Genomic DNA, 60,948 nt, shown 5'->3' with positions numbered 1-60,948 from the left:
CTCGGCAGCCGGGACTCAAGCCTCCAGTCTCCCCCAGGCCGTATCTGACGCCATCGTTGTCTCCTCCGGTTCTCTCACATCCCGCGTGCATCTGTGACTCCTGTAGCTCCATCTCCAACTTGGTCGTTCCTTCTGGAAGGTGAATGCAGGGCCGACGGGAGAGGGCGTCCTGACTGCTGGAGATTGGGGATGGTGGACCTGTGGGTGCATCTGCTCTGGAAGGAGGAGAGGGTCCCTGAGACACGGTAGCAGGCGGAGCCCAAGGCGAGCACAAAGCCGCCGACCCCGTCTCTTTGATGATCCCGAGGGCCCAGACCCTCACCCGGGTCACAAGGTGGTGGCGGCCACAGAGACAAGGAGCGGCTGAGGGCTCCGGGTGTTGGGGTGGGTGGCCTCAAAGGATTCTTTCCCCGGGGCACCTGGCTGGCTCAGGGTGCTCTCGGGGTCAGGAGTCCAAGCCCCATGTGGGGAGGAGAGATTACTTAAAAAAACAAAACGTGGTCCCAGAGCTTCCTGGTGTCACTGTAGAGGCCACACTTGTGCTGACCACTTCCACATTCAATCTCCAACCCGACGGGGCCAGGCGGGGGAGAGCCGGGTTCTGGCGAGAATTCCCCGCTTCCCCCCAGCACTCTCCCAGCACCCCTCACTCCCTCATCTGTCAAGGTGGTGCCTCCCAGCGAGCACGGGCTTCCCGACATCTGCCCCCAGCGGCCTCCTGACGACGTGCCCCTTGGTCCCAGCTCCTGCCAACCCTGAGAAAAGCCTGCTCTGTGCCCGCCAGGCCGCTTCCTGCCCCCGGCCCCCGGGCCCCCGCACTCCGGTCCCCACGCACAAGTGTCTTCCGAAGGCCCTCAGTTCCAGATGCTGCAGACACCGCCCCGCCCCCTACCCCGCAGCACCGCGGACATCCGGCCAAGTGCTGCCCCGGGCTCTTCGGCAGGGTTCTCCCGGCAGTGTAGCGCCGGCAGCGTCCCGCGCCTCTGCCCTGCGCCCTGACGGCCCCAAAAGTCTCCGGAAACGGCCAGATATCCCTGAGGGCAAAGTTCCTCCCCTCCCCCCAGGAACTCTGGGCCCAATGAGCAATCAACATGTTTAATAAAGTACGTAGAGTGTCAGAAGGTGAGAATTGTAAGGACAATAAAAAATGTAGGATAGGGTAGGCTAGGGAGGGTGGGGGTGTTATGGACGGAAGGTTTGTATCCCCCAAATCTATGTCGTGGAGCCCTAACCCCCAGTGTGGCTGCATTTGGGGGGTGCTTTATGGAAAAACATTCAGGTTTTCACCTAGAGGTGGGGCCCTAATCTTGTAGGGTTAGTGTCCTTATAAGAGACACCACCGCTGTCAGACCAGCTTGCATTAAAAAGACAAGAAGCAAACAGTGTTGGTGAGCATGTGGAGAAAAGGGGGCCTCCCTGCACTGTCGGTGGGAATGCAAATTGGTGCAGCTGCTGTGGAAAACAGTGTGGAGCCTCCTCAAAAACTTAAAAATAGAACTATCCCATGATCCAGCAATCCTACTACTGGGTTTTTATCTGAAAAAAAAAAAAAAAAAGAAAGAAAAGAAAAGAAAAGAAAAAAAAAGAAAAGAAAAGAAAAGAAACAGAAAACACTAATTTGAAAAGACATCTGCCTCCCCATATTCATAGCTTCTCCGCCACATAAGGACTTGGACTGTCCCTGGGGTAAGATGGGCTCTGGGAGGGCTGTGAGCGGACAGGGGACAGTGTCTGAGGATGATTTAAAACGGCCCTTCTAGGGGGCGCCAGGGTGGCTCAGTTGGTTAAGGGTCTGACTCTTGGTTTTGGCTCCGATCAGGATGTCACAGGTTTCGTGAATTGGAGCACAGAGCTTGCTTGGGATTCTCTCTCTTCCTCTCTCTCTCTCTGCCCCTCCCCTGCTCAAGCTATCTCTGTCTCTCTCAAAAGTAAATAAAACTTAAAAACATTTAAAACGGTCCTTCTGTCACAGCAGTGGTATTTACAATAGAACAGCCCAGGTGCCCCTACAGATAAATGGAGAAGCGGAAGGTGACCTATCCATACAGCGGAGTATCACTCACCTTAAAGGGAAGGACCTCCTGCCACCTGCCACCACGCGGATGAACCTTGAGGACACTGTGCTCAGTGAAATAAGCCAGTCACAAAGGGACAAACACTGTATGAGTCCACTTCTTTGAGGCCCCAAGAGCAGTCAGAGTCACAGCGACAAGTAGGATGGTGGGTGCTGGGGGTTGGGAGTTAGTGTTTAACGGGGACAGTGTCAGCTTGGGAAGATGGGGACGTCCTGGAGATGGAGGGCGGGGACGGCTGCACAACAGTGTGAACGTACTTAATGCCATTGAACTGGACACTTAAAAATGGTTAAAATGGTATATTTTATGTTACTGCATGTATGTATGCGTTACTGCAATGTAAAAAGGAAGGTACAGGGGTGGCCTGGGTGGCTCAGGTCATGATCTCGTGGTTGGTGAGACGCAGCCCTGGTGTCCGGCTCCGCACTGACAGCCCGGAGCCTGCTTGGGATTCTCTCTCCCTCCCTCTCCGCCCCTCCCCCACTCGCGGGCGAGCTCTCTCTCTCTCTCTCTCTCTCAAAATAAATAAACTTAAAAAAAATAAAGAAGTTAGAAGAAAAAGTCCTTCTGGCTGTTAGGGAGACTGGACCACAAGGGGGCGCAACAGGAAGACAGCGCGGTGAGTCAAGAGTCCGGAGGGGCGGCGGCCAGGGGCAGGGCCAGCGGCCATGGGATGGGGAGAGGGAGTCTGGGTGCTCTGAGAGTGGGGCAGACAGAACTTCTAGAAGGATTGCTGCAGGTTTGGTCCGAGCATCTGCAGGGACGGTCTGCCCGGACCTGAGACAGGGAAGGCCGGAGCATTTTATCTTGGGGTGGGGGTGGGGCAGCACACGGAGGGGTGAAATCAGGAGGTCGGTTTAGGACCTGCTGACATCGAGAAGTCAGCTGTCCACGTGGTGGCGTTCAGGAGGCGGCTGGACGTGGGATCCGAGGCTGCATGGCTGGTCTTCACAGCCGCAATCGGAAGCAGTCACAGAGGACGGGACCCTCAGGAGGGACATGAAGTGGGGGGCAAAGGTCTGCCCAGCCGCGCCCTGAGGGTGCAGGCGGAGGTGGAGCGCCGAGGGGAAGGGGACTGCGGGGGCTGCTGATGGTCACGTGTGTGTGGGGGGACTGAGGACCGTCCCCAGATTCCGCAGGTGGGTCAAGGCAGCGAGGATTCAGACAGAGCAGGAGTGGGCTCGAGAGAAAGAAGAGGTGCGGCGGAGGTGGGGTGGGGGCTCGCGGCTCGCGAGGTTTGTTTCGTTTGGATAGAAAATAAATCACAGCCTGTTCGCTAAAGAGAAGGCTCCAGTTGAGAGGGAACATCCGGTACCCTGAGGAGGGGCAGGGGGAGGCGGAGGGGGAAGCAGACTGCGGCGAGGGGACATCTCTGCTGGGGGGATGCAGAGAGACAGAGCACGCGTGGCCTCGGCACTCTAGACCCTGGCAGCCGCGAGGGCCGCCCGAGGTTCCATCCCCGACATCCCGCTGCCCCCTCGGGCGGCGCGGTCCCCCCGCTAGGGGGCGCACGGCCGCGGCAGGGGGTCTAGACCCCGGAGGGTCGGGTGGGAAGGTGCGATGAAGTGAGCCCAAAGGGGAGGATCCCGGGGCGCCGGCGAAGGGGGGGTAGGTACGCGATGATGGATCCGCGGTGTCGGAGGGACGCTGGGGACGCTGCGCACCGGCACCCGCTCCCCGCTGAGCAGAACGCGCCCGACAAGCCTGCAGCGGTGCGGGGAAGAACGTGGTTCCAAGAGCACCGCTGCCCGAGGTCCAGCCGGAGCCTTGCTTCTGGGTGGGCTAGTTCCCCCTCCGCGCGTGGACGCGGCCCTGTGCCTGTGCGCGGACGGGGGACCCGCGCAGGTCACAAGCTTGGGACCCATAGGTAGAAAAAGCCAATGCCGTGTGGCGTCGGCGCGCAGGTCTCAACCGAGTGGCCCCGCAAGAAGGCTCCGCCTTCTGGGCTCCGTCCGCGACCGGGACGTGGGGCTCCCGGCCAAGAAGGGCGCGGAAATGCGCACGTCCGGGAACGCGGCCCGCAGTCCCCCAGCCCCAGAGCCCCAGACCCGGAGCCCGGCCCGGCGTCCGCCCGACGGGGAAGAGGAGAGGGTGGCGGTCATGAGCGCGGGCCCCTCCCCTGGGTCAGGAAGCCCGCGTCCGGCCGGGGCCACAGCTGACCCCAGGCCCGGCGGAGGGGGGGGGAGGGCGTGCAGGCTCGGGAAGGGGGCCCGGCGCTGCCCCGAACAGCGTGGGCCGCTGGGCTCTCTGGCACTCACGCGGCCGGGACGTGGACCTGGGGCGCCTTCCCCGGAGGTGCTGGGCCTTGGAGGCAGCAAGCAGACGCCAGGTGGAGCCCATCCTTGCGAGAGGGAGCAGCTCCGCCCGGCGAGGACCTGAAGCCCGCGCGCATCGGGCACCTACTGGGGGGGGGGGGGCAAGCGAGGTTCTTTACTTCCAACAACCCTGCGCTTCCACGAGGGAGAAAAGGCTACAGAGAAGCCAAGCTACCCCTCCGAGGTCACACAGCCGGGGAAGGTGGTTGGACCTGGAGGCTGGGAAAGGCGGGCGGAAGGGGAGCGGCAAGTAGGTGTCCGTGCACGGAAGGTGGAGAGGAAGGACCTGGCGGGCCGGCGGGCTTCTTTCCTGGCCGGGAGGGTCGGGGGCCAGGCTGGGCCGAGTGAAGACCTGGGAGCGTGGATTCCCCACCGCCTCACGGCCTGGCTCGCTCCTGGCCCTGATCTCCCCGGGGCAATCCAACCCGACCGGACCCTACCGACCGGCGGGGAGCCTCCCCAGCTCCTAGAGTGCATAGAGCCCCACCCTCAGGATCGGCCCCAGGGACACCCCGAGACCCCGCACCGCTGGAAGCAAATTTCCCGCTTCCTCAGCTTGGTTCCCGCCGGCAGTGGCTCTGGAGGTTCTGCCCAGATGCCGCCTCCTCCCGGCAGCCCTCCCGACTCCAACGCCTGTGAGCCTGATGGGGGCTGCCAGCGCAGCTCCTGCCAGGGCTGAGAACTCGGAGTCTTGGACCTTCCGCGGTCCCTTTAAACTGGTGGTTCCCGCAGTCCCGGGGTTCCCATGACAACGACGGCGGAAGGGGGACCCGGGCGGGGTCTGGTCGGAGCGCATGCGCGGTACGCGCCCGACGCGGCACGTCTTCCCGAGTCGCCCGCGCTGCTGTCGCGGGGTCCCTGAACCGCGGTGAGGGCGGGGTGGGGCGTTCGCGGGCCCGGGGGGCGGGTCGCGGGCTCGGGGTGCAGAGGTGGGGGGTGGTCTTGGGACCTAGCTGAGGGCGGGGTGGGAGGGGTTCGCGAGCCCGGGAAGGGACGGGGCGGGGGGTCCATGAACGGCGGTGAGGGCGGGGTGGGAGGGGTTCGCAGGCCCGGGGATGGGGTGTCGAAGTGTGAGGGGTTCACGGGCCCGGGGCGGGGGTAGGATGGGGAGGTCCATAAACTGGGGTGAGGGCAGGGTGGGAGGGGTTCGCGGGCCCGGGGTGGGCGGGGTGGGGGGGTGTCCATGAACTGGGGTGAGGGCAGGGTGGGTGGGGTCCATGAGCCCGGGTGAGAGCCGGATGGGAGGGGTTCGCGAGCCCGGGAGGGGACGGAGCGGGGGGTCCATGAACCGGCGTGAGGGCGGGGTGGGGGGGGGTGTCCATGAGCCCGGGTGAGGGCGGGGTGGGAGAGGTTCGCGGGCCCGGGGTGGGCGGGGTGGGAGTCCGTGAACCCCGGTGAGGGCGGGCTGGGAGGGGGCGCGGGCGCGGGGGGCGTCGCCCAGGTGGGTGAACGGGTCGGGCTGACCCTTGTGCCTTGCTGCAGGGCGGCCCCGGCTCCCTGCGCTCGGCCATGGCCCCCCCGCCTCCGTGCAGGCTCCCGAGGTCGCTGCCGCCGTGGCTGCTGCTGCTGCTGTTGAGTGTGGCGCTGCTGGGCTCCCAGGCCCGAGCCGAGCCCGCCGCTGGGAGCGCCGTCCCCGCGCAGAGTACGTGCGTCGCGGAGGGTCCCCGCGGGGCCGTGACTCCACCCGGGTGTGCGGGAGCGCCGTGCCTCCCCATTGTTCCCGGCGCCCCTGCCGCGGTCCGGCGCTCGGGCCACCCCTTGGGTGGGGGGCGCACGGGTGGGACCGGGCTAGGGTCACGTTCTCGCCGCCCTGATGCGCATCTCCGTAGGCCGCCCGTGCGTGGACTGCCACGCGTTCGAGTTCATGCAGCGCGCCCTGCAGGATCTTCGGAAGACGGCCTACAGCCTGGACTCGAGGGTGAGCCTCTCTGGCCAGGAGGGGGCCTGGCCTGGCCGGAGCACTGGCTCAGGGTGCTGCCTGAGGGCGGGGACGGGGGTGGGGGTGGGGTAGGACCTCCCGCAGCGCCCGCGATCTTCCCGCCCTCATCTGGCACACCGTTTCCGGCCTCAGTGAGGGAGGGTGCCTCTCCTCCCCCAGGCCTCTCTGCCTTATTCCCCGTGAGCCCCACCGGGCACCGCCAGCCTCAGTTCAGCATTCCCTACGCGGGGCAGTGAGACCCAGTGGGGAGGGGAAACTGGGGCAGGGAGTCAGAAAGGGCTTGCTTGGTGGGGGAGGGTTGGGCAGAGCAGTCTGGTCTGGGAGGCTCCTCACTCCCCAGCCTCACCTGGGGAGGGACGAGTGTGCACACAGGGTCCCAGGGCACAGGGATCACCCTCCCAAATCTGGAATGAACACAGCCTCCCCACGTTCTCCTATGTCCTCGCTGTCCCTCGGTCTGGCGGGGGGCGGGGGGGGGATAGTTTTCTCTTAGGACAGAGATAGGTACTCTGGGGAAAGGGGAGAGTGTCCAAGAGTGGAAAGAAGGGGAGACCCCACTCTGATCTCCTTTTCTGGGCAGCCCCCCCCAGGGTTCCCCAGATTGAAGCCTAGACTGCCCCATCCTCTAGAGTCTGAGGCCAGGCTCCTGAGAGCAGCAGCCCCCAGCCCATCCTGGGCCGGTGCTGGGGGCAGCCTGGGAAGGGGCATGTGCATAGAAGGAGAGCGGGTGAGAAGTAGTCCAGGCCTGGGATCGGCGTGTGCAGGGCCCAGGGCAGGACTGCGGTGCTGGCAGAAACCACAGAGTCTCTTTCCCTCCTGGAAGAGGGGAGTGGGGAGGAGAGGAGGCCCACCCAGTAGCAGAGGGTCTGACAATCAGTGGTGGGGAGGCGGCGTCGGGGGGGCGTGGCGGCTCTGAGGTCTGGGGAGCTGGTGGAGGGTACTGCCTGTGGGTTTTGGGGGGAAACGGGCAGAGTGCCCACGGGAGCTGGTGGGGGGCAGCAGTCGTACAAGTGCCCTCCCTCACCGCCCCTTGTTGCTTTGCAGACGGAGACCCTCCTGCTGCAGGCCGAGCGCCGGGCCCTGTGTGCCTGCTGGCCTGCCGGGCGCTGAGGATCCTCAGACACCACTGTCCCCTCATCAATAAATGCCCAGCCCAGCACGCCGTGTCCTGTCTCCCTGTTCTGGCCACCACAGCCCACCTGCATCGCCCCCCGCGTCCCTGGGTGGGCTCCTCTGTGGGTCTTGGACCCCCAGCTGTCCCATTTGGGCTGAGGCCCACTGGGCACCTGCTGCACACCAGCGCCAGTGCCAAGCAGATGGGCGTGCGTGGCCACACGTGTGGACCTGGACCCACAGGCACCGTGGCCACTGCCAGTCCGCCTTCAGAGACCTGCTTCCTTGCCTGCCTGCCCTTGTTTTGAGGCCAGGGGAGCACAGAAGTTGGCCCGGTCCCCTGGAACAGCTGCCCCGGTGCTGAGCCCCCAAGGGCTCCCCTGCACTGTCCTGGGGATGGCTCTAGTGGGAGCTCCGTGGAGGCCCAGCCCGTGGACCCCCACGGAGCCTAGCCTGCCGTGGCCACTGGGAGAGGGAGGGCAGCCCCCCTCCCCGGGAAGGCTCCTCCGGGAAGGGAGGGCCGGCATGGTCCCCACGGTCTCCACCCAGCCTGCTGGGCCCCTCCCATAGCCTGAGCCCAGCTCCCGGGCACCAGAGAATTGGAATCCGGATAGGAGTGTTGTGCCTGTGGGTAACGGGCCCGTAGTCACCCACCCATGAATAGTGCCAGGCAGGAGGCCAGGTGTGTTGGCAGCTGTGGTGGGCAGGTGAGTGGGGGTTTCTGGTCCGGTCGGCTCCCAGAGAGGGGCTCCCGACTCTCCACCCTCAGCTTGTCCCTGTCAGGGTTTGTGCGCACACTTTCGCTCAGACCCTCCCTCTGGGCCTCTGAGCTCCTCAAGGCGGTGCTCCCACCCTGTGGCCTGTTGTGCCCTCAGTGCTTTTCCGCCTGCAAGTGCCTGGCCTGCAGGTGAGCACGCAGGTGTCTGGACCACGGTGAGCAAACCAGAGTCCTACCTTGGTCGCGGTGGGAGGTTGAGGTAACCGCCTTAGCAGCGACGGTGTCTCTAAAGCAGGCCAGGGAAAGACAAAGGGGTGCCGAAGCCACCTGAAGCTTAGGCCGGCTCTCGATTCTGGAAATGAGCGAGGTACACGGGGGTGGGGGGGGGGCATAGCATCAGAATTCTACTGTCCTGGGGCCCCAGGATGGAGCAGAGGGGTGGCTGAGGCAAGTGCCTCTTCCCCCGGGGCCCGCCCAGAGGGTGCTGGCGTTCCGTTGGCTGGCTTCGGTGGGGATGCACCCTGTGTTCTCTGCTTGGGTGGTCAGATGTAGCAAATACAGATCTGGGACCGGCGGGCACTTTTCAGTATAGAAAGTACAAGTGCTTCTAGCGTAAGTACTCTTTAAGTAGAAGCATGTCCCGTGCAATATTTCGGACATATTTATACTACAAGTTATTCATATATCCAAAATTTAAATTTAATTGGGCATCCTGTATTTTGTGGGCAGCCACAAGCCCTGGCACAAATTGGGGTTTCTATTACTGTGAAAGATCAGGCTGGCCAAGGGAGCACTGGTGCCCTGGGAGCACCCTTGGGGAGGAAGTAGGGGCCCGGGCCCCGCAGGCAGGGCCTGGAGTGGCAGGTGGAGGGGCCGGGATGCTGCTGTGCCTGCCGTGCTCGTCTTGGGGTATGTTCTGGACCCCTCAAGGTGACAGAGAGGTCCAGGGAGCAACTGGGTAGATGTGCCTGGGAAAGGGGCTGGGGAGAGAAGGTCAGGAACACAGGTGCTGGCCGAGACCCTGTGGCCTGGGGGCGGCCAGAGCAGAGGTGAGCGCCAAGAGGGAAGAGAGATGAGGGGCCCCAGAGGAGAGGGGGCAGCCATGAGGCAGGAAGAGCCCAGAGACAGGTGAGGGCTTTGGTTAGAAAGGAGGGGTCAACGTGTCACGTGCTGCTGAGGTCAAGCAAGGGCCAAGCCTGGTTCTGGACCACCAGAACAAACACCGGTCGTTGTCGACCTTGGTAAGAGCAGGGTCAGTTGTGGGTGGGGAAGGCCTGAATGGAGGTTTCGTGGCGGGGAGTGGAGGTGGGGAGAGTCGGCACGGACAACTTGCAAGTTTAGTCTTGCGAGGCTAACAGCCGTCCCGGAGCCGGGACGTGGCTTTCCTGCGCATCTGAGGCAGAGTCCATCAAGGGCACTTGCCACGACTGTGTGTAAACATGACTCTCCCCTAAGCAGTGAACTGGAAATGAAGTATCTCTACGACAGCTTTTGTGTTTTCTGGGCTTGATGTTGCCTCAGTGTCTCAGTGCTGTCTGCCGTTGTCACATCCTCACCTTCAAGTCACTCCTCTGCCCCTTGCCAGGCCCTTGCCCTCCTGCTCCCAGCCAGCTGGGCACTCCTACTGCCCACTGCCTGCCCTGAAGGGGTAGAGCCCCTGGTTTAGAGCCCTGCCTCCTAGACCTCGCACCATTCTCCACGTTGCATGTCTTCAAGTATCTTCCTAGAAAGCACTGTGGTAAGCGAACTTTCTGAGCTGGCCCGTCTGAAGACAGCTTTTGCTTGCGTGTTCAATTCACAGCCCTTCCGACCTCAGGGCCTTTGCGCAGGCTGTCACCACTCCATGGAGTTACCCACTTGGCCTCCTCCTTGACCTGTTCAGTCTTGAGTCCCTTACAGCACCTTCCTTTGGTTTGTTTGTCCCAGTGTCCATCTCTTTCATTAGTTTATTTCCTGCCCCTCCCTCACTGGATTGGAAAGCCTCAGAACAGGGCTTTGTTCTTTTCAGGGCCCAGTAGAGGGTGGGCACTCACTGAACCTGTGTGCAAGGAAGGATGGGTGCTGGGGCATGAACTCGGGTGAGGAGCTTGAGCAGTTTGGGTCCACCCGCCTCCGGCTGCTGGCAACCGGTGCCTGCCGGGAGCTTTGTTCCCTCCCCACCCAGGCAGCTCTGGGGACTGAGGTCCACGCAGGGTGCTGGGCGGGCTTCACTCAGCACTCAGTCCCTTAGCTTGGGGCAATAATAATAATCACTACTGCGCCCCACCCCCTTTTCTCCTGGGGCAGCGCCCGTCAGTTGCACACGGACTTCCCATCTCATCTGTTTTTCTTCTTTTTTTCTTCCTACCCCCTGGTCTTTTGGTTCACTTCCCTGGAGACCCCTTGGCCTTCCTCCAGCACTCCCACCCACCTCTGTCGCTTCCCAGGCCCCTGTACCTCTGACTGCCAGCGAAGCTTCAGGCTCAGTCCCCAGTTCTCCCCCCGCAGGGAGGGACCGGCTGGCCCTTGCCACATTCTCGGAGGACGTGGGTCTGCCCCTAGATGGACCCAAGGGTCCCTCCACCTGGGGTGAGGACTATTATGCTAATGCACCATCCGGTGTTTGGCGCCCTCCCCCTGCAGCTTTTGGAGTCCGGGAGGGGTCCCGCCCCCCCCCCCCCCCCCCCCCCCACCTCCCTTGGGCCCCTGCCTAGCTCTGACTGCAGTGTCCAGACCCGAGGGGCTCGGGGTGGGACTGCAGGTGGTCGGGGCAGCCTTGGCGTTGCGGGTGGGGAGGAGACTCTGGGCAACAGCAGCCAGAGGGGTGCCCGGGAAAATGGGCGGGGAGAACAGACTGGCCCGACCTCGCCGACCCTTGATTTCTTTGTCTGTGAAATGGGTTCCTCATGCGGGCAGAGGGTGCACAGGGGGCACCCTCACGTCACCCGGGAGGAAACGGGCTCATTGGCGGGCCTGGGAGCACTCTGCAGCCTGTGCAGGCTTCCCTTTAAGGCCACCCCTACTCAGAGTGCTAAAGCCCAGGCCATGATGTCTCCAACACCTTCCAGGTGGCTGTCCCTGGGGTCCAGCTCTGCCCCTTGCAAGCTGAGTCTGGCTGCCTCCTCCCCACCTCGTCCCAGCACTCTGCAGGGCCCTCTAGACCAGGAAGCAGCAGCACTAGGCTAGTCAAGCCATTATGGTCCCCGTGGCGGGGGGTGGGGGGGGTGGTGGCTTTCAAGGACTTGGGCCACCAGGAGGGAGGAGCCTCTGCAGATGCAGAGCTGAGGGGCCACCAGAATCAGGCTGAGTGGAAGTCCAGGTCCTTTTCTCCATTGGCTCTTGGGGGCCAGGGGAGGGGTAGCCTCAAGCCCAGGGTCTGGGGGTGAGGTGGGTTGGGTGGTAGCCAGCAAAGGCTGTGGCCCTACAGGGGCTGGGCCACTCTGCACCGAGGGACCTCTTCACACCAAGTCTGGGATCAGAGGTCAGGGATCAGGGCACTGCGCAGGAGCTCCTGGGCCCTGGACCCGGTCCTCCCTCCTCCTGGCCCCATCACAGCACAACAGTGTCCCCCAAATCCCTGATACGGTGTTCAAGACTCAAGTCCCAAGCTCCACCACCCCTTGCTCTGAAGCCGCATCAGCTGCCCCTCTCCATTCCTTGTTTTTCCCGCCTGGACCCCTTGCTAATGGTGTCGGCTTTGCAACACTTCTGCCATGCACCTGGGCAACCTCAGGACACCCTGGAGCCTGGTCCCCCAGTGGCTGGTCCGAGCTTCCGGCAGCACTCAGGCAGCACACGGAAGGATTTCTGAGTGGATCCGTGTGCTCCTGTGAGAGGCTCCATGACTCCACTTTCCTCTCCTGGAGGACAACCGCCAGACAAATCCTGGCATCTGGGAAACATGATGTGAGCTGGCTTCCCGTTTGCCCCCTCCCGCCACGGCCCTCGCATTGGCGATCCTGGCCTCGGACCAGTTCAGCTCCTGGGTGCAGGGTCCTCCCCACTCTGCGGGGGTCCCTTGGCGTGACGCTGGCGAGGGCTAGTCCCCTTCCCTGCCTCTAGGTGGTCGTAGCGGCCTCGCTGGGCCCCAACGCAGGTCGAGGGTCCTTAGGCCTGGTGCCCTAGGTCTCGACTCCAACCCTGAGGGTGCGGTAAACTCAGCTCTAGGCTGCCCTGCGGGGTCACCGCGGGGAACGCGGGGCGACGCGGGAAAGGACGCGGGGAAGGGGAGCACAGTAGCAGGGGGGCTGGGTTCAAAAAGAGTTAGAGGGGGGATCTGGGACCACCTGTCCCGCACCCTCACCCTCACCAACCATCACACCCCCAGCCCGCAGCGTCGGCAGGCAGGTAGAGCTCGCGGGGACCGGGGAGACTCAGCAAGAACCACCCCCCCACCCCCCCCCCCCCGCCCCGCCCCGCACCTGCACCGAGATCTTGGAGCGCATGCGCGGGCCGAGGAGGGCGGGGGGCCGGGCCGGGAGGGGTCCTGCGGGCCCAGCGCCCCCCGTGCCCGCTGCGGGAATTCGGTGTCGGAGCAGAAGGTTGCTGAGCTGCGCCCGGACGCGAGGGGCTGCGAGCGACCTGGGCATCGGCGCCTGCTCCGACCGCGCACCCGCGCGTCCAGCCCGTGTGGCCCCGGGCGCGGGTTCCCAGGGGCGCCAGGCCCGGGAAGCCGCGGCTCCGGTCCTCAGGGCCCCGGCCGGGCGTCGCATTCAGACAAAGGGGCAGGAGATGGAGATGGTTCCGTGACTGAGCCCGGCGGCCGAAGAGGAGGAGGACGCGGCGCTGCGGGCTCCAACGGCCCGGCCCCAGGACCCGACGCTCCCAGGCTCGCGCGGAGGGGTGGCGGCGCGGAGGTGCCGGGGCCGGGCGGGCGGAGCCCCGCCAGGAGCCCCGAGGAGCGCCCCCTCCGGGCCGGGAACCCCGGCCGCGCGCTCGCTCGTCCCCGGCCACCTCGCGGGGCTCGGCCGCTCCGTCGTGCCCCGGGCTGCCCCGCGCCGCCCCCGCCCAGGCGCACTCCCGCCGGCCGCCCGCACCGGCCGCGGCGCAGCGCCCAAGTGTGCCATCGGGCGGGCGCGGAGGCGGTGTCTGCTCCCACCCCCGAGATCACATGGTGACCCTCGGCAGCCAATGCAGTGGACGCTAGGACCCTGCGGGACCCCGGGCGCCGCGACTGCACCGGCGCCGCTGCATTATAAATACTTCTCCAAAATGCGGCGCAGCTCCCTGCGCGCGCCCCGGCCGCCCGCCGCCTCCGCCCCGCGCCCCTGAGCCTCCGCCGCCGCCGCCGCCGCCGCCGCCGCCACCGCCGCCGCCGCCGCCGCCGCCGCCGGTCCGAGGGCGCCGCGCCCTTGCCCTGGGCCCGGGCTGTGCCCGCCCGCAGCCCGGCCCGCGTCCCCGCGCTGCGCCGCCCGGCCGGGTGCATGCATTGTGGGCCTCCCGACATGGTCTGCGAGACGAAGATCGTGGCCGCCGAGGACCATGAGGCGCTGCCGGGGGCCAAGAAGGACGCGCTGCTCGCCGCCGCCGGCGCCATGTGGCCCCCGCTGCCCGCCGCGCCCGGGCCGGCCGCCGCGCCCGCCGCGCCCCCTCCCGCGCCCGGCCCCCAGCCCCGCGGCGGCGCGGGGGGCGCGGGGCCGCCGGGGGGGCGCGGCGTGTACATCCGCGAGTTCCGCGCGGCCGAGCAGGAGGCGGCGCGCCGCATCTTCTACGACGGCATCATGGAGCGCATCCCCAACACGGCCTTCCGCGGCCTGCGGCAGCACCCGCGCACGCAGCTGCTCTACGCCCTGCTGGCCGGTCAGTGCGCGGGGGACCCCGCCGCGCTCCGCCTGCCGCAGTCCGCGCCCGCCCGTCCCCCTCACCCCCGGGGACAGACGCACAGGACCCCCCGCGCCCCGCTCGCCCCCACCGCGGGGCCCGGCCCCGGGAGGGAAGCCCACCCCTCGGGCCCCCTCATGCCTTCTCGCACGCGCACGGACGCGCACCCGCACGCCATCGGCTTTCTGCGGTGGCCTGGGGCGAGGTGGCCCCCGGCGGCGGCGGCGGCGGCGGCGGCGGCGGCGTCCGGGCTCTTGGCCAAGGCGCGCCGGGTGGGGGCGTGGGAACGAGCGCCGGCGGAGGGTAGGGGGCCGCGGGCGGGGGGAGAGGGAGGGGGAGAGCCGGGGTCTCCACCTGCGTCCCCTCTCGGTCCGGCCCCGCCTCTCCGGTCCCGTCCGCGGTCATCCCGGGTGGGGGCGGGGTGGCGGCAGGTAGCGCCCGCTGCTGAGGCTCCGCGCCTGGCGCGTGTAACTATATATAATCCGCGGGGCGGGGGAGGCTGCCTCGGCGGCTCCAAGTGCTAATTTATGAGGGGAAGACAGCCAGCTCCCCCGGGTGCCGGGGGAGGGTGAGTACCGAGGAGGCAGAGCGAGGGGGCCGGGGGGGGGGGGGGGGGGGGCAGCCCCCGCGGGGGCTTTGAGGCCTTTTCCGTGGAGCCCCGGAGGGCGGTTGCCCCCATTTCACAGATGAGCTTGAGGCCGGGGGTGGTTGCTCTCCCAAGGTCACGCAGCAAAAGTGACTTGCACTGCAGGCGCGTCTGTCTCCTGGCAGCCTAGATGGGTCTGGAAACCATCTCGGGCTTCCCTCCCTCATCCCCCCACCCTCACCTCAGAACACTGGGGGGCTGGCCCTGGGGCCCTCTGCCGGAAGGTGCCCCCTGCGACTCCCCGAGTTTACAAGGTGGGACAGCCTGTCCGAGCCTCGCTCGAGTGCGCAGGGGTGTGTGCACGGCCGCTGCCACATGGGGGCCACATGGGCGGTGGGCACGGGCCACGAGGAACCCCGCCTGGGGGGCTCTTCCTGCCAGCCATGGAAGGCGGCTGCCCAGAAGCCGCCGCTGTGCTCAGAGCGGTTAGAGATCCCGTGATGTCAGGTTACCGAACAGCGCGTCCTGACGGTGGGAAGTTTGCCGCGAGGGAAGAGAGGGAGAGGCCGGCAGGCCGACCCGCTGCTCCCGCGGAGAAGCGGCCGCGGCGTGCTGGGCGCATGTGCCCGGCTGGCTTGTTTAGCAGGGAGCTGCGGGGGGGGGGGGTCTCTCCCCCAGCCCGGGGTCGCCCGCTCCGCCCGCTGCTCACCGGGGCCCCCCTCTCCCCGCAGTGCTGTGTTTTGCCCTGACCCGCTCGCTGCTGCTGACGTGCCTGGTGCCGGCGGGGCTGCTGGGCCTGCGGTACTACTACAGCCGGAAGGTGGTCCTCGCCTACCTGGACTGCGCTCTGCACACGGACATGGCCGACATCGAGCAGTACTACATGAAGCCCCCCGGTGAGTCGCCTGTCTCCGGCCCCTTCCTCGCCCCTGCCACCGCCCCTCCTTCCGTTAGGGCCACCCTCACGCCGCCAGCCGCCCCGGGGACTGGCCTGGGGGGACAGACCGGGCCTGGGCGGGCCTGGGCTGGCGCACCCGGGGCCCTGAGTCTTCTGGGTGGGGGCTTGGGGGGGGGGGGGGGAGTTGGGGGGGTTGGGGGGGGGGGGTTGGGGGTGCAGAGGGCCGGCAAGGGCTGGGGGAGGCAGAGCTAGGTCCTTGGTGCCGAAGCAAGGCCCCGGAGCGTCTGCACAGACCCCAGGCCTCTGTCCTGCGTCCCGTGGGGGCGGGTGCGTGTGTCCTGAGCCGGCCCTGGGCAACGCTGCCTTCCGGATGCCCTTTGCCCGGTGCCTGCTGCTCAGAGCGGGTGGCATCTTTCTCGCCTCTCCTCGGGCCCCTCTGCTGTGCTTTGCTGGATCTTGGGCTGGCCTGGAGCGGCCAGGGCCCTGGCGGAGGGGGACCTCATGGTGGCGAGAAGGTTCTTTGTGGGGTCGCTGAGGGCTGTGAGCCCTGCAAGAGCAGGGGTTCTCAGTCTTGCCCCCACTTCTGGTTTCTGGGCCAGTTAGTGAGGTAGAGGGTCTTGCCGCAGCCCCCGGGCTTCTGTAGAAGGAGGGCCTGGGTCTGGTCTAGAAGGGTCTGCAGCCCTTGGGGGCTGTCCTCTGTCCTCCGGGCTGGTCCTGAGGCAGGCTGGGTCCTGGGAGGCAGGGCCACATGTCTTTCTCCATGTCCTGAGCTAGCTGGAGGAGGGAGCCTGCGTCTCAGCCCTCTGGGGTGTTGGGGTCTCCCAGGTGGCAGAGGGTTCCTAGGCCGAGGAGAGGGGACCGTGTGGCCTGAACGGTTGGTGAGCTCTAGGGAGGAGCTGCGGGTCACGGGGACAAGAGCAGCAAGGCTTCCGGAGCAAGGGTGCCCCACCTTGGCACCACCAGCCCCTGGCCCACCAGCCCCAGCCTGTGGTGCCCTGTCCTGCCCTGTCCCCACCCCCATTCCCAGCCCTTTGGCACCTTCGGTTTTCCTGGCCCCTTTCCTCAGCTTGAACTCAGCATCTTCTCGGCCTCCACGGAGTCCCAGCTTCTGCAGAAGGGCAAAGCCCACCTAGCTGGTGCCAAGGCCCAGGCTGCAGGAGCGGATCGGGGCTCGGGCTGGGAGCTGGGAGGACTCTGCTGTCGGCCCTGCTCTTTCTGGGCCATGGTCTCCCTGGGTGTGAGTGCAGGGTGTGCCCTGCTCCCCCCGGAGACGTCCAGTAGGTTGCAGGAAGGGGCCCCGGGGGCAGGGAGGCTAGCCGACGCGGCCGTGCGGCTCGGGGTACAGGGAGATTTGGTCTGGCCTGGGTGTGTGGGGGGAGCCAGAAACCCTGACGGTGGGCAGGCCGGCTGGTAGGGGTCCATGAGGGCGGGGGGGCCCTCGGCCGTTCCTGAGCTCTGGCTACAGGCCAGGTGTCAGTATGGCAGGGAAGGAGACGGGAGACCCTGTGGCCAAGCTGACGGGCTGATGGGGGCCTGCTGGCAGACAAGACAGTGGGGGACCCTTGGGGGTCGGGCAGAGGGGTGAGATCCCTGGGCAGGGTCGGGTGCAGAACCTTTCCGGGGGGACAGTTTGGCCACTCAAGGGGAGAAGGTGGGGGTGGTTGGTGGAAGACCTGGCCACAGGCAGGGCGCGTGCAGGGGGGGCTGCTCAGAGTGGACACCCCTGTCGGTCAGCCCCTGCCTCCTGTGGCGTCTGGGCTGGTGGTCAGCAGAGGTGACCAGGCGGGCTCTGTGGCCCGTGCTCTGCAGGCCTTCTCCTCCCGGTTGATTGTCTCTCCTCTTGCTTCTCCCCTCATCCCCCTTTGGTCTTTGTCCTCCTCTTCCCGCCCTGCGTGGGGCTGTGATTGGTCCAGGCCGTGGGTGGGGACGGCTGGCCTGGCCACTGGGTCGCTGCCCAGGCGAGGCCAGGGTCAGTGGGGAGCGTGCAGTGGTGCCCACGTCCATCCATCCTGGTTTTCCACTTGGACCTTCTCCTGAGCCTACCGAGGATCTGCTTCTGTGTCCTGATCCAAGCAGGTCACGGGGCTCCCGGGCTCTGCAGCTCCCAACCCAGGAGAGTGGAGGCCACAGAGCTGGCAGGGCCTGAGGCCTCTGAGGCCTCCTGAGGCCCCCCGGGGGCATGGCTCCCAGAGGGGTCCCGCTGCCCTGGCCTGTCCCCCCAGGCCCCCTGAGGCCCCCACTGTAGGGGTGCTTCCGGATGTACCCCCACGGCACCTGCCTCTCCCCAGCTGCCCGCTGTGGACACACGGCAGCCAGTGTGCAGAGTCCCAAGGGGCCGGGGGCCAGGGCAGGTCAGCTGCACCTGTGGCCTGTCCGTGGCCATCCGCCGCCATCCAGGAATTCGTTCTGGGGGTGGCCGGGCAGAGGAGGGCTGTGTCTGGCCGAGGCCTGCCCAGCTCTTGGTCTCTGGGGGAGGGACTCGGGCCCAGGGCCGCAGCGGGCGGCGGGCAGGCCGGGCCCGGCCCTTTCCACTCAGAGGGGGCTCTGGAGGGGCAGCCGTGTCACCCAGCAGCTCTGACTGCCCTGTCCCTGCAGGCTCCTGCTTCTGGGTGGCCGTGCTGGATGGCAACGTGGTGGGCATCGTGGCGGCGCGGGCCCACGAGGCAGACAACACGGTGGAGCTGCTGCGCATGTCCGTGGACTCGCGTTTCCGTGGCAAGGGCATCGCCAAGGCGCTGGGCCGCAAGGTGCTGGAGTTCGCTCTGGTGCACAACTACTCGGCGGTGGTGTTGGGCACGACGGCCGTCAAGGTGGCCGCACACAAGCTGTACGAGTCGCTGGGCTTCAGACACATGGGCTCGAGTGACCACTACGTGCTGCCCGGCATGACCCTGTCGCTGGCCGAGCGCCTCTTCTTCCAGGTCCGCTACCACCGCTACCGCCTGCAGCTGCGCGAGGAGTGACCGCGTCCCGCCTGCCCGCCCACCTGCCGCCCCGGCCGCCCCGTCCGCCTGTGCCCGCCTGCCCACCGCCCGGGCCCGCTTCCAGACGCTCACCTTGGCGTTCGTGTTGGGTTTTCCCTTTTCAACATCGCGCGGTTCTCTGGCTGGTTCTCCGGGGCTGTGGGGCTGTTGCTCGTCTGTGACACTTTCGGGGCTAGGCCCCTTGCCCTCTCCGGCCTTCCGGGGCTGCACCCTGAAGAGTGACAGCATGGACCGCCACGCGTCCACACGGCTGCTTGGCCTCTGCTCCAGGGGCCTCTTCCCGCCCACCGCCATCAGGGCAGGCCCAGCCTGGCCCACCAAGCACAGGACCTCCTCGACGAGGCCCCCCCCCCCCCCACCCGCCCAGCAGACCCCTGGCCACCGGCCAGGCTATGGCTCAGCTGTCGGCTCCCGGGAGGCGTGGCCTGCTGGGCCGGCCGGCCGCTGCCCCACGGGCACGGAGCTAGCCGCGGGTCCCGCTTTGCTCTGTGCATGCTGAGGACACGGCCTGGCTGCAGCATGCCGCATGCCCCCCGGCCTCCCGCCCTGCTGCCCTGCTCAGACTGGGCCTAGACTGGTGAGCGCCCCCTGCCCGGCCTTTGAGCTAGCCACGGCAGCCCGCCTGCCCTGGGGGGGGGGGGGGGGGCGTGCCTATCTCTCGCCGCCCGCCCCTCGCTCCACCCAGCCCAGCTTTGCTTTGACATGGAGTCACATTTCTTTCCTTTTGGTCCCTGCCCCTCCCCTCCCTGCCCCAGCTTTGCTGACTGGCATCCTCACCCACGTGTGGTTCCCGTAGCAACCTGTCGCACAGCCTGGTCGGGGTCCTTCAGGAGAGCAGGGTGGGGAGGCAGTCACGTGGTCGCCTCTCCCCAGTGCCAGCTAGAGTACGGTGGCCTTCCCCAGACCTCCCCGAGGGCCACCCTGCCTCGCGGCTGCTGGGTTCTGCCCTGTGAATGTTACTTTGCTCAGCCAGGCCGCTGCCAACACCACTGAGCCCACAGCTTCTCCCAGCCTGAAACCGACCTGTTTTTTAATAAGTTATTTAGACAGAATAGCACTCTGCATGACTTTAATTCTTGGGACAAAACGGTAGTTTATACCTTCACGCGCACACACACACACACACACACACACCTGTCTAGAATATGCACTACTTCTGGCCCAGTTTGGTGGGGGTGGGTGGCCGGGTGGGTGGAGGGTTTCAGATTTTGAAATCTGGAGGGAGAACCCTGACTTAGCATTCTTTCCCCCTAAAGAGCATTCCTGGTTTGTGGGGAGCTTCTGGGCTGCCCTGTCCAGCCTTGGCTCGTAGGACTGAACTCAGGATGGCAGCAGGTTCCCCCCGATGCCTTTGGGAGGAGCGAGCGCTGTCTGCCTTGGCTGGGGGGGGGGGAGGCGGTACCGGCGTGCCTGTGTCCCCCCTCCCCCCGCCTCTCCCTCTCAGGTGGGAGGTGGCTGTCAGGCGTGGGGTAGCCTGGACGGGGGAGGAAAGGGGCGGATGGCAGGGCCCACTTGTCCAGCTTGTGAGTCTGGACCCGGCCGTGGGGGCAGGAGGGGCATGAATACGGCCACCGAGGCCCCTCTACTTGGTGGGGTGAGGAGGGGGGGTGGCAGGCACAGTGGGCCGCTGAGCTCGGTCCCGTGTGTGGGACACAGAGGGGACGTTCTTAAAAAGGCACTCCGGAAATCAGCAGACGAGTAAAACGAGCCCAGTTTCCCGAGGGGCCTTTTGTGCCTCAGCAATTGAGATATTTGCAGAACATTGTACAGACCCCACTGTCCCCTGTACATTTCTCCCCGGTGGCGTCCAGTCCCCGCTTGGGGATGGGAGTTTTGTAGACTGTACAGAAATCGGCACCCTATTTTCTTGCAGCTCTCAGATTTTGTTAATCTGGATTATACAGACAGACGTAAAGTGTTTTAGCAAAATGGAAAACAAACAGTTGTGCCTTTTTCCTCTTTTTGTTCGGATTGGTTTGGGCTTGGGGCGGCCTCAGTTGGCGTGGGGCGTGGCGGGGGCTGCGGCTGGGCTGAGGCCTGGCCGGGCAGGAAGGGCAGGTGGGGGCCGCGCGGGGTCAGCATGGTGGGTCGTGTCTTGTCAGTGGCAGCTTGGGGACGCTGCCAGCTTCCATTGATCCTGTGCCTTTGGAGCCTCTGGTCCCTGGTGTCGGGACTCGTGGGGTGGGTGGGGGCCGCTGGAGCCCCGGTGGGGCTGGGGCTCCGGAGCTGCCGGCATCTGGTTGACGCTGACCACAGTCCGTCACTGGGGTTGCTCCTGGGCAGAGGCGTGGCCCTCCGCTGCCCTGCTGGCCTCTGTCCGTCCGTGTGGGGTCTGTGGGCTGGGTGGGCTGTGGTGTCTTTCCCAGGTGGACGGCCCAGAGGGTAGGGACACTGGCTGGACTCCGCACCTTTCTTTACTGCCCTTCCACTGCCGCCAGGACTTGGGAGAGATGCCGGGGGGGTGGGGGGGGGGGAGCATGACAGGGTGGCCGTGTGTCTGGAGCCCAGATGCCCAGCTGCTGTGGGCACAGGCACCTGTGTGCTCAACAGGCTGGGTGCCCCCCACGCCTGGGACAGGGCCTTCGCCTGGCCAGCGTGCGGTGCAGCGGGGCCCGAGGATCACTGGGGGAGCAGATCCCCCGTCTGTCCCCTGGGCCACGCTGGTGGAGGATGCCTGTCTCTGGCTCGCCACCTCCCGCCAGCCTGGGAGCTAGCCGCTCCACAAACGTGCACTGAGATGTGAATTTTACACATTTGTAGAAATTCTGACGTTACTTCTTCTACCTCTGTGAAGCATCCTCCTGGGGCCCTGCTCCCTCTCCCTGCTGGCCTCCTAGGCCTCCCCGGGGCGCCTGCCGAGGCCCAGGAAAAGCCAGCCCCCAGGCTTGGCACCCATGCTCAGGAGACAGGGCTCCCAGGACTTTCGGAAGCCTCTGTTTTTGGACTGGAAAGCAGGAGGTGGAGTGTTCCAGAAGGTCTTTGTTAGATGAGCCTGAGACATAGACCCGATGGGTAGCTCCCGGCAGTGGGATTCGGGGCGGCCGAGGGCTCTGGCACCTTGGACTGGCCTGGAGCCTCCAGAGTCCTGGCGGGGGGCCCACTGCCCAGGTTTGGGGTCTGCAGACAGCTGGCCCCTGGGGGTGGTGGCTAGAGCGAGTGCACGTACTGAGGCCAGCCGCCTGGAGGCCCCTGGTGACGTCTCTTACCTTTCATCTGTACCCGTGTCCAGCCTGGCCTCCCACTGCTGCCCTTGGGTGAATGGGGCAGAGACGCGGGGCCAGCCTGCCCCCAGGGAGTCGGAGGTCCGGCTCTGGGAGACAGGCTTGAGCTGGGAGGCTCAACAACCCAACCTGCCCGAGGCCTGAGGTCTGTGGGCGGCCCCCAGCCTGCCCCCGGCATCCTTCCTCACAGAAGGCCTTCAGAGGGGACAGGCTGGGGGACGCTCCTCAGATGGCTTTCTTGAGTGTCTGGCGAGCGCTTGGGAGGCTCCCTGGGCCACAGGGGGAGTGACTGCCCCTGCCTGCCCTGGCAGTGGCCGGCAGATGTGGCCCCGAGCCGAGGCCCTTGCTGCGGCGGGGCCGGGGCCGGAGCTGGGCAGCTGCCCTGAGGCAGCCTTCCTGTGGGTGTCCAGGGAGTGGCTGGACGGTGGCCCCTGAACCTCGGGAACCCACCACCCTCCCCAGCGAGGTGGGCGGTGTCGCTCCTGTGTCTGAAGCTGCTTCAGTGAATGTGTTTTGGCCATAGCCTGTGTCCCTGGTCTCCTGGTCCTTTGGTGGAGGCGTTAGGGCGTGTGTTCTAGGCTGGGTGTGGGGCAGATCCTGGAACGTTTGCTCCGTGGTGCTGACGATAGGCTTCCAGCAGTGCTGTGAGTGGGGCGGCCCGGGGCCCGGGGTGCGGGAGGGGAGCCCCGGCCTACCGTTGTTGGATGTATTGTTTTTTAACAGCAATAATTAGCCATTTTGAAGACGGAGTGTGTCTGGTGTGTGTGTGCCTGTGTGGCTGTGTGTGTGCATGGTGTGCGTGTGCACACGTGTATGTGTGCCTGTGTGTATGCACACGTGTGCTCACCATATGTGCACGGGCATGCCTGTGCCTGTGTGTGGACGTGCATGTGTGTGCACACGTGTGCAAGGGTGTGGTGCCGGGGAGGGAGCCTGGTAGCCGAGGACCTCCCGTTCCAGCCTGGACAGGCTGGCCCCAAGCCCTGTGCCGAGCAGCGGGGTCCTGGCAGGTGGCCGCGTCCACGGCTCGGCGCTGGGCCCTCTCCCTCCCCCTGGGCCTTCCCCAGGGCCCAGCGGACCTTGAATGTAGTGTGCCCTTCCCCCCCGGTGGATGGCACTGGATGGGCCTGTGTGAAGCGGGGGCGACCCAGGATGAGCCTTTGCCTGCGTCTCTGGGTGTGCGGGGAGAGTGGCAGGGTGGACACTCGGCCAGACGGGCTGTGATCAGAGCCGATAACATGGCGTCACCTTGGCCAGCCTGTTTGACCACAACTGCCGTGGACACTGTGTCTTTGGGGGCACAGAGCCCAGACCATTTCATGGTGGCTGGTCGCACTTCCTGTGGTTTACTGTTTATGGGTCCACGACCGTGGCAACTTCCCTGAGACCCCAGGATGCGCCAAAACAGCCCTTGAGAGGGCCCGGAGGGGCAGCCGGCCAAGTTCCAGAGGAGACAGGCTGCTGGGCCAGGGGCGGGTGGGGGGGGGGGTCCCAGGCCTCCTGTGGGCGTGTGAGCAGCAGGAGGGGTGGGGAGTGCTGTGGCCCCTCCGCCTACGTGGCCCCCGATGCTGCTGTTTCTCAATAAAACCAGACTTGACGGAACTGGGCTCCTGTGCTTTCTTGAGGGGCCCGCCTGGCACTTCGCCAGGAAAGGCTGCTTTTCTGGAGATGCTCCTTGGGGGTTGGGGCAGGTGCTGGGTGACCTTGGGAGGCGAGGCCGCTGGCCCTGTGCTGGCTGCCCTGGCCAGGGCTCCACCGCAGGCCCGGGCATCCTCCTGCCCACGTGGCGCCTCTAAGGAGGGACTGCGCTCTGAGGGGCAGTGGGAACTGTGGGGCCAGGCCACGGCATCAGGCCCACTCCCTCCTGGTGTAAGGGACGGAGTCCAGTCCCAGCAAAGGGGTGAGGAGGGGGCTCGGACACTGAGGTGCTCCCCAGGCCCAGACAGTTCACCGTGGTGGGCCTTCCCTTGGTGGGAGGAGCGACCTCAGCTGTCCCCGTCCCCAGGGTCTCCCCTCCTGCCACAGGCCCTCCGGCCAGCTAAGTTGAAGCCGGCGTCTAGGGTTTCGAAGCCGGAGGATGCCAGCTGCCTTGGGCGGCATGCTCTGGCCCTTGCCGGCCCAGGGGCACGAGGCCTGTTTGGAAGTCAGCCTGAGCTCAGTCATTTCCTCTCAGACATCTGCGTGAAGCCCCGCGGTGGCCGTGCCTCTGAGGTGACAGCATAGAGACAGGCCGCCAGAGGCGTGGCCATCCCTGTGTGCACGTGGGCACGTGGACATACCACACACCCCCACGGCCGGCATGGAGGGGCCTGGCGGCAATTCCCTGCCATCTCCGGATTCTGGAATGTTCCATCACGCGGCAGTCAGGGCTGGCCACACGGATCCTTGCACTTGCACAGTCCGTGGAAACAGTGATGGTGTGTTGAAGCCATGGGAAAAATGGGCCTGGGCACAGCAGAAAAGGGGTGCCGTGTGTGGTGGGCTGTGCAAAAGGGGCAGCGCGGAGACCCCGGTCACCATTTAAATGAGCGGCTCACACATGGGAGGGGAGGCCCCCGGGGGTGCCAGGGTGCTCTGGCAACGGGACCCCAGGGGCACATTTCCAGGGGCTGTGACGTAGAGGCAGCAGAGCAGGGGAGCAGTTAGACCTGGCGTTTGCTAGCCAGGTGGGCTTGTACAATGATGTGACCTTTCTGTGCCTCAGTTTCCCCACTGTAAAGGGGCACCTCTGTCACCGCCCGCTGTGAGGCCGTTGGGGTGCGTGGTCTGGGCTCTTCTTGGCACTTGGGGGGGCGGGAATCTGAGAAAACCGCTTCTGGAGGAGACTCAGGGGAGCTGGCCGGCAGGTGGCCCGTGGGGAGGCGGTGGGGCCCGGGAGGGTGACTCCAGAGGCCCCGCCGGCCCGGCTGGGCTCTTGGAGACACCGGAGCCTGCACACGGGCCCCTCTGGCCTCCAGAGGAGCCTGTCGTGAACACCAGCCCAGTGCCCGCGGTGCTGTGTTCTCTGTGCGGTGCAGCTGCCGTCTCGGCGGCCCCGGGAGGCTCAGAGAGCCGGCAGGGAGGGCACCCGCTGGGTGGGGAGCAGCTGTGGCCCTGGAGGAGCCACCCCCAGGCTCCACGGGAGCAGGGCTGGGAGGGCCTGCGGTGAGCCAGGCAGGGCCACGTGTCGGGCACTCAGCCCTGGGTCTGGCTGAGGGCTGTGGACAGGCATTTCCCATCCCTGGGAGGAATTCGGCCGGCTTTGAAAAGGCCTTTACTCCAGGGGATAACCCGGGGGGTGAGCGTGGCCCCTTCCACAGCCTGCTCTGGCCGTGACGCCAGTACAAAGTGCCCCGTGCTGACCTTGGGGACGGCCACACGACGGGCTGGTGGAAACCAGTTCTCTCCTCCCACTGTTGCCTGGGGCCACAGACAAAATGAAGGGGAAAAATGCACACACCGGGGGAAGGTGCTGGCACAGGGGCTGGTGGTGGCTGGGTGGTTGCTTGGAGACTCCGCGGGACGTGGGCTGGGCCGAGGGCCCGGGGCCTCCCGCAGTGGCGCCAGGTGTCCCCACGAGTGGCCGGCACTCAGGCTCACCTTCGGGGGCATCTGTGGGCAGCAGCCAGAGTTGGGTGCCAGGCCCAGGCCAGCCCTCCGAGGCCAGTTCCCAAGCCTACGACGCAGGCGGACATGGGCCACACCTGCCCGAAGACAGGATCAGAACACGCGCCACGGTGCCCGGAGAGACGCCCGTGCACACACGCTCACAGCGACAGGCAGACGGGCCACATCCACCCCCGTGTCGTACTACCTCGACCTTGGCTGTGCATCTCACCTGGCCTGCCGGGGCCCCTGGGCCAGGGAGCAGGCCAGGCACTCACCTTTGCTCACCACTTTAGGGTCCCCGCTCCCTGGGGATCAGCTGGTTCTGAGAGAGCCGACGGGGGGCCTGGAGGGCCCTCGGGGACCCCAACCCCGGGTGGGACCTTGCCAAGGCCCTCAACGGTGGCTCAACAGCTCCTTCCTGACAGGAAGGATGGGGGCTGCCCACAGCTACCATCGCCCGCCATCTGCTGGACTATAGGTGGGGTGGGGTAGGGCTTCCTGGGCCTCCGGGGACCATGGGGAAGGTGGGGGAGGGCAGCGCTGTGGGGGCTCAGGTGCGGTGGGTGGGCCCGGCCCTCCGTCCCGGCCCTCCCGCCCCTTGGGCAGCTGGACTCTCCTCTCCCATCGGGGAGGAGCCTGGCAGCGTCGCGTGGCACCTGCCCGGCCCGACTCACCTGCAGGTGCAGCTCCGAGGCCTGCACGTGCCGCAGGGACTCCCTGGTGCCCGTGACAAGAGCTGGAACAAAGGGAAAGAGGAGAGAGGCAGCCCCAAGCCGCCTGGGCAGGGACAGGGCCACGGGAAGGCTCAGGCCCAGCCCTGCCCTGGCCCCCAGGCTCCTCAGTTATTTCCTGGGTCCACGTGGCCACCTGCGCTAGTAGGTCTGACAGCCCCTGGCTGGTCCCATCTCCCACTGGCCACATCCGTGGCACAGGCTCGAAGGCACCGTCGCCGCACCGGCCGTGGGTCCCTGGGGCAAAAGCGCCCTCCAGGCTGTGGAACGGCTTCTCTGATGCCGACCTCAGCCACGGGGGGTCTGGCCGGGGGGGCGTGCCGTGCCAGGGCCTCCAGTCCTGTCCAGGGGCCCCGGGGCTGGGAGGAGGAAGGATCAGAGGGCAACTCTTGCTGCAGCTGCTGGGGCAGGAGGGCCCGCGCTCCCCGCCAAATTCCCTGTGGGGGTCCACATAATGGTAGAGCCCGTGGGGGCACTTCTTGGTGCTGGTGGCCTGGCCCTGCCATGTGGCCTGGGTCAGCACGGGACACCTGTCCTCCAGCCCTGAGAAAGGGGGTGGCCCGGGCGGGGAGGGGTCAGCTGGTCTAGTGTTTCTCAGAGTTTGGTCTGAAGTTTTTTGTCCCTTGGATCAATAAATATTTCATTCCATCCTACAAAGTTATCTGAAATTTTCAGTACAAAGATTGTGACAGAAAGACCCTAGGAATGGGTGGGAGCTGCCTTGTTCTGTCTCTGCTGCGACTCAGGGGTTAGCTGGCCATCTCCCTGGGGAACCAGTCTCTGGGTGCCTGAAGCGGGTCAGCACTCATTTGAAGGCAGTGGCCTTGTCTCCTCTGTGCTGTGCAGAGAGGACACTGGTGGTGCTGGAAGGCAGGGAGCCGGGGCAGAGGCTGCTGGGGTAGGGCTGTTGGGTCCCTGGGAGGGCAGCGTGGCACCCAGCCCCTCTGACCTGGCATGCACATTGGGAGCCCTGCGCTGTGGCCACGGCCACCCTGGGGGAGCTTCAGGAGTGCTCAGGTGCTTCTTAAGGGCAGGAGGTGGGACCTCGCCCCTCAGCCTACTGGGGAAATTCTGACCGTGCACAGAACCTCTCCACTGAAGGACGGAGTTTCCTCTGCTGGACGGAGCCAGGATGGGGCACGTCCAGGCCTTTCACGAGTCCCTCAGTTAGGCTCACGCCCTGCCTGCCGGGGTACAGGTGAGTGAGGGGCACCACGAGGCAGGAAGTGGCCCTGAGTCCCCACAAGGGGCAGCTGCTGTAGTTGTCCCTGAACTAAAACAGCCATGTGCCGTCCAGACCTGCCCGCACACGCTGGGACCTGTGGACCTTCCACCTCAAATAGCAGCTCGTCGTGGATCTGGGCGACCAACCTGGGAGACTCGGCGGGGGTGGGGTGGGGGAGTCACCCTGAGATGTGGCGTCTGGATACCAAGCTTCATGCAGCGATGGGACACACGGGGCGCCATGGAAGGACGTGACTTGTGGGAGCAGGAAGACCTAGCCAGCTCCTGCTGCCTGCGGTCACCTGCCTGTCACCAGCACAGTCCCCAGGGAAGAGGGGGGCACAGGTTAGAGGTGACCCCGGCTCCCCTGCTCCTGCCTTTGGTTCCCATCACGGGGGGGGGGTCCCTGGGACACCTGGCCAGGCCTGGCCACACCCTTCTTTCCGTAGAGTCGAGGCTCTGCTTGTGGGTCCTCGCAAGGAGGCCGCCTACGATCTGGGCACCTTGCTGCCGCCCCTGCCCCGAGACCTCCCTTCCCCCCACTCGGCCTGGGGGTTGAGCCCCATGGATCCCATCGCCCAGAGGGGCCAGGGCTCGCTCCGAGCTCCCTGCACGGGGTGCGCCCCTGCCCTGGAAGCCACTCTGGCTCTGTGCCCCTGTCAGCCCTGGCCCGCCCCCTCCCTTCTTCAGCACCCTTTGTCTAAGGCCCTTCGGGTACCCCTGGAAGTAGGGAGGTGGGGCCTGGACTGTGGCAGGAAGTGTGGGGGCAATGAGCACCAAGGGGCAGGGGTCTCGGGAGGGCTTAGGCTCAAGTGAAGGGGCTAGTAGGTGCAACTGTGTGCACGGGGAAGGGACGGAGCAGTGGTCCTCACTAGCTCCATGCCGGCTGCACAGAACATGGCTATTGCTGGGTTCGGCCGGCACGTGCCAGATTTCATGCATTCTGGTGGGATCTGGGTTGACTTACGTGCTTCGGGCAGGTGACACTGGCCAGGGGCTGTGGCCCTGGATCTGGTGCTAGCCCTGCCCTCGGGGCCGAGGAAGGTGGCTGGCCCTGCACACTCAGGGAGGGGAGGCGTGGTGCAGGTGACCCATAGGAAGGGTGGCGGACATCAGGGAGGGACCCGTGTGCCCTGCCCTTGTGTGCCTTGCTGTCCCTGGGACCGGGCCTTCAAAGTCAGAGGCCACGTCTGGTCCTTGTCACTTTGCAGGCATAGCCTGCGAGGGAAGAGGCCCCGTGGGGCAGAGCTGTGGGCCCAGAAGCACCGGGAAACCAGGGCCGCACAGGCGAGGTGTGGCGGGGCCCGCTGGGCAGTGGTCACCATGACGGCAGGCCCTGGCTGGGGGAGGGCAGCTCTCAAGCCTCTGGGGGAGACACACAGGGTCTGCAGCGGAGATTCATAGCGCCCACCCCAATCCATTATCCCTCTCCCTTTGCTGTCGGGTGGGGTGGTGCCTCCAGCTCCAGGCATCTCGGGGCGCTCTCTCAGATCGGGCGGCCCGAGGCGTATGCCCTCCAGCTTCCAGGAAGACTCTCAAAAGGGCTGACTTGGCCAGGGCTCTTTCTGACCGCCACTATTTTCTCCTTTTGCTTGCAAGGCGCTGTGATGGTGAGAGCAGACATCGCCATCAGGGCACCAAGAGGCAAAGGGCCAGGGAGCCAGAGGGACCTTGGTCCTGCCGCCCTGAATCTCCGAACCAAAGTCGGCAGTTGTGGGATTCTGCATTTCTATGATGGGAGAAAAGTCCACCTTTGGAGTCCGGGCCGCCGCAAGTGGACAGTGTCACCAACAGCACGCGCAGGTCCTCCTGGCAGGGAGTCCACAGGGCGTCACCCGGGCCGCAGGCCCCCGTGGCCGCCCTGGGACGTGTGCCTGCGTTTCACACCGTCTCTGGCCAAGGGCCAGTGGCACCTGCTTCCGCTTTCTTAAACAAACTTCAAGGCCTCCGGTGGGGTCACTGCTCCCACGGAAACTTAGTTTTCAAATGGGCAGAAACTCAGAAGAGGGACTCATAACCGTTTTCAGTTTAGCAGAATCAGTTTTCACGCTTCCTGAAATGACACTGTGAATTCTGAGCCACCTAAGAATAGGTCTGAGCCGTGAGTCACTCACACACCCCTCTCACCGCTGACTTCTAACTGGAAACTGGGGCACCAGAGAGAAGAGGCTCAGAGATGCCCGCACTGTACCCTGTTGTCCCCGGGACGTGAGTGGGCAGCTGAGGTGATTGCCGCCCTCTGCCCTCCACCCGGGGCTCCTGTTCGGGAGAGCTCCAGAAAGGCTCTGCCAGGCCCTGTCACTGCTCCGCATCCTTCCTGCTTCGCCCCTACCTGCCCGCCCTGCCCGCAGGGGCAGGCCAGGGCCTGCTCAGGGCTCCCCAACCCCACCGCCCTGCTGTCTTGAAGAGTCTAGGCTCATCGAGGCCACTCTTCACTGCTTGGCTGGGCCTCTTGCCTCCCCTGGGCCCATTTCTGAGGCCAAGACAGCGAGTGCCCCACAGAGCTGGGCGAGGCCTGGCCACAGGGTGCCCCGGGTCTATGGCACATTGCCAGTGGCTGGAGGTCGGACAGGCGCCCTCGTGGCGAGCAGATATACAATATCACAGATGCATGAGCACTGTGTGGCCTTTGGTTCGGCCAAGCTCGCACAGGCTGTTTGCAGGCTGTCTCAGTTGACCCTACAGACACCGCACAGGGGGCAGGACGCATGGGTCTGGGACCGGCAGGAAAGCCCTGAGGAGCTCTGGATAAACTGGAGGGGCCGGCACTGCCGTGGGGCAGGGGCAAGGAGAGCGGATGGCAGGCAGGGGACAGGAGACTCGGAGAGGAGAGCAGTTCACATTCTGTTCTTGCCTCTTGCCTCCCCCTGTTGCTACAGAGATGTGGCCCAGACCCCGGGACAGGTGCCCACAGGTAACTTGCACCTGTGGGGTCTCAGACACCCGCCCTCCGTCGCTCCACCCCAGGCCCTGGATGGCAGCCTGCGCTGGCCCCCTCCCGTGCTGCTTCTCCCTGAGGCAGACGGTCAGGGGCAGTGCCTGGGGCAGGGGCTGCCGGGGCGGCTTCCCCGGCTCTGTGGGTTCAGGGGGACGGTCTCCTCCCCACGCCTTCGCTAGGGTGCCACCCAGTCTCTGGCAGGGCCTTTGCCCGGGGCACATTTCTGTATAAAATGGCTGGCATTGCCAAAAGAACACAGGCTCAAAAGTCAAAATGAACCGTAGGAAATATGCGAAGAAGGAGCCAGGAGGAGGCTCTTTAAGGAAAGACACGGGATTTCAGAGAAGGAAAGAAATCTTTGCCTTGAGAAGGTAAAACAGTACCGAAGTCAAGAGGAAATTGTCGCCTCAGATGGAAAAGGGTGGCTGTAGGCAGGCAGGTCCCTTGTCCCGTGCAGGTGACCCAAGTGGCATGACCCCCTCCCTCTACTGCAGGGCCGGAGAGGCGGCTGCCCAGCCCTGTCGTGACCTTATCTTCCTGGGCAGCGCTGGGTGCAGGGACAGGCCCGCTCTAGCCTGTTGGAGGACCCCCCCGCCCCGAAGCGGGCAAACACAGCGGACCAAGGAGGGAGGGAGCCAGACCTTCTGGGGTCTGACACACTCACTTCTCTGGGGGACTTCCAGGCTGGCTGTGCGGAAGGGGTCCTGGAGTTCTGGAGGAGAACCCGCCCCCGACACATGTACTAGGACCCTGGGTGGCTGCGAGGCGGGGCTCTGGGCCAGCAAAGCCAGGCAGGGGCTCCTTGTCACCTGGTGCCAGGATGCTCAGGGTGTGTGTCCCCCTCCCCCTGGGGGAGCACCTGAGGCAGAGACCAAAAGTGGAGAGAGCTATGGCCCGGAGGTTGAGCCCCCAGCCCCAGGATGCATCTGAGTGCCAGCCGGGGGCGGGACGGAGTGTCTGGCACACCGGGGTGATAGCGGCAGGCGGGGGGGGGGGGGGCGCTGGAGTCTCCATGTCCTGACAGAGTGTCCGTGGGGTCCACCCGCCTCCAGGCTGCTGCATGTGGTGCCCCTCGAGATGGGCGGGAGGGGCTCAGACGCTCCCGGGAGACGCATTTCTGCCCCAGCTGAACCTCAAGAGGCCCCTTCGTGCCCCGAGGTAGATGGGCTGCCGTTACTGCAGCCGCGTGGCCAGCCCTCGGGCACTTGGCCCAGCCTGGGTCAGGCGAGGGCCCTCCCAGGAGTGCGACGGGAGCTCAGGCCCAGGGGGCCCCTTTGCCTCCACGTGGGGGAAGTGGGAGGCGTTGCTTTGCTCCCGGGAGATGCATGTACATGGCTCAGCCACAGAATCCACCGGCCTCCCCTCACCCCCCGAGCCCTGGGAAAGGCGGGTCCGCGCACCGGGTCGGGCCCAGGCCGGCTGGCCACTCACGCACTGACCTGGCCGCCAGGGTAGGGGAAGTGGCCACTGCAGTACGATGTGGGTCACGGCCATCTTACGGAGGTCTGTGGCCGAGCCTGTGGACACAAAAGGTGCTGCTTCACAAAAGATGTGAGGGCCAGGGCCCCACAGCGGGGACTGCCCGGCACGGTCCGCAGAGACAGGCAGAGTTTTCTGTGCTATAGAACGCAGGACCCCACACCCCGCGGGTTAAGACAACCCAGACCTGCCATCTCACATCTCTCGCAGAGCAAGAACCCAACCTGTGCGGCTGGGCCCTCCGCTGGGGGTCCCACAGGCTGAGATCGGTAAAGGGCCCGGCCATGTCCTCGTTTGGAAACTTGACGAGGGAAGACCCACTTCCAAGTGACCCCACGTTGTCGGCAAAACTCAGTTCCTTGCAGTGGCTCTAGGGGAGGTCCTGTGTTGCTGCGGGCTGTGGGCCACATGCTCAGCCCCGGAGGCTGCACGGGCCCTCCATCCAACAAGCAGTTTTGTTTCTCCACGGCCGGCACAAGGGCAGCTGCTGCTGGGAATCTCTGATTCTGACCCCTAAACCTTTCAAGGGCCCATCTGATTAGGTCAGGCCCACGCTGGACAGTTCCCCCCACCCCTTTTTTAAAAATTTTTAATCTTAATTTTGAGAGACAGAGAGAGAGAGACAGACAGACAGACAGAGCATGAGCAGGGGAGGAACAGAGAGAGAGGGAGACACAGAATCCGAAACAGGCTCCAGGCTTCTAGCTGTCAGCACAGAGCCCGTCGCGGGGCTCGAACCCACGAACTGCAAGATCATCACCTGAGCCGAAGTCGGACGCTTAACCGACTGAGCCACCCAGGCGCCCTTGGACAGTCTCCCTTTTAACTGCAAATGCTCTTTGCCATGTGGCTTGAGGTAACCATGGGAATGATACCTCACCACATCCACAGGTTCTGCCAACATTTGGGGCATGCACACCGGCTGAAGAATCTATAACTGTGCCCACTGCACCAGCTAGCACGGTGACCAGGCGGGGACGTGCACTCAGCCTTTCAGCTGTGTGGCCTTTTGGCTCTGCTTTGCTCAGCTCTCCAGTGGATGATACGGGGCTATGACACAGGCGCCCGGATTTGGGTAGGGATAGATCCATCCGTCGACCATTTAACCATGTAGGGCTGTGCTGGGCACTCTGCAAGGTGCTGGCTGGTGTAGGGGACGTGCCCGTTCCAGCGCCAGGCACACGGGTCCGTCCTGACCATCCATTCTGATCACGGGCAACGGACTGAAGTTCAGGGTTTATTGGTGGTTTTAAATTGCTTTAGCTGTTGGTGGCTCCCGAGGTCAGCGGAGAAGTCAGCGGACTGCCTTCCTCCCCTGTAGGGTAGAGCCCCCACATAGGGACGTCCCTTCCCCCGAGAGTGTGGCAGCAATGCTGGATGTGGAAGTGTGGCCGCTGAGGCCAGCCTGCGGGTGGTGGGGGGTGTCGGGGGGATGGGAGCCTGCACTCGGGTAGGGTGCCAGGGTGCCCGCTGCTTCCGGAGAATGCACGGAGCTGGGGAAACAAGGATGGGGGGGCGGGTGGAGAGAGAGGGGAGTGTGGGGGAAGGGGAGGCCCCAGGGAGGTGGGGGCCTCGCGGCTGGTCATGTTGGTTGATTGGTGCGTCAGAGGCAGAACCTTCTCGCGGGCACCAGCGCTGCTTGTTCCTGGCACCTGGTTCAGCTGGGTGCAGACTCTTATTGAGTGGATGGGTGGGAAGTCACTTGCTCAGAGACACAGGTAGGTAGGGAGGCGTATCCGTGGTAGCCCGATTCCGTGGCCAAGACTCCTAGTCAGCTTCTCACGTGAAGACGTCTCGTGCGTAGTTCTTTCTGGAAGGGCTCTAAAATAGCTTCGATGTCGCTTCGCACACGCCTTGCACACGCCTAGTGAACAGACATGTGGTCCCGGCCTGACTGCTGCCTCAGACCCGAAAACCTCCCCCTCGGGATCTGGAGGGCTGTCACTGTCCTCTGGGGGGGGTCACACTGGGAGACGGGACCCGGGAAGATTCTCTACGGAGCCCAGACCAGACCCTAGGAATTGCCCTGCCCGCTGCTGAGCCTCTGGTTGTCCAAGTAACACTGGACCGGGCAGTGCCTCCACGTCCCTGTCTCTGCAGGACTCCTGGGACCACGATCTCCGTCCTCCCCTTTGTGCACGCTGCCCGCTCCAAGTCTGGCCACCCTCCTGCTGCAGAACCCCCCTCTGGGGGCAGGCCTCACGTCTGGGCCCTGGGGCCTCGGTTCTCCATCTGTGACCTATGGGGCCACTCATGGGATGATGCCGACTCCCAGGCTGCCTGGGGCCTCACTGGGACAGCCTGTGGTGTGCGGAGCCCGTGACGCGTGCAGAGACTTGAGCCGTCTGAGTGCCGTGGCTGGAGACGGCAAAGGAGTCTTTACGACGAGGGCAGACACTGCGCGGTCACTCTCGCCAGCGGCCCCCTGCTGACGGCTGCAGGACCCAGGAGGGCCTGCTGGGTCTGGGGGCCTTCCTGCAAGGTCTTGGTCTGGTGAGGGGCGTGACGGACAGTCCCAGGGCAGGAGTCCAGGACTGAGCTCCAGGCTGGTCCTAGTCCTGCCTCATTCCCTATTTGCCGGTACAGGATGGCACGGCTTCAGCCCGTCTCCCGGGGGAAACGTAACTAGAGAGACCACCATGCACTGAGCACCTACCTGCTAGGCCAGAGTCATTTCGCTGGTGCCTCCCCACAGGAGCTGCCGGTGAGGACGGGACAACCCGAGGCCGAGGCCGGCAAGGACCCAAGAAGCACATGCACACAGCGGATGGGCTGAGGCGCTCCGGGTACCTGGTGCCACGAAGTTGACCGCCTGTCGCTCTGCTCGCGCCCGGAGCCGCTGGTCTTGTGTGTGGACCCTCGGCAGCGGTCTCCTTCGGCCCACGATGGATGCCACGTAGCCTGCGTCACACGGAGGAGAAGCAGGACGTGAGGCAGAAACAAACAGGCCGTGCGACACCCCGTGGTTACCTGTCCTTTGTGGGTGGGGCTCCCCTCAGATTAGGTCCAGGGGCCCTGGCAGGACCCGGCCCCATGCAGCACTGAGCCGGAGCGTGGCGCCCCGTTCTGCATCTGGGGTTAGGGGGCTCTGTGCTGGGAAAGCGGGGGCAGTGATGCTGACGCCTCCGTGGGCCCCGTGGCTCGCCTGTCTGACTTCCGGCTGCACTCGCACCTGACACGGGTCGGGGAGGGCCGTGTGTAGTAGAGACTGTTAAAAGGCACTTGTGGGACTTGGGTATGGAAGCAACTCTGGACCACGGGGTAGCTGCTATGGGGAGAAAAGCATTAATCCTCATTCTACTCAAGGAGGGGCGGATGGTCCGGGTCAGGGGCCGCATCCTGACACACGAGGGCAGGCCCCAGTTTTGTGGGGCCCGAAGCTTCTTAATTCCGAGGTCTTCCTTACAGAACAAACACAAGCATTCTGTGTTGGTTGAGAATGCTCCTGACCGGTGAGGACTTCTGTTTTGCTAGGTTCCCCACTTAGGATCTCACGTATGTGAAGACTGGGAGAATTTCCCACAGAGATCAAGACTGCAAGATGAGTGTATGGAGCGGCCGCTGCGGGCCTGGCAGGAATACGACGGGGTCTCCTAATATTAGGTGGGGACAAGGAGAGCCCACGCCTCCGCCGAGCAAACTCCAGTCTCTGCCTCTCTGTGCGTCTGGTGATTCTGGACCGCACGCTGGGTGCTGGGTGCTTCCTGTTGGCGGGTGTTGGGTTTGGTGTGTCCCTTTCAAGAGGGTCAGGCCCAGGTCCCTGGCAGGTCACCTGATGCCTTCGAGGCCTGTGTTTAAGCTCCGTGGGTGGGTTTTGAGTAGCCGGTGGTCAGGGCTGGTTCAGACCCACTCCTGGGCCCTTCCTCCTGGAGGCTCTCCTGAGTGTCCCAGATGTCCACACCAACAGTCAGGACTCAGACGTCTCCTACCCAAGTCCCACAAGTGGCTTTTAACACTCTTTACACACTGCCCTCCCCTGACCCGTGTCAGGTGTGAGTGCAGCCGGAAGTCAGACAGGCGAGCCACGGGGCAGGAGAGCCACGGGGCAGGTGGAGGCACCAGCATCACTGCCCCCGCTTTCCCAGCACAGAGCCCCCTAGCCCCAGTGACTTAGGACCTGCACGGACTCTGGAATCGCCCAGCCGACCGCTTCCAGAAGTTACTCTGCTGTGTCCTACGGGGTTTTACTCTGTGTGTGCACGCCCTGGGCTCAAAAACACAGGGAATCCTCTGATGTATGGAGTGCTTTCTCCGCAGAGCTCCGTCCTCTCTGATACTCCGCCTCTGCCTCCCCAGTCCCAACCCTTGTCTCCTTGGCTTAGTGACGCCACCGTGACCTGCCTGGGCCCCCCTCCCACGCCGCGCTCTGGGTGCTCAGGGGGCTCCCCCGCTTTGTTTCTCTTCTCTCAGGGGCCAGAGGAGCACAGTGCCCATGGTCCAGTGTCTGAAAACAGCTGCTTCATGCAGTTTGCCCAGTCTTCCAGTTGTCTCTCGTGGGAGGAAAGTTGGAACCCAGGTACCCCTTCGGGGCCCGGAGCAGAGGTCCCGGCTCCACCCAGCGCCGGTCCTGCTTCTGTTTCACTCAGTGCTCGTGGGGCTGGGCTCGTGCCTCCTGTTCACACTGCGAGACGACCTCTCTCCCTCTCTCCCTCTCCCTCACGTCACCGTGCTCACCAAGTGGGCGAGGGCCTGGAAGGAGACTCCTGGAAGGCACCCGGCCAGCGTGGCACGCACCCCACGATCATGCAGGGAAGGAGGGATAAGCCACAGAAGTATCCGCCCTGGAATCCCAGTTAAGTGAGTCACAACTCGACTCCCCCTTAGCTGTGCCCGCCCCGCAACACCCCCACCCCGGCCCGGAACGGTGGGGCTGGCAGGAGGCAGCATTTCCACGATCGCAGTTCAAACGTCTGGCTTTTGTCAACTTTACAAAAGACGAGGCCACGTGGACACCTGTCCCTGGGCCTGGTAAGGGACCTGGACCTCCCGCTCCTCAGCACCCTGGCATATTGCCTCGTGTGCCGGCTGCAGCCCCTAGAGGGTCGGGGGCGCCCACCTGGAGAGCTGCTCGTACGGCTGGGGCCTGAGCCCCCCTCCACGCCAGCCATTGATGCTGTCTCCTTGGTGTCTCTTACCTGTGCCCTCCGTCCGTCCCGCCTCGGTTGCTGGGCTGACCCTGTCACTGCCCCCGAGGCACCAGGTCTGACCTCGGTCTCCCCTGCCAACCGATTTTCCGCAGTCTCGTGGCCTGGTTTGTGAAAAATGAAACCCAGCTTCTTCCTGTGGCCCGCCCTGCCCCCTGCAGACCCCCTGGCCTCCCACATGGCGGCTCAGACGGCTCCCCCTAGGCGAGGCCGTGGCCAATGGAGCTCTCCAGGGGCCTCCCCCCATCGCTCTGCACCGGTATCCTGTCTGTCTCTTCCACATCTAGAACCCTGTCTTTCTGACCCTGTCCGGATGGACTTGCTTACTTGTGGGATGCTGTCTGCTCTTGGATTGTGGCCCCGGGACCGCTAGGGGCTCGTGCTCCGGTGTCAACACACGCTGGGAAAGAAGAGCGTGATTGCGCGAGGATTTCTTTACAGCGTCTGTCCAGAAGAGTAACCGCTGGGCAAGAGTTGAGTGCAAGGAAGGCAGGCAGAGCCACAGCAGGGAGGGCGCTGGCTCTGGGCCTCAGCCTCGTGCCCGCGGCCAGCTGTGTGAACTTGGGAAGTTACTTCACCTCTCGGCGACTGTTGTCTTCCTCTGTAAGATGGGTAACGATACGACCCGCGTTTTGGAGTCGCAGTGAGGGTTGTAAGTTATTTACAGAAAGCCGCTGACCCGCGTCTGGCCTGCGGAAGGGCCTCACAAGCTCCCGCACTGTCGTTTTCTGCCGATTCTGACTCCACACGCTCTCATCGACACTGGGTTTCATCACTCTTCTCACATCTCAAAATCGGTAGCATTTTACTTTCCTAAGAGCTCGACCGGACCCGGTTCTGTGCTCTCTGCACCTGCCGTCCACCTGCTCTCTGCACTTTCCCGTTGCCGGCCTCATGAATTTTTGCTCCCTCGCTCGTTTCTCTCCTTCCTCTTTCTTGACTTCACTGTGCTGCTCTTTTCCAAATGCCTTGGGTTGAATACAACTCACTTATGTTCACAGATTCCTTTCGTTCCTTTGGAAATACGCTTTTAAAGCATTCCTCCACCTCTAAGTGAAATTCCCACCTGGCCAGGCCCCACAGATTTTCACGAGATACTTTCACTGTCACGTATTTCTAAGATGTTTGTGATTTTCGTAGGGCTTCTTTTTTAACTCATTCTAAATCATTACAGAGTGGGAGGCAGTTTTGAGCAGGCAGGTGGGCGGATGGCCACATGTCCAGATACAAGCTACCTTTCAGTTCCACTGTGGCCACACGACATCTTCTACCTGACATCCTTTTGAATTTGTGACCAACTTGTGCTGAAATTTTGTAAACATACCACGCACATAAGAAGGCATGTTCTTCACTTTCAGGTACAGGATTTTATCTCTATCCATCTATCATTTTCTGACTCAAGATTGCCTCAAGCACATCCTGGCTCTGGACCCTTGTCACACGGAGCCTTGTGGCCCCATTTTCCAGCAGGGGCTGGGCGCTCCCCCGGTGCCCTCCTGTCTGTCTGCCACCCCCCAAGTGAGCAGGGCTGGCAACCAGTGGGGACCTCGGGTAAGCGGGGGAGGGAGGGCCCTCACAGGCTCTGGCTGTGTCTGGCTCACCTGTCCGGTGACCCTGGGCAACGGTTGTTTGGGCAAAGTCCTTGATTGTCTTGTACTTCTGCAAAAAACTCTCCAAAACCTGGGCAGCTTCCGGCACAGTAATTCCAAGGCAAGCAGCAAGCCGCTCCTTCCCTAGACGGACAGAAACGCTCGAGACCAGAGGCGAGCCCGAGTCACGCCAGCAGGGACCGGGGGCCCAAGCTGCCAGGCGGTGGCCACCGCACACAGGCGAGCCCGCAGAAGGGCCCTTGGGAGACTCTGGGTCTAGGTCCAGCTGGTCCCACTCGCGTCTTCCTGGTGGGTCAGGATGGTGCTGGGTGCTGCTCGGCCTAGACTGGTTTCTGTTACACATTCACTCACTCGACAGTACTGACTGAGCCCTGGGCAGGTGCTGCGGGTGGGGCCGCGAATGAAGCAGATGTGGTCCCCGCTCTCAGCCTGTCCAGAGGGAGACCTGACTCCACAACTAGGGGACACGGGGGAGGGGCGCAGGGGAAAGAGGAAGGGAAACTTCCATTGCCAAATTATGAGAAAATGATACTTAGGAGCTCCTATCCTTGACATTTGTATTTGGAGACAAACACTTCCGGTCCAGACCGGTGTTTGTTCCCTAGAGGATGCAGGTGTTCTTGTGAGGCTTTTTACGGCAAGATCTCTGGTCGGGACGGCACCGTGAGTCCCAGCACAGCTCGCTGGGAAGATGCCGGGCCACACACACCTGGGTCTGAGTCCAGCTCTCTCGCCACGGGAGGCTCTGTGTGGCCTCGGGGAAGTTATCTGACCTGCAGTCAACCCTGCTTCTTCACCTACGACTCAAGAACACTAGTCTTCATCCCAGGGGGTATTAGGGGAACCTGGAGCCAAAGCAGTAAAGCTCCAAGCAGAGCCTGACTCCCACTCGGTTCTCAGTAGGGACTCATTCTCTCCCATTTTCCTCCAGAAGAGAATGTAATTTAAACAGAGAATGAGGAGAACGAGGAGACTGAGGAGGCTGGGGGCCCTGCTGGACGTCAGGGTCACGGGCAAAGCCCTGGGCTCTGAGGGGCCGCATCGTTGGAGGGAATCCCTCGGAGTCAAACGGCTGGAGACCTGACTCCCCGCAAGAGCACGACCAGGAACAGCAGTGGACTTGCTGTCCTCAGCACCAGGCCCACCCTGGGGCCACACTAGAGGGCACCCCAGGGGGCCTTTGGGAAAATCCAGCCCAGAAACCATGGCCCAAGGGTGGGGACTGGGAGAGGCGGCCTCCAGAGGGACGGGACTGACTGACCTCAGAGATCCAGGTCTCTGTAGCCAGCCTGTGCCCAGCCCCAGCCAGCTGATGCTTTCAGTGGTCTGGACAGAGAGCGTTCGCACTGCTTGGCAAGGAAGAGCGGGGAAGGTTGTGGCGCCCCGTGTTCCCCAAAGTCTCTCCCAGCAGAGAGGACTCACAGAGCCCTCAGACCTTCCTCTCACCAAGCTTGCCTGATGCCATTTCGATGGAAATGAAAAATCTTCAATTTCTCTTTCAGGGCTTAATTAAGACCAAATCAGAGCTTCGTAAATACATTACACTGAAATAATCCATGTCAAATTCTTTCTTTCTATGACATTCCAATCACCGCCCCTCGGCTATGGCAGCCTAGTGGAAACCCCATTGGCTTTCAGGAAGGAGTCAAATGGCGGCTGGACGCCTCAGGCAGGTCTGGCCAGTGGGACCCTGAGTCTTCTCAGCTAAGTCCTTCCTCATGTCTAATCTGCTGTTAAGCCTGTCAGTGGATGTTTTATTTCTGATACTGTAGTTTCCGGTTTTAGAATTTCCATTTGGTTCTTTTTATTTTCTGAGATTCCTATTTTTTCACTCATTATGAGCATGTTCTCCTTTACATCCTTCAGCACAGTTATAACAGTGGCTTTAAAGTCCTTGTCTACGGATTCTAACATCTGGGTCATCTCAGGATTTGCTTGCATGATTCCCTTTTCTTTTGAGTATGGATCAAGTTATCCTATTTCTTCATAGGTTTATTAATTTTGTATTATATCCTGGATATTGTGAATGGAATGTTTTAGACACTCTGGATTCTATTATGCTTTTTTAGGAGTACTGAATTTCTTTTTTTCTTTTATTTGAGGAAGAGAGAGAGTGAGCATGAGTGGGGGAGAGGGGCAGAAGGAGAGAGAGAGAGAGAGAGAGAGAGAATCTTAAGCAGGCTCCATGGTCAGTGTGGAGCCTGATGCAGGGCTCAATCCCATGACCCTGGGGTCATGACCTGAACCAAAATCAAGAGTTGGATGCTCAACTGACTCAGCCAAGCAGGCGCCCCAGTGGTTTTCTTTTTTTTCTTTCTTTCTTTCTTTCTTTCTTTCTTTCTTTCTTTCTTTCTTTCCTTCCTTCCTTCCTTCCTTCCTTCCTTTCCTCCCTTCCTCCCTTCCTTCCTTCCTCTTTCTTTCTTTTTAAAGGAGGCAGTTAATTTGGCTAAAGCCAAACTTCAGACTTTGTCCCTGTGCAGTGGGAAGCAGCTGAAACCTCAGGTCAGTCCTTTCAGACTTAGCTGGCTGTCTGAAGTCTGCCCCTTCTTACGCACAGTTAGGGGGCAGCCAGAGGTTTGGGCAGAGTTCATATCTGGAATTTAGTGTTCTCCTTTGGCTCTCTTTTTTCTGAGATTTCTCTCTCACTTTCCAGATTCTCCAGTTGCTTCAAACTCTGTCCTGTTTCCTCAAGCAAGTACGACTATGCATTTCTGCTGGAATTTTAGCCACCCGTAACACTGAGGTCTGTCTTCAGGCGAAGAGTTATTAAAAGGGACCTCACCCTGAACCATTCCTCCCAAAGGTCGTGTTCCACTACCTTTAGGTGGTTGTTTATTATATTTTCCCCATAATTTATAGTCAATACCCATGGGAGGTAGTCGGATGGGAGCCACTCGGCCATTACAGAAGTCACACTTCTCCTTCTCAGTACATATGGCTCAGAAAGAATTCTTTTCCTTTATCAGGCAGAACTGTTGGGAATATTTGAAGGGCAGAGGTTGGCCAAGGTCCCTGTACCTGAAGAAAGCTTCTTCACAGGAGGAACGAATAATGCAGGAACTGCACAGGAAGAAGACACAGAGACTCGGATGGAGACAGGAGGTCCAGTCAGTTCTCTGGGTTCTTGCCCGCGTGCCCTTCCAGGGGGCCTGTCACACTCCAGGGCCCCACGCAGGATGACCCTTGACTCCGTGAGGGCTTGTGTTCCATGCTTCATGTAGGCCAGCCCCTTTCACACAACTGGCCTCCATGCTTGGGTCCCCTCGGTCAGGTTTCTGCTGTGTGAGTTGTGACCGAGGGCGGGCCCGGCCCCTCGAGCAGAGGCCCTCGGTGGGAGCATGAGTCACTCCCCATCTGAAATCCCATCTGAATGGGGTGACTGTTCCCACAGATGGCTAACGACATCTTGCATGCACTACATCTGTAACTTTAGGATGATCACTCCCTTGTCTCCAAGTGCTCTTTCAACCCCTCGCAGATTTGCTAACAGTCTCTCACTCTTGTCTGAGCTCAGAGACACAGTGGGCCTCCAGGAGTGCCCGCTGCAAACTACGCGGCCTTCCCAGCTCTGCTCTGGCGGTCTGCCCGCCACTCCCGGCCCTACTCGGCACCAGAAACTCAGTGCTGCCCTCACGGGCCTGCTTGTGCGTCTCTTGGGACAAATGTCAGCCCTTGGGAGCAGGCACTGCACCTGCCCCTAAGTCCTCCTGTGCCCAGTTGGAGCCCGGCCCACGGCACACTCCACACTCGGGGGGGGGGGCCTGCTGACCACACGTGCCTGGATGTGGGGGCGAACTTGAGCGCGGAACCCGTGGAGAATCAGGGTTAAACGGACTCTAGGAGCAGTGGGAGCTCAGAGCAAGACGGGAGGAGTCAGGAGTGGCTTCTTGGAGGAAGCGGGTCCTGATGGGTGCAGAGGGGCTGTCGGCAGGACGGCGCTGGGGCGCACTGGTAGTTGGTAGGTGGCTGAAAGAGGAGCGCGCGGGTCAGCCCTTGGGCCGGGTCCCCGGGGAACAGCTGCTCTGTGGTCACCACCAGTTCGGGCAGGGACGGTGCCCCCCGCAGAGTGTGAGGGAGGTGCGGGGACCAGGTGGCCCCACCTGCAGGCCGCAGCGAGGCTGTTGCGACCTGGCGTCCCCCCTGGGCACCTTCTCTGCTCACGTCACAGTCCTGCCGCTCGACTGTCACCGTGGTCCTCATGCTGACCATGCCAACTCAGGCAGCGCCTCTGCCCTGTGCCCCCGGCATGCAGGGCAGCAGTTTCCAGACCCTCAGCGGCACCTTTGTGCGGAAACCTATCATTGCCTCTGGTTGGAAGCCTCTGGGACGCATTTCTAGAGGGTTCCCAGCAGCCCAGGAGACCCGACAGGTTTGCCCACCGGGACTCTGGCTCCACACGAGGAGGACAGCACCGCCGTGCGCAGACATCGGCAGACGCGGCGATCTCCGCCAAGCTGGCCGGTGACGGCCCAACAGCAGAAGTGGAGGCTTGGGGTGGGAGCCCTGTCACCGACAGGGCTAAAAGCAGCCAAATTACTCTTTTCACCAACATCATGGCTAATGACTCACTGCTTATTTACAAACTGGAGCTCTTTTCCTCTCCAGCAAAAAATGAGGCGAATATTCCAGAAGGTGCCAGAGCGAAGACGGACTCTGAGCGCATCCCGCCATGTGCGTGACACTGCGCGGGGTGCTCGCCACACTCACGCCCGGCCCTCTCCCTGCGGCCCCACCACCGCACGGAGCCGCCAGGCCCTTGGTGGCGCACCCCAGGGCACGCTGGACACTGGGTCCCCAGCGTGGGGGCAGGCGCTGAGGGTGGGGCGGCTGGTCCCAGGCACCATCCAACAAGCCTACCTCTTCGCCGACTGGGAGGTGCCTGGGGCACAGAGAGGTGGAGGGCCTTGGAGAAGGTCCCAGAGCCAGGAGGGGACGGGGTTAGGCCTCCAGCCCAGGCTGCCGGCCAGGGAAGCAGAGCCAAAGCTATTGTGTCTGTGACGTGTGATTCTGGGGCACGATGCGAGGCACCAGAATCTAATGTAATTTGGTGGAATTCCGCCTCTCGCCCCCCCCCCCCGCCCCCACCCCCAATAGTGACCCAGGGAGGTTCAGGAGCACAGCACAGGGAGGCCAAGAGGAGGAGACAGATGAAGGGAGTCTGAGTCATCCCGCTATCACCCAGAGTTCAGTTCTTTCAATTCTTGTTTTTAACGTTTATTCATTTTTTTTTTAAATTTTTTTTTCAACGTTTATTTATTTTTGGGACAGAGAGAGACAGAGCATGAACGGGGGAGGGGCAGAGAGAGAGGGAGACACAGAATCGGAAACAGGCTCCAGGCTCTGAGCCGTCAGCCCAGAGCCCGACGCGGGGCTCGAACTCCCGGACCGCGAGATCGTGACCTGGCTGAAGTCGGACGCTTAACCGACTGCGCCACCCAGGCGCCCCTATTCATTTTTTTGATAGAGACAAAACATGAGTGGGGGAGGGGCAGAGAGAGGGAGACACAGAATCCAAAGCGGGCTCCAGGCTCCGAGCTGTCAGCACGGAGCCCAATGCGGGGCTCGAACCCACAAACCGTGAGATCGTGACCCGAGCGGATGTCGGTCGCCCAACTGATGAGCCACCCAGGCTCCCCGAGTTCAGTTCTTTAAAGCAAAGTTTCTGAAAAACTGTGTACACAAAATGTTTTCACAAGTAGGGTCTGAAGACGACCCGGCTCATGGATTTGTTCAGTATTCCTCGTGTGCCCAGTCGTGGGCAGCACTGGCAGAGCTCCTGCGTCACGGGACTCCTTGGGACAGTGGGCCGTGGGGGCTTGTGGAGGGCCGCGTGCAGCCCGGGGCCCCAAGTTCAGAAAGGGGTGTGTAGCAGACAGATCCTCAAGGGGCCTCCACGGTCCCGCCTGCTGGTCTTCACGCCCTCGTGTGACCCCTGCCCTGGAGGGTGGGCAGACCTGCCCCTGCCTCTCACCAGGCTCAGTGGAGGTCACGGGTATGTGACCTGATCACAGACGTCAGCGTGTAGCATCTTCCTGCTGGCTGTCAAGAGCCAAGCCACCTTGCGGTAGCGTGGAGACTCATGCGGCAAGAGCTGAGGGCTGCTGGTGTGCCCCCCGGTGCAGCTCAGGTGAGACCACCGCCCTGGAGCCCCGCAAACACCGAGTGGCCATCAGTGTGTCACCCGGGAACAGACGGCCGCTGTAGTGGCCAAGACCAGCCGAGAAGGGGACCGCAGAGCGAAGGAGAAGCGCGAGGGTGAGCTCTGCGGGTGTGGGGTCCAGCAGACGCAGCGGCGTGCAGAGCCCGGGCTGGGGGCTGGGCCGGCCGGCGTGAGGCGCATTCCGGACCCATCGTGGGCGAGTCACTTACGTCCTGGCGCCACGGTCACACTGCAAGTGCGAGGTGGCTCTCATACGTGACTGACCACACGTCTGCCCGATGTTCTCACACTGGAAGCTTGCCCCGTTTTGCTGCCTTTCCTTGAATGAACAAAGGGTCTCCGTGGCAGGGAGATGAATTCTCCCCTCGTGTCTGCACGAGCCCCTCTCCCTTGTTCTCTGAGGGAACGTCAGTGCTGTCCAGAGTCAGAAAGCTGTCTGATGAAGCAGCATTAAACTCTCAGAGCCTGCTTCTTCCCAAAGTGTGACAAGATCCAAACAGCACAACCAATAAATAGATATTGTGGACATACATCAAAGCCGCTCTCTGATCATAGAGAGTATACTGTCTTCTGGAGCACACACGGTATATTCACAATAACCCATCATACATTAGGACACACAGAAAACATCAAAAGGTTGCACAAAGTAGAAATATTAAAATAACATTCTGATTACAGCGCAAGAAAACTAAAATTATAACCAAAACCAAACCAAAGAAATAAAAAACACGAACCCCATCTACCTAGAAATAAAACAAAAAACACTTCTTTCAGACAACTTTTGGGTGAAGAAAAATACAAACAGAAATTACATTCACTTCTAATGAAAACACTATGTCAGGCCCAGTGGATTACATTTAAAGAGGTGAGGGGGCGCCTGGGTGGCGCAGTCGGTTAAGCGTCCGACTTCAGCCAGGTCACGATCTCGCGGTCCGGGAGTTCGAGCCCCGCGTCGGGCTCTGGGCTGATGGCTCAGAGCCTGGAGCCTGTTTCCGATTCTGTGTCTCCCTCTCTCTCTGCCCCTCCCCTGTTCATGCTCTGTCTCTCTCTGTCCCAAAAATAAATAAAAAACATTGAAAAAAAAAATAAAGAGGTGAGGAAATGTCATAGCTCTAAACACCTATATTAATAACTGAAAGAATAAAAGTAGAATTGACCCTTCAACAATATGGGGGTTAGTTTGGTGACCCCCCCCCCCACACAGCTGAAAATCCACATATAACTCCTGACTTCCCCCAAACTTAACTATTGAGGGCCTCCTGCTGACAGAAAGCCTTACTGATGACCCAAACAGTCAATGAACACATATTTTGTGTGTGTCTTTGTCATAGAAGCTATTCTCACAATACCGTAAGCCAGAGAAAAGAAAGTGTTATGAGGAAAATCATCAGGAAGAGAAAATATATCTCTAGTCCTATCCTGTAGCAAAACAATCCACACGTACGTGGGCCCATGCAGCTCAAACCTGTGTTGAGGGCCAGCTGCATATGAATGAGGTTTTCAACTCAAAAGACAAGAAAAGAACAACAAAGCAAATTGAAAGATCACATAGGAGGGAAACCATAAAGCTAGAATAAAGGCAGAAACAGAAATTAATGCAGTAGAAGACAGCAAAACACTAGATCAAATTAATAAATAAAAATCCTCGTTTCTGTGAAAAATAAAATGGACAAACCATTAGCTGGTTTAATCAAAAGGAAGCAAGCACAGACACACAAAAGAAGAAACACAAGAAGGGAAAACACAGACATGCAAGAAGTTAAAAACATCTTATTTTGCAGAACTCTATGCAAATAAATGTAAAAGCTTACGTGACACGGACATTTCTGAAGAAAGCACAATTATAAAAATTGGACCGATTGGAGACAACAGCGAGACAGAGCACGGAAGAATGGCCACAGAAGAAACAGAGACAACGATGAAGGAACTACCCCACAAAACCCACTGACCTGGGTGGTCCTAAAGGGGAATTCTATCGAACCTCAGAGACCAGATAGTCCCCATGCTGTATAAATTGCTTCCGAGCATAGAAGATGAAGAAAAATGTCTTTCATTAAGTATAAAGGTTATACTAAAACATGACAGAGAGTATAATAAAGGAAAATCACAGACCCCATCTCCTATGAATATTGGTTGATGTAATAATCCTAAATAGAATCTTGGCAAATGGAGTCCAACACCACACTGAGAAAACAGTACCCATGGCCAAGCAGAGTTTACACCGGGAAAGTAAAGTTGGTTCAATGTTAGGATATCTGTTAATAGAACTCACCACATTAATAGCACTAAGGAGAAAATTACATGGTTGTCTACATAGTTGTTGAAAAATCCTATGACAAAATTCAATACCCACTCCTACTAAAAACCCTTGAGAAAATAGGAATAGCGGGATACTTCCTTAAAATTATGACCCCTACACCCCAATGCTAGGGCTGGCATCTCACTAAAGGGGAGACACCAGAGGCATTCTTACTAAGGTCAGAAGCAAGGCAAGAGTGCTCACTACTGCCAATACTATTTAACGTTGTTCTGGAAGTATTAGCCAAATGATCAGAGGCATAAGAATTGGAAAAATTTAAGAAAACTATCTGTAGCTGCAGATGACAAGGTAATATTCTGGAAATTCCTAGAGGATCAACGATAAAATAATTCATAAAGTAGCAGGAAGTAAAATGAGCATAGCAAGTCAACAGCTTTCATATACACCAACAATCATAGCAGAAGACACAATGGAAGAGAGGACCTCATTTGTTCTTGACTGAAATGTGCCAACATTACCAAGATGCCAGCTCTCCCTACACTAACCTGTTGACTTAATGTGATCTCAATAAAAATACCAACAAGCTTTTCCACGGAACCAGCCACGAGCCCATGTGGGAAACCGATGTTCACATGGGAAACGAATGCACAGAAACAGGAGAGCTGGGGGCACGTGGCCACTCAGGCGCTGACACGGGCGGCGGGCCCTCTACTGTGCAGCGGTGTGCTACAGGTGCACGGAGGGACACGGCGCCAGAGTAGGACGGAGAGTTTGGGCACAGGCTGGGTGGCATGCAGAAATCCATGGGAGCAAAGACGGGCCTCCTGGTACATGGTGCTGGGACAGCTGGAGAGCCGTTTGGGAAAGGCACCAGGAAACATGGCAAACTCCTTGTAACCTGGATGTAAGGACTTAAGTCCAGAGGCAGTGAGAGGGAAGACTGACAGGTCACCACCGCCAATGACCGAAACACCGCATCTTCTGTACTGCGTAAGATACCACAGGCAGAGTCAACAGACAAACAACAAACTAGGAGAAAATATTTGTCACATCAGGGATGAAGGACTAACACCCCTAAGGTACAAAGAACTTTAAAAAATTGAGGAAACAGAAGCAAAGTTTCTCACGAAAGAATGAAAGTGTCCGGGAGACATACGGCAAGTTCAGTCTGTGGCCTCCTGCTGGCTGCCTGGCCACGGGGTGGCAACGGGGTGATTCTGCTTTCGCACCTGCTTGTTGGGTGAGGGGGTAGTCAGCTCGTCTGCCCACGGGACCCTGGGTCTGCTGACCCTGCCAGGCGCAGAAGTGTCTGAAGTGGCCTAACACAAAGTACGATGACTGTTTACGGTGTCAGGCTGAAAGAGAACCCGAGAAGTGCAGGTCACTGTGGCTGGGAGAGAGTGCCAGTTCTCTTGGTGTTTTACTGGTTTCTAAAAATTAGTTTTATTGAAGTATCGGCCACATGTGATAAATTGCACCCATTTTAAGTGTACAGTTCAATGCTTTAAAAAAACACACACGGGGCGCCTGGGTGGCTCAGTCAGTTAAGCGTCCAACTTCGGCTCGGGTCATGATCTCACAGCTCGTGAGTTCGAGCCCCACGTCCGGCTCTGGGCTGACAGCTCGGAGCCTGGAGCCTGCTTCGGATTCTGTGTCTCCCTCTGTCTCTGTCTGTCCCTCCCCCACTCACGCTCCGTTTCCCTCTCTCTCTCAAAAATAGACAAACATTAAAAAAAATTTCGAAAATGTACACACCTATAAAACCACCAGCACAATCAAGACACAGAACATTTCTATAATTCCAGAACATTCCCTCGTGCCCCTCTGAGGTCAAACCACCCCCAATTCTGCAGCCCCAGTGAGGTGGAAATCCAATTACTGCCACTGTAGATTAGATTTGCCTATCTTATATGAATGGAAGCATACAGTAAGTACTCTTTTGTGTCCGGCTTCTTTTACTTAGCTTAACATACTTCTAAGATTTTTTTATTACTGAAGTATAGTTGACATACAGCGTTATAGTAGTTTCAGGTGCACAACACAGTGATTCGATAACTCTATGCATTACTCAGTGCTCGCCACAGTGAGTGTGGTCACCATCTGTCCCCAGATAGCAGTATTACGGTCTTATCGGCTACGGTCCTTGTGCTGTACTTTTCATCCCGTGACTCGTTCATTTTATTACTGGGAGTTAGTACCTCTTGATCCCCTTCATCTATTTCATGCATCCCCTCACCCATGTCCCCTCTGGAAACCCCTGGTTTGTTTTCTGTATTTATGCATCTGTTTCTAGTTTTGTGTTTGTTCATTTATTTTTTAGATTTCATACATAAATGAAATCATACGGTATTTGTCTTTCTCTGTCTGACTTATTTCACTTACCACCTAGACCCATCCATGTTGTCACAAATGACAAAATCTCATTCTTTTTTTATGGTTGAGTAATACTCTATTATACATATGCACACACACACACACACACACACACCACATCTTTGTCCATTCATCCATCGATAGGCGCTTAGGGTGTTTCCATACCTTGGCTATTATAAATAGTGCTGCAATGAACATAGGGGGGCATATGTCTTTTCAAATTAGTCTTTTCCTTTTGTTTTGGTAAATACCCAGTAGCAGAATAACTGATCGTATGGTATTTCCGCTTTTAATTTTTGAGAACCTCCACACTGTTTTCCACGGTGGCTACACCACCTCACATTCCCACAACGCACGAGGCTTCCCTTTTCCTCCGCATCCTCGCCCACACACCTTATTTCTTGTCTTTTTTTTTTTTTAGCCATTCTGACTGGTGAGATGATAGTTCATTGTGGTTCTGGTTTGCATTTCCCTGATGACGAAGGATGTTGAACATTTTTTCAGGTGTCTGTTGGCCATCTGTACGTCTTCTTTGGAAAAATGTCTATTCAGGTCCCCTGCCTATTTAAAAAAATTGGATTATTATTGATATTTTTTGGTGTTGAGTTGTATAAGTTACTTTTACATTTTGGATAGTAACCCCTTATCAGATATATTATTTGCAAATATTTTCTCCCATTCAGTAGGTTGCTTTTTTGTTTTAGGTTTGCTTTGTTGTTTTGTTGATGGTTTCCTTCAACATCTTAAAAATATCTTAAAAATAAAAGATCTTATCTTAAAAATAAAAGATTTTTATTTTGATACAGTCCCAGTAGTTTATTTTTGCTTTTGTTTCCCTTGCCTCAGGAGACATATCCATAAATATGTTGCTAAGGCTAATGTCCAAGAGATTATTGCTCGCATTTTCTTATAGGAGTTTTATGGTTTCAGGTGTCACATTTAGGTCTTTAATCCATGTTGAGTTTTTGCGTATGGTGTAAGAAAGTGGTCCAATTTCATCCTTTTGCATGCATCTGTCCGGTTTTCCCAACACCATTGGTTGAAGAGACCGTCTTTTTTTCCCACTGGAGATTCTTTCCTGCTTTGTCATAGATTAATTGACACATAAGCGTGGGTTTTTTTCTGGGCTCTCTACCCTGTTCCACTGATCTATTTTTGTGCCAGTTAGCATAATATTTTTGAGACTTACATTGCTGTGTGTATCCTTAGTTCATTCCTTTCATTGCTGACAGTTTTCCAATGTAAGGATATGATACGATTTGTGTATCAATCATCTGTTGATAGATATATAGATTTTTTCGTTATGACTACTATAAATAAAGCTAGTAGGAACTTTGGCACAAGTCTTTTTTTACACATGTATTTTTATTTCTCTTGGATAAATACCTAAGGGTGGAATTGCCAGGTTGTATGCTAAACATATGCTTACTTTATAAGAAAAGGATTATTTTTTTCTAAATGGTTTACAATTTTATATTTCCAACTGCAATATATGAGAGTTGTGGTTGCTTCACATCATTGCCAACACAGATTACTGGTCTTTTTAGTTTAAGCCATTCTTTTGGGTATGGGGAGGTATCTAATTGTGGTTTTAATTTGCATTTCTGTGATAACTAGTGATATTGAACATATTTTCCTGTGCTTATTGGCATTTATTTTATGAAGTGTCTGCTTAAATCTTTGGGGGGTTACTTGTCTTCCTATCATTGAGTTGTAAGAGTTTTGTTTGCATTGGACAGTCGTCTGTTGCCAGAGATGTGTATTGTATTTTCTCCCAGTCTGTTGCTCGGGTTTTCATCATCTATTGGTATTTCCGGTGTCCTATCTATGAAATCTTTGTCCCGAAGATGAAAGGATTTTCTCTTATGTGTTCTTTCTAGGATGTCTACAGTCTTAACTTTGATGTTTAGGTCTCTGATCCATTTTGAGTGGATTTGTGTGTGTGGTGTGAGGTATGGGTCAAAGCTCATTTTTTCAAAGTGGACGTCCAACTGCTCCAGCATCATTTGGAAAATTATTCTCCACCCCTACCTGATTACATTAGCACCTCTGCTGAAAGTGAATTAATCATGTATGTAAGGGTCTGTTTCTGGATTTTCTTCTGTTCTAATGATCTATGGATCTATCCTTATACTAACAGCACACCGTTTTGATTACTGTGGCTTTTTTAAATGTTTATTTATTTTTGAGACAATGCAAGAGACAGAGTGCAAGCGGCGGAGGGGCAGACAGAGGGAGACACAGAATCCAAAGCGGGCTCCAGGCTCTGAGCCGTCAGCCCAGAGCTGGATGCGGGACTCGAACTCATGAACCGTGAGATCATGACCTGAGCTGAAGTCAGACGCTTAACTGACTAAGCCACTCAGGCGCCCCTGATTACTATGGCTTTACAGCAAGTTCTGAAATCAGGTAAAATTCTTCAAAATTGTTCTTCCTTTTCAAAATCGTTTTCATTATTTCCATATAAACTTTAGAATAAGTTAATTTCTGCAAGAAAATCCTGCTAGGATTTTGACTGGAATCATGGGATCACGTTGAATTTATAGGTTGATTTGGGGAAAACTGGTATCTTAATAGTATTGTCTTCCAATCTATGATCATAGTATATGTTCCTCCATTGTCTAGATCTTTTTTTTTTTTTTTTAAGTTAATTTGTTTTGAGAGAGAGAGTGCAAGTGGGGAAGCGCAGAGAGAGGGAGAGACAGAACCCCAAGTAGGTGCCGAGATGTCAGCGCAGAGTCCGATGCAGGGCTCAAACTCACCAACCGTGAAATCATGACCTGAGCTGAGACCAAGAGTCGGATGCTTAACCAACTGAGCCATCCAGATGCCCCAAGATCTCCTTTAATTCCTCTCAGGAATGCTTGTAGTTTTCAGTGTGCACATCATACACATATTTTGTTAAATTTATCCCTGAGTATTTAATGCTTTTGGATGCTATTGTAATTGTATTGTTTTACTTAAAATTTTTTTAATTGTTTATTGTATTATATGTAAATGCCATTGATTTTTTTAAATTTAAATTTTAGTTAGCCAACAAACAGTGAAATATTGGTTTTAGGAGTAGACTTCAGTGATTCATCACATACACACCCAGTGCTCATCACAGCAAGTGCCCTCCTTAATACTCATCCCCCATCTAGCCCACCCCCTACCCACCCCCCTGCTCTCTGCATCAACCCTCAGTTTGTTCTCTATCATTAAGAGTCTCTTGTGGTTTGTTTCCCTCTCTCCTTTCCCCCCTCCCCATATGTTCATCTGTTTTGTTTCTTAAATTCCACATGAGTGAAATCATATGTATTTGTGTTTCTTTGATTGACTTATTTTGCTTAGCAGAATACATTCTAGCTCCATCCATGTCTTTGCAAATGGCAAGATTTCATCCTTTTTGATGACTGAGTAGTATTCTGTTGTATATGTATATATATAATATGTATATGTATATGTATGTATACATACAATATATATACTATATATACTATATATATATTCCATTATGTGTGTATATAAATATATATACACAATGTATGTATATATATATATTTATCTATCTATCTATATTTTTCTATATATCTTCTTTATCCATTCATCAGTTGATGAACTTTTGGGCTCTCCATAGTTTGGCTATTGTTAATAATGCTGCTATCAACAGTGGGGTGAATGTGCCCCATTGAATCTGTATTTTTATATCCTTTGGGTGAATACCTAATAGTGCAACTGCTGGGTCACAGGGTAGCTCTATTTTTAGTTTTTTGAGGAACCTCCATACTGTTCTCTGGAGTGGCTGCACCAGTTTGCATTCCCACCAGCAGTGCAAGAGGGTTCTCCTTTCCCCACATCCTTGCCAACAACTGTTGTTTCTTGTGTTGTTAATTTTAGCCATTCTGACAGGTGTGAGGTGGTAGTTCATCCTGGGTTTGATTTGTATTTCCCGGATGATGAGTGATGTTGAGCATCTTTTCATGTGTCTGTTGGCCATCTGGATGTCTTCTTTGGAAAAGTGTCTATTCATGTCTTCTGCTCATTTATTAACTGGGTTGTTTTTTTGGGTGTTGAGTTTGATAAGTTCTAGCTTTTGAATACTAACCCTTTATCAGATGTCATTTGCAAATATCTTCTCCCATTCTGCAGGTGCCTTTTAGTTTTGTTGATTGTTTCCTTCACCGTGCAGAAGCTTTTTATCTTGATGAGGTCCCAATAGTTCATGTTTACTTTTGTTTCCCTTGCCTTCGGTGACGTGTCTAGTAAGAAGTTGCTGCGGCTGAGGTCAAAGAGGTTGTTCTCCTCTAGGATTGTGATGGTTTCCTGTCTCACATTTAGGTCTTTCACCCATTTTGAAGTTATTTTTGTGTATGGCGTAAGAAAGTGATCTGGTTTCATTTTTCTGCATGTTGCCGTCCAGTTTTCCGAACACCATTTGTTGAAGAGACTGTCTTTTTTCCATCGGATATTCTTTCCTGCTTTGTCAAAGATTAGTTGACCATATAGTTGTGGGTCCATATCTGGGTTTTCTATTCTGTTCCATTGATCTGTGTCTGTCTTTGTGCCAGTATCATGTTGTCTTGATGACTACAGCTTTGTAATATAGCTTGAAATCCAGAATCACAATGCCTCCAATTTTGTTTTTCTTTTTCAGGATTGCTTTGGCTATTCAGGGCCTTTTGTGTTTCCGTACAAATTTTAGAATTGTTTGTTCTAGCTCTGTGAAAAATGCTGGTGGTAGTTTGACAGGGATGGTAAATGCCATTGATTTGTGTACATTAACTTTGTTTCCTATGCCCTTCCTAAATATTTTCATTGGTTCTAGTAGTAGCATCTTTTGTAGATCTCTTAGGATATTCTGTGTACATGATGGTGCTGTCTGCAAATAAAGATAGTTTACTTCTTTCTTGTCAAGCTGCATCCCCTTTATTTTTATTATTGTCTACTTCTGCTTTACTGCACTGGCTAGAACCTCCAGCACAATGTTGAATAGAAGCATGGAAGTAGACATTCTTGCCTTGTTCCTATTCTTTGGAAAAAGAGCTGAGTTTTTCACCATTAACTAAAATGTCAGCTATAGGTTTTTCATATGTGCCCTTAATCATGTTAAGGAAATCCCTTTTCTATTTCTGGCTCACTGAAAATTTTATAATAAATAGCTCTTAAATTTTGTCAAATTCCTTTCTGCATCTATTGAGATAATTACATGGTTTTTCTCCTTTATTCTCTTAACATGATTAATTACATTGATTAATTTTTGAGTGTTAAGCTAACTGTGCATTTCTTGGATAAAGCCCAAGTGGTCAAGAGTATTGCCCTTTTTCTATACTGCTAGATTTGATTTGCTAATATGGTGAAGGATTTTGGCATCTATGGTCACGAGGCATATTGGTCAGCAGTTTGCTCTTTGTGCAATGTCTTTTTTTAGTATCAAGGTAATTCTGGCCTCATAAGAAGAGAAATATTCACTCTTATCTTTTCTGAAAGTATGTGTAAAGGATGGAACTACTTTCTTAAATGTTTGATAGATTTTACTAGGGAAGTCATATAGCATTGGGAAGGTTTTTATTACCAATTCAACTTTTTTAATAGATAAAAAGCTTTCAAATTGTTTCATATTTTATCAGTTTTGGTGATTTGTATCTTCCAAGAAATTTGAGTTCTCAAATTTATGGAGATAAAGTTGTTAATTTCATTCCTCTGTTATTCTTTTAATGTCTGCAGAGTTAAGGCTGATGAGCCCTTTTTCATTCTTGATATTGCTGCTTTTTAAAATTTTTTAATGAGTCTCACTAGGGATTTATCAGTTTTTTTTAAATAAAGTTTTTAAAAAGTTTATTTATTTTGAGAGAGAGAGAGAGACAGAGAGAGAGAACGCGTGGGGGGAGGGACTGACAGAGAGGGGGACAGAGGACCTGAAGCAGGCTCTATGCTGACAGCAGAGAGCCTGATGTGGGGCTTGAACTCATGAACTGTGAGATAGTGGCCTGAGCTGAAATTGGACACTTAACTGACTGAGCCACCTAGGTGCCCCAGGTCTATCAGCTTTATTCATCTTTTCAAAAATCCTGCTTTGGGTTTCTTTGATTTTCTCTATTTTTCTGTTTTCTATTATGCTGATATCTGCACTTCCTATCTTTCTTCTACTTACTAAAGGCTTAAGTTGCTTTTATTTTTCTAGCCTTTGAAAGTGGAAGCTTAGAAGCTTTGATCATTTATTGTTGACTTTCTTATTTTCTAATATAAGTATTTAGTGTTGCACATTTCTGAGTACATCAGCTGCGTCTCACATGTATTTTCAAAATATTTTATTTTGGGGCGCCTGCGTCGCTCAGTCAGTTAAGCGTCCAACTTTGGCTCAGGTCATGATCTCGTGGTTCATGGGTTCGAGCCCCGTGTCGGGCTCTGGGCTGACAGGTCAGAGCCTGGAGCCTGTTTCAGATTCTGTGTCTCCCTCTCTCTGCCCCTCCCCTGTTCACTCTCTGTCTCTGTCTCTCTCAGAAATAAATAAACATTAAAGAAAAATTTTTTTAATAAAAAAAATTAAAAACTATATTTTATTTTAATTTATTCTTTTTAGTAGTCTCTACGCCCAACACGGGGCTCAGCCTCACAACTCCAAGAGTCACATGCTCCACTAACTGAGCCAGCCAGGAGCCCCGACCTCAAAACATTTTCTAATACCCCTTGTGACCTTTCTCTTTGACCCATGTGTTATTTAGAAATATATGCTTCATTTTCCAAATATTTGGAAACCCCCATATATATATATTTTTGTTCTTAATTAATTTAATTCCACTATTTTATAGAACACATTCACTGTGATTTCAGTTCTTCTAAATTTCTTGAGACCTGTATTACGGCCAAGACTTGTATCCTGACGCACGCTTCACTGTGCACTTAAAGAGCACCCTGTTCTGTTGTCGGTGGTGGGTAACGTTATCTAGGTCTACGCACTTTCTGATTTTCCCTGTACTTGTTCTTGTCAATTATTGAGAAAGTAGTGTTGAAATCTCCAGCTCTATTTGTGGTTTGTCTGTTTTTCCTTTCAGTTCTGTCAGGCTCGCTTCATGTATTTGAAGCTTTCTTTGTAGGCACACTCTACATGGGACTGATTTTTCTCCGTGACACGTCCCTCTCTGTGCCTAGTAATATTCCTTGTCTTGATATTGATATAGCCGTGCAGATTTTCATCTGATTAGTTTTGGTCTCCCAGTTGTTTTTTTTTTTTAATTTAACTTTTAATTTTTAAAAGTTCATTTATCTATTTTGAGAAAGCAAGAGAGAGTGTGAGTGGGGGAGGGGCAGGCAGAGAGAGAGGGAGAGAGAATCCCAAGCCGACTCCACACTATCAGCACAGAGCCCGATGCAGGGCTCCATCCCATGAACTGTGAGATCATGACTTGAGCCCAAACCGAGAGTCGGACGGTTAACTGACTGAGCTGCCCAGGAGACCCTCGGTCTCCCAGTTTATTTATTTATTTTTTAATTTATTTTTAATTAATTTATTTATTTATTATTTTTTTTATATATGAAATTTATTGACAAATTGGTTTCCATACAACACCCAGTGCTCATCCCAAAAGGTGCCCTCCTCAATACCCATCACCCACCCTCCCCTCCCTCCCACCCCCCATCAACCCTCAGTTTGTTCTCAGTTTTTAACAGTCTCTTATGCTTTGGCTCTCTCCCACTCTAACCTCTTTTTTTTTTTTTTTCCCTTCCCCTCCCCCATGGGTTCCTGTTAAGTTTCTCAGGATCCACATAAGAGTGAAACCATATGGTATCTGTCTTTCTCTGTATGGCTTATTTCACTTAGCATCACACTCTCCAGTTCCATCCACGTTGCTACAAAAGGCCATATTTCATTTTTTCTCATTGCCACGTAGTATTCCATTGTGTATATAAACCACAATTTCTTTATCCATTCATCAGTTGATGGACATTTAGGCTCTTTCCATAATTTGGCTATTGTTGAGAGTGCTGCTATGAACATTGGGGTACAAGTGCCCCTATGCATCAGTACTCCTGTATCCCTTGGATAAATTCCTAGCAGTGCTATTGCTGGGTCATAGGGTAGGTCTATTTTTAATTTTCTGAGGAACCTCCACACTGCTTTCCAGAGCGGCTGCACCAATTTGCATTCCCACCAACAGTGCAAGAGGGTTCCCGTTTCTCCACATCCTCTCCAGCATCTATAGTCTCCTGATTTGTTCATTTTGGCCACTCTGACTGGCGTGAGGTGATACCTGAGTGTGGTTTTGATTTGTATTTCCCTGATAAGGAGCGATGCTGAACATCTTTTCATGTGCCTGTTGGCCATCTGGATGTCTTCTTTAGAGAAGTGTCTAGGTCTCCCAGTTTATAATGTAAGTTCTACCCACTGGAGAACCACACACTACATCTCCCATCACCAAGTCCAGGTTTGGGGAGAGTTCAGGACCTTTGTGAAGGGCAAGTTTCTCTGCCTCCACATTGTTGCGCTTAGATACAATGACAGGAATAACATCACCTGCATGATGTCACCTTGCATCCCAGGACAAGAAAAGTATAACATTTCACAAGTTGCATTTACCTGCTGAAGTGGCCACTAATAAGCAGAGACAGAGCAGATGTTCCATAAACGAACACATTAGAGCTTGAAATAACTTTTGAGAGGTTGGTTTATGTATTAGTTTCCTATGGCTGCTATAACAAATTACCACAAATTTGGTAGCTTAAAAAAAGGTATGTTGGGGCGCCTGGGTGGCTCAGTCAGTTAAGCGTCCAACTTCGGCTCAGGTTATGAGCTCGCGGTTTGTGAGTTTGAGCCCCACATCAGGCTCTGTGCTAGAAGCTCGGAGCCTGGAGCCTGCTTCAGATTCTGTGTCTCCCTCTCTCTCTGCCCCTCCCCCACTGTCTCTCTCTCTCTCTCTCTCTCTCTCAAAAATAAATAAACATTAAAAAAATTGTTTTTAAAAAGGTATGTTTATTCCCTCATATTTCTGGAGATCAGAAGTTTGAAATCCCTATCATTGAGCCCAAATCCAGAGGTCAGCAGGCCCCACTTCTGCTGATTCTCTAGGGGGAGACTCTATTCTTTGCTTCTTCCAGCTTCTGGTGACTGCTGGCATTTCTTGGCTTGTGGCCACCTCACTCCCATCTTGGCCCTGCAGTCACATGGCCTCTCTATGTGTCCTCCCTCCACCTCCCTCTTATTAGGGTGCTGTGGTGGTATTTATAGAGCCTGCTCCGATTATTCAGAATAATCTTCTCAACTCAGAATCATCAACTTAATCATGTTGCCAAGATCCTTTTTCCATATAAGGTAACATTTACAGGTTCTAGGGATTTTGTGGGCCAAACATATGAGCCATAAAATATTGAAGATGTGTATACAACGAGACCCAAATTTTGAAAACAAAACACAAAAATATGAAGTTATGGGAATCAAAAGTGTGTGCACGAGAGACAGAGAGAACAAATGAATAGGAGTGGCTCTCTGGACGGCCTGAGGAAGACAAAGCTACGTGGAAACAGAGCTTTGGATGTTGGATGAGGAACAAAGTGTGACAGAGACATACCTTTGGCCCACTAGCAACAGATGGGCAGAGTCACGGCGGGTACCCAGGGGCCAGGGCATGCAAAAGGTCAGAGGTTCTCCAACTTAATGAAGCCAAATCTAGATTCCTGTTCAGCTGGCGAGAAATGGAAAAATGGAATTATACAAAAAAAATCATTTGTATAAAAATGATGTAAGTGTGACTTTACCTAAATCCTTCATTGGACCCATGCTTGACTTGGCCATCTATGCTGGAGACCACCTCTAGGCAGCTGAGAGGTAGGGGTGCAGTCGTAATCAGGCCTAGAAATGCCCTGGCAGAGACTGAGCAGAGGGTTGAGGAGGAAAGGCCCTGTGCTCAGGAGCACAGGACGCTCACAAGGAGAAAGGAAGCAGGGCAGATAAATCGAAATCTCACGAGGAAAAGGAGGTTGGAGAGCCTCACTGGCTCCAGCAGGGGTGCTGGGACAGGCCTGCAGCCTAGACCCCACAGCGTGGCCAGCAAAGGTGGGCAGCACCCAGCCCAGGAGCAGAGGGAGATCAGTCTGGCCCTGGAAAGCAATGAACTCCAGCACGGGCATTTCGAGATACACCAAGGCCCCTTCTAAGTTGACACCTGGTTGTGCTTCTTTTGAACTGTGGCCCAGACACGTGGCCTGTGTCCAGTGAGGGGTCTCTGGGAGCCGATGGTAATTGTAGGTGGCCCCCAAGCTGGAGCTTTCCAAAGGACAGGGAATGGCCTGTGACAAAGAACCTGAGAGCTTCAGAATCATCGAAGGAGCATCTGAAGTTTCTCCACCTCCACCTCCAGACCCCCTGAGCCAGACTGTCTGGGTCAAGGTGTTTCAAATGTTGCCCTAGCACAGTTCGTAACCTGCTGGAAGCCACAGACACGGAGGGCCCAGGGTCTCAGGCTCCATTGCTTTTTTGCGTCCTTGGGGAAAGAGAATTATCCCCAAGCTGGAAAGAGCCCAGCAAACACCAGGAAGACAGAAGTGAAACCTGAGGCGGGTGAGGCACCGAGCAGGGGAGGCAGCTGTGATGCGTCACTTCTGTCCCAGGTCTGTGAGAACATGCACGAGAGGATGACACAGCTCTCGTCTCAGGGACCGTGACTGGAGGGCACAGGAAGAGCAGGAGAGGGGCTGGGAGACAAGAGGCACCCTACTTTGCAGAAGTGGGCTTCTCTCAGGACTGTGGTTATGGGATGGGTGCCGGCAGAACAGATGGGGACGGGAGATGATGGCGGTCTTCGCTCTGTTTCCCACCAGCAAGCCAGTCTGCCTTCCTGAGACAACGCTCCCTTGATCATGGGGGCTTTGCCGGCTGTAGAGCGTGGACCTGTTCCATGTTCTGGGACTCAGGAGCAGCTTCAACCACAGGAAACGTCTCTTTCCCGGAGGTTTGAAAGCGCTTCTTGGCCTAGCTGCTCTCTTGGTGTTTGTGGAAGTACGCTTCTTTCTTTTCCTTGTTTCCTCTAGAAGGTTATTGGTCTTTCGGGCTTTCAGCCTTCTCTTGGATCCCTTTAGGTAATTTATATGTTCATAGAAAATCATTCATGTTATTAAAACAATAAATTAAGTGGCAGAGAGTTGTAAATGATGACCTCTTATTGCAAAAGATGGTCTTTGGAAAAGACTGATTAAGAAAATGTTCCAGCAGACGAAGGAAAAAACTTCAAAGTATTCAAGGACAACCATCCCTAACACAGAATTCTATCTCCAGCCAAATTATCAACCAAATGTGAGACATTTTCAGACATGTGTGGCCTCTTAAAATTAACCTATCTACCATTTTGAGGGAGCCATATGAGAATACGCTCCCCTAAGACAATGGAGTAACCCAGATAAAGGGAAGCAGGGAATGGAGATCCAAAAAAGGGGACCCTGATGACGGTGAGGAGAAGCCCCAGGTTCTCAGATGTGCACCAGGCGGAGAGAGCAATCAGTCCAGACTGGAGCAGGTGGAAGACTACAGAAAGGACTTCTTCGGGAAACTGAACTTGACAGACCATCTAAAGGGTGTGAAGAGCTTGCCAAACAAAGATCTTCAGACGAAACTCTTGGAAGAAGTGTTCCAGTAACAACAACAACAAAAACAACCTCAGGAGTTGTTGTGAGATATATGGGAAGTGAGAGGAATATCATATTTCGGCAAAATACATCGTTGGCTCTTTTTTCAAAAAAGCTTAGATCAAATAAAAGAGAAACACAACTGCACAGGACAGAAACTATAGACAATATTAACACAGCAGTAGAGTGGGAAGCAGA

The 60,948-nt window shown here is 57.7% G+C and overlaps 2 protein-coding genes across 2 annotated transcripts; both read left to right on the top strand.

Moving 5' to 3' along the window:
* The first annotated feature begins 5,192 nt into the window (after positions 1 to 5,192).
* Positions 5,193 to 7,488, top strand: CB1H4orf48 (chromosome B1 C4orf48 homolog). The gene is made up of 4 exons (XM_030311967.1): positions 5,193 to 5,258; positions 5,873 to 6,032; positions 6,220 to 6,308; positions 7,374 to 7,488. The coding sequence occupies exons 2-4, from the start codon at positions 5,900 to 5,902 to the stop codon at positions 7,437 to 7,439; spliced, it is 288 nt and encodes a 95-aa protein (XP_030167827.1). The 5' UTR covers positions 5,193 to 5,258; positions 5,873 to 5,899; the 3' UTR covers positions 7,440 to 7,488.
* Positions 7,489 to 13,561: 6,073 nt separating this feature from the next.
* Positions 13,562 to 20,369, top strand: NAT8L (N-acetyltransferase 8 like). The gene is made up of 3 exons (XM_030314362.1): positions 13,562 to 13,938; positions 15,277 to 15,441; positions 18,039 to 20,369. Exons 1-3 carry the CDS (start codon positions 13,563 to 13,565, stop codon positions 18,404 to 18,406), a joined length of 909 nt encoding a protein of 302 aa, XP_030170222.1. The 5' UTR covers position 13,562; the 3' UTR covers positions 18,407 to 20,369.
* The last annotated feature ends 40,579 nt before the right edge of the window (positions 20,370 to 60,948 follow it).

The sequence above is a fragment of the Lynx canadensis genome, chromosome B1 (genome assembly GCF_007474595.2).
Source record: "Lynx canadensis isolate LIC74 chromosome B1, mLynCan4.pri.v2, whole genome shotgun sequence".
NCBI classification, from domain to species: Eukaryota; Metazoa; Chordata; class Mammalia; order Carnivora; family Felidae; genus Lynx; species Lynx canadensis.
This window is presented reverse-complemented; position numbering and strand designations above follow the sequence as displayed.

Coding starts and splice junctions, on each gene's coding strand:
- CB1H4orf48 (XM_030311967.1), top strand. CDS start 5,900: ATGGCCCCCCCGCCTCCGTGCAGGCTCCCGAGGTCGCTGCCGCCGTGG. Junction 6,033..6,219: donor GAGCGCCGTCCCCGCGCAGA/GTACGTGCGTCG, acceptor GCATCTCCGTAG/GCCGCCCGTGCGTGGACTGC. Junction 6,309..7,373: donor CCTACAGCCTGGACTCGAGG/GTGAGCCTCTCT, acceptor GTTGCTTTGCAG/ACGGAGACCCTCCTGCTGCA.
- NAT8L (XM_030314362.1), top strand. CDS start 13,563: ATGCATTGTGGGCCTCCCGACATGGTCTGCGAGACGAAGATCGTGGCC. Junction 13,939..15,276: donor GCTCTACGCCCTGCTGGCCG/GTCAGTGCGCGG, acceptor CTCTCCCCGCAG/TGCTGTGTTTTGCCCTGACC. Junction 15,442..18,038: donor GTACTACATGAAGCCCCCCG/GTGAGTCGCCTG, acceptor CTGTCCCTGCAG/GCTCCTGCTTCTGGGTGGCC.